Source organism: Octopus sinensis, linkage group LG1 (genome assembly GCF_006345805.1).
Source record: "Octopus sinensis linkage group LG1, ASM634580v1, whole genome shotgun sequence".
NCBI classification, from domain to species: domain Eukaryota; kingdom Metazoa; phylum Mollusca; class Cephalopoda; order Octopoda; family Octopodidae; genus Octopus; species Octopus sinensis.
The window spans coordinates 11,285,583-11,357,671 of NC_042997.1; the positions used below are offsets into that span (position 1 = coordinate 11,285,583).

The 72,089-nt window shown below is 38.9% G+C and overlaps 1 protein-coding gene across 1 annotated transcript; it reads right to left on the bottom strand.

Annotated features, from left to right (window-relative positions):
• Positions 1 to 1,342: 1,342 nt before the first annotated feature.
• LOC115218381 (kinesin-like protein KIN-14C) lies at positions 1,343 to 48,046 on the bottom strand. Its single transcript, XM_029788163.2, has 16 exons — positions 48,002 to 48,046; positions 42,465 to 42,492; positions 35,635 to 35,710; positions 33,829 to 33,890; positions 31,185 to 31,299; positions 28,727 to 28,833; positions 24,086 to 24,601; positions 21,064 to 21,169; positions 16,911 to 17,086; positions 14,719 to 14,823; positions 13,208 to 13,335; positions 9,582 to 9,681; positions 6,831 to 6,960; positions 5,017 to 5,214; positions 2,455 to 2,660; positions 1,343 to 1,632 (listed from the first exon to the last, which is right to left on the bottom strand). Exons 1-16 carry the CDS (start codon positions 48,004 to 48,006, stop codon positions 1,513 to 1,515), a joined length of 2,178 nt encoding a protein of 725 aa, XP_029644023.1. The 5' UTR covers positions 48,007 to 48,046; the 3' UTR covers positions 1,343 to 1,512.
• Positions 48,047 to 72,089: the final 24,043 nt, after the last annotated feature.

Consider the following 72,089-nt stretch of genomic DNA (forward strand, 5'->3'; position numbering starts at 1 on the left):
TCGATAGATAAATACGTTCCAGGGTTGTAAAATTTTTTGTAGGCATTTTGAACACCATCAATGAGGGGTCTTATTTTAAATAAGGGATCAAAGTTTGGTTCTCCATGTACGGGGGTACTGCTAGTGTCTCTCACATGTAAATACTGGCTCAGTTTTACAAATCGTATTCGGGTCATAATACTGGAAACAATGATCCCCAAAAAGTTCCCGATTGCTCCAGTAATTCGTAATTCTGGGCAATTACCTTATGCCCATAATATTTATGGCAAAAAAATGCCCGCATTTCTTCTACGGTTGTTGGGTACCACAAGCTATCTTTTTTTCAAGCTTGTTTACTTTCTGCATAACGGTTTGTCTCTGCAGTTATAGCTTCAAACAAGCATACAGGAAAAAAAAAAAATTCTATTGGTCTCGCTGCCTGAGAAAGACTATGGGTAGACCCCGTCTCCTCAGAAAAATCGTTAATCGACCCTTTTTTTAAATTGTTATTCCATTCTGGTGTAAATTTATCCTTGTTTGTGTCGCTGCTTTCAGTTTCTGATGAATCGCTTTCGGATACTGAAATATCCAATTCAAATTCATCCACCACATTCTTCTCCTTGAAATCTCCATATCTTCTGTTGAAAAACCTTCAAATTCAGAGTCACTGCTTGATAGCATAAAACTGCTCTCCATTTTGAAAGTTGAAAAAAATTTCCGTTGATAAAAACATGGAAAAAAATTTCCAAAAATTCGCAGAGTTCAAATATGCCAAACAATGTCGGATACAATAACTCAACTGTTAGCAAAGTGAAATCACGTGTTTTAACGAGTGTACCAATGAGATTTGGGTTCAAATTTACATTTAGATAACAATAGCTTCTCATGGCCAGCTTAGTAACATAAACCAAAAAATTTTACGGCCAGGTTAGTAATGAAAGGGTTAAGCACCAATTTATAAAATGAAGCCAAAATCTGACAACTCAGATATTACAGGGAGTAAAATTTTTAAAAATGTTATCTTGAGTAGATTGGTAACCTAGACGAGAATTTTCTGGTGGTTTCAAGCAGGTTGGTAAAGAAAGGGTTGAATCAGTGGTTCTAAACCATTTTCTAACCTACAGACCCCTTTGATTACTATTTTATTCTGGTGGACTCCCATAGCCATTCAACGTTTAAAAACTAATTTTATAGAAACTATCAAAATTCATATTTTGTGTAGGTTAGATGTTTCATGCAATACATCTAAAGCAAACTTTTTTTCAAGGGCCATATTGTGGATCCCTAAGTTACTATTTTGTTATATAGATCCTAGTTGAGAACTACTGGGTTAAATGGAAAATATTAAGGTAAAGGTATTTTGATTCTTTATTCTAAATATTTACAGAAAAATTAAAACAAAACAAAATGAGTGTTTTACGTTATTTCACTCAATATACAACTGATAAAAGTTATGTAATGATTGGAAATTTTGAATAACTCTAAAATTAAAATAAATTTACACGATATAAATTGATATTCAATTGAAATGATTTACTGTCGGTACTGTTTGGCAATATTTCTTTTTTTGAATTTTCCATTTGAAACTCTTGGTGTGCTGACTGTATGCAAGCTTGCAAATCTTGGTTGGAGCTGACCAGATTCTCTTGACCTCTGGGGAAAAAGAAAAAAATGACAATTTGATTATCTGAAAACCAAATTAAATTCATAAAAGCTACTGAAAATTCAGTTCATATTTCATGATTTAGCAAAATGAAATAAGTTTAAACCAAGGAGATGGAAATCAAACCACAGCATACAAATATTAAAATTAGTATTCATTTTAATGTCCACTTTCCATGCAATGTGTAAAGCAGACATTCAATGGTCAGATGCCTTTCCTGTCACCAAACCTCTCCCATTCCAAACAAGATAATATTTTCTTATAGCTAGACATTTTTATGGAAGATTGGAAATAAATTCGATGACTGGCATCCATGCTAGTGGAGCGCTAAGAGCACCATCTGAGCATGATTGTTGCCAGAACGGCTAACTGGCTTCCATCCAGTGGCATATAAAAAGCACCATTCGAGCGTGATCGTTACCAGCGTTGCCTTACTGGCACATGAAAAAACATTCGAGTGAGGTCATTGCCAGTGCAGGTGGCATGTAAAAAAAACACCATTTGCCAGCACCGCCTGACTGGCCCTTGTGCCGGTGGCACGTAAAAGCACCCACTACACTCTCGGAGTGGTTGGCATTAGGAAGGGCATCCAGCTGTAGAAACTCGCCAGTCCTGTCAAACTGTCCAACCCATACTAGCCTGGAAAGTGGGCGTTAAGCGATGATGGTGATGCTCATTTGTAACCATCATGTGGTCTTGAGAAGAATACAGTCATATAGGCCTTTCAGTTTCTGGCATGGCCACAGCCTTAGGGGTGAGATGTGTAAAGAAATTTCAAGACAAGAACTATTAAATGTAAAGAAAAAACTTACTTCAGCATTTGGTGTCTTTAATTCAGTTGTTTCATTTTCCATGCCATTGTTTTCTGTGTTGTTTACTTTTTCTCTTGACCTTATTGGAGTGTCACCAATCTGCATAGACTGCAGCCTTTGTGCAAATTGCAATGTGCGAAGCGTCTCAGTGAGATGCAACATACTTGGAGATACTTGAGTTATGAGTAAGGTTTTACTGTTTCCACCTGTTGCAGCAACAAAACAATACATAAGTTCTGTATATATGTGTGTGTGTGTGTGTGTACACTGCACAATGTGGGCGAGAAAGAAAGGATGAATTCAAATGAAACGTTTAACCCTTTAGTGTTCGCACTATTCTGCCAAAATTAATCCTTTTTTATCCACATTGTTTTGAACTAATCATGCCTTATCTTGTAGCTTTGAGATTTTGATGAGGTAGCTGTTAATTTTTAAAATGATATTGTAGGGTTGGTGGGAGAGACCAGATCTGTCCAGTTTGAACATAAAACAGGCAGAATACTTTTGGCCGGATATAGCCGGTTTAAATGCTAAAGGGTTAAGCTACCGTTTTGTTCAATCCAATCAGCTGTATTAAATATAGTGAGAATAATATCTATGATCAGTTATTCTTTTATCATCGAAAGAAACAGGAGTGGCTGTGTGGTAAGTAGCTTGCTTACCAACCACATGGTTCTGGGTTCAGTCCCACTGTGGCACCTTGGGCAAGTGTCTTCTACCATAGTGGATTTGGTAGATGGAAACTGAAAGAAGCCCATTGTGTGTGTGTGTGTGTGTGTGTATATATATATATATACAGGCATATTCAGGAAAATACTCTTTAGTGTCTTCAATTTTATCATCGAAAGAAACCATGATGTAAGGCAAATCTCTGCCTTATATTGAGAAGTTGGAGCAAAAGTTTACTTCAATACATGGAATCTGTTATAACAGAACTAGTGATATAAAAGCATTCATGTTGATAACAGCAATTTTGTTTTTTTATTATCTTGGTAGTTAACCCTTTAAAACTAGCCATGTCTGGCCCAAATATTCTACCAGTTTCAATTTCAAATTGGAAGATCTGGCTTATCACACCTACCCTACAATGTCATTCTAAAAATAAACAATTGCATCACTGAAATATCAGAAGTATGGGATAATGTATGGTTAATTCAAAACAATGAATAAAATGTGTCTGGGGAGAGTCATTCTCTTAGTGCCTTAGCCCTTTCGTTACTGGATTTATTATGAGATGCTCTGTGTTTCTTTCAACTATTTTAAAATATAACAGAGAATTTAGTAAAATAACTTAGTTATCATTAACCCTTTCGTTACCAGCCCGGCTGAAACTGGCTCTTGCTTTGAGCACAAATGTCTTGTTTTCATAAACTTTGAATTAAAATCTTTCATCAAACCATAGTCACAATTTATGTTCCTAACACTAGCTGAATGATAACTAAGTTATTTTACTAATTTTTTTGTTATATTTAAAGTAATTGAAAGAAACAGAGATTCTCAAAATAAATACAGTAACAAAAGGGTTAAGCTAGTGTTAGGAACATAAATTGTGACTAAGGTTTGGTGGAAGATTTTAATTCAAAACTTATGAAAACAAGACATGGTTAATAATTTGATACACTCACTGGTCTGATTTCCACTCATTTTTACTAAAATTTTCATTGCATCTTTTGCAATAAGGCACTAAAAGAGAATGACTCCTCAGACAATAAAATATGCTTCAAAACACGAATTCATATAAAGAATCTTGCAAACCAAATACAATAGCGAAATAAATAAAATGCTAAAGGGTTAACATGTATGAAATTGTTGAGTCTTAAAACATGCAGGGTATGCACTTAACAGGCCTGGCAGCCATGCATGATTTTTTAGGCTTTACTAGACTGGGAAGAAAGAAATGATTGCGACTGGAATGTCTGATCATAGGCCTGCTCAGTCAAGAAGGATGACATACAACTTAATGGCTAAAGTCACTGAAATTTTCATATGCAAACCACGTAGGAGTGGCTGTGTGGTAAGTAGCTTGCTAACCAACCACATGGTTCCGGGTTCAGTCCCACTGCGTGGCATCTTGGGCAAGTGTCTTCTGCTATAGCCCCGGGCCGACCAATGCCTTGTGAGTGGATTTGGTAGACGGAAACTGAAAGAAGCCTGTCGTATATATGTATATATATATATTTGTTTGTGTGTCTGTTTGTCCCCCTAGCATTGCTTGACAACCGATGCTGGTGTGTTTACGTCCCTGTCACTTAGCGGTTCGGTAAAAAGAGACAATAGAATAAGTACTGGGCTTACAAAAGAATAAGTCCCGGGGTCAAGTTGCTCGATTAAAGGCGGTGCTCCAGCATGGCCGCAGTCAAATGACTGAAACAAGTAAAAGAGTATTTAACATCTGTGTATTGTGCCAACAAGGGTTGGACAGTTTGGGCAAACAAGATGATTTCATTAAGCTATGGTTTCTATGACTGAATGCCCTTTCTAATAACAACCACTTAAAGTGTACTGAATGGATTTGTGCCAGGTTATGAGAAGCTTAAGCATGACAGACAGTACAATGCTTACCTAAAGAATCCTGGAGGAGATGAGTCAGCTTTGAATTACGAAATGGTATGTGTGGTTTCTTCATTATTATGGCATTAAGAACGTCACAAAAGGTACTCAAAGATTTATTAATGAATCCAGCTTCTTTCAGCTGCTGACCATCTACTCCTGACTTTACGACATTTTCTGATCCTGCCAAATCAATTAAATACAGCTTGCCTGAAAAGAAGTGACAAAATTTTAGATTAATTTGTGTTTTTTTTTTTTTTCCTTCAGCTTTTCAATTAAAAATTACATTGTTAGCATTACTAATACAAAAACTAATCTAAATCAAGCCACCAAAGAGACTGGCACACAAGCTGAAACCAGCTCAACATGGCTATGGTTCTGCAGTTCTATATTTAAGAGATGAGGAATTGTTTACATTTGGACATATTTTCCTCATCTTGTTTGTTGTTAACACGTTTTGGCTTGGCATAGTGGTTAAGAGCACGAGCTACTAACCCCAAGATTCCGAGTTCAATTCCAAGCAGTGGCCTGAAGAATAATAATACCTATTTCTTTATTACCCACAAGGGGCTAAACATAGAGGGGACAAACAAGGACAGACATAGGTATTAAGTCGATTACATCGACCCCAGTGCGTAACTGGTACTTAATTTACGCACTGGGGTCGATGTAATCGACTTAATACCTATGTCTGTCCTTGTTTACGCCATCGAAAAATACCTTAGGAATGAGAACCCAGGTTCAAAATTTCCCCAAGACATCTGATGAAGGCTGGAAGGTATATCAGATGAGCACAAATGTTCGCCAAATGTAAATAATGGCTATGGTTGCTAAGAGACCAGTGGAACCCTTCCACAAGTGAAGACTGGTTCAATCCTCACTGCACCACTCAGGCAGCTTGTGACTTGGATACACCTGCTGACAATACAGAAAGGTTTTCCTACATTGCAAAGGATCTAGAAGAGTTTGCAAAACCCCCAAGTAGCTCCTGCAGTTTCTGCATGGAGCAAAACATCTCTGAGGTTTATTTCACCAATGTAAGACATTTATTTAAATAAAAATGATGAAATATGAAATCAAGATGAGTGATAGACATTTTCCTGTTACAAATATAAACTTGTCAAAGGGGCTGCAAATAAGTGGTGAACTAAAGTCACCAATTTCACAACTAAACGTGTTGCTAAAAATTTATAGGCAAGTACAAAATATTGGCTTGGCCATGTGGTTAAGCTGTTTACTTTCCATGGTTCTGGCTTCAGTCTGGCCATGTAATACCTTGGGTAAGTGTTGTCTATAGTCCTAGGTTGACTAAAGCTTTGTGAGTAGATTTGGTAAACAGAAACTGTAAGAAGACTAACGGCAGTGCTCCAGCATGGCCGCAGTCAAATAACAAACAAATAAAAGAATATATATCTTTATATATGAAAGTGAGGTTGTGTGCTGTCTGTCTCCTACGATTTAGATTCCTAACTACTCCTACATTTTGCAGTGCAGTTTAACCAAAAGCAGGTATCTTATAGTCATGATTCATATCAAGCCCTTCTGGGTATTAGCTCGCGTCTACAATTTAAAAAAAAATTTACCATCAATTTTTCCCATTTTTAATGCATTTTTGGCATATATAAGGGAAGTAACTCTCTAAAAATTTATTATTAAATCTCAGAACGTAATAAGCTACAGTAACACCCCCACTTTGTGGTTAGCCATATTGAGATGGCTATTATACTTTACATCTCTAATAATGCTTATATAGTTATTTCCCTTACAAACCCGAGCAACGCCGGGTGATACTGCTAGTTTAAAATAAAATAAAGTTATGTGGAAACCTTTTGTTCTTGTATTTGTTATTACATTCTGTCCTTCCACTTCTACTAACAGCAATGTATGAGAGCGTGATGAAGCTGAATTCATATTTGTTGGAGCTGTCACTCGATTCTTCTTTCCTCTTAAATACATCTTTGAAAAGAATTTAATGGAAAAGGAATAAAAACGAAAAAGAAAAAAAAAAAAGCATCTTTTACCCTTTCAATATCAACCTGGATGAAGCCACCTCTGGCTCTAGTATAAATGTGTTGTTTTCATAAGATAGAGTTATAATTAAGCTAGAGTTAAGAATATGAATTGTGACTAAGTTATTTTACTAAATTCTTTGTTATATCTAAAGTTAATTGAAAGGAACACAACATCTCAAAATAAATACAGTAAATGAAGGATTAACCCTTTCATTACTGTATTTATTTTGAGATGCTCTATGTTTCTTTCAATTATTTTAAATATAACAAAGAATTTAGTAAATTAACTTTGTTATCATTAAGCCAGTGTTAGGAACATAAATTTTAACTAAGATTTGGTGGAAGATTTTAATTCAAAACTTATGAAAACAAGACATTTATACTAAAGAGTCAGAGCCGGGTTGGTAATGAAAGAGTTAAAGCAAAGAAATAGAACTGGACGGTTGAAAAGTTATTTTTAACATTGAGGTTCAACAGCAGTTAAGCAATAATTTCCTTCAGACGTGTGGTCCAAGCTAATCCAAAAGACCGAGTGGTAAATATGACAATACTAATAAATGCTAGCAAAGGTACAAAGTTATATAATAGAAACAGAATAGTTGATTAAGATGCCACCAGTACATAACGGACACAATTCTATATTTTTAAGACAAGGAATTTATACTATGTACACTATTTACATTTGTCAGACTAGTGTCTACTCTACTGGGTGGTTGGTCAAATAAGATGCTTATTTTGCAATTTATGTGCTATAACATTAGCAATGAGTTTTCAATGGGCCTGTCCCTTGTTCATTGCATATTGATTAGCAATGCTAAGGGTTTCATTCATGAGTATCATTACATTTGCTTTGTAGACAGTTAGATGACCACATCTTGTGCAATTATTTCAGTTTCTGCAGTGGGATACTATTCTTATCACTAGCCACTTGTACTCAATGTGTACTGAATACATTTTATTATGGAACTAGCACTGTCGTGCTTGACTAACAGATCAACACATCTCAAACTGTTCATTTGCCAACCTCTCTACAATGTGTATTTGATGCATTTTGTGGTTGCCACAAGACACCTGAAAAAACTAGAGCATACAAAACCAAAATGTAGAGAAAGCACCAGTCAAGATGAGGACGCTAGTCCAAATAATATAGATCATAATACATTTGTAGTGATGCTGCTGTGTAAGGTTCAGCGCGCATGCGCAGAATGGGACTACTTCCGGGTGGCCACCGGAAGTCTTCCCCATGCACATGTGCGGGAAACTGACCCCTAAAACATGGTCCACTCACTCAGCCTCTCTGGCCCTAGCAGCCCTCGTGAACAGACGTGTATTGGCAGTCTCTGAGGACTACGCACCGACTTAGCAGCGGACCACATCGAATCACTTCGACCAACCAACAAGAAGCAGTACAACAGATTCGGCTGTCGGTTCCCCTCAGAAATATGTACACCAGATCTACATCATCACGAGTAATAAACAACATTTGCTGTCTTTCCTAGATAGCCTGACTTCGTCTTTTATATTTAACTAAATTGAATGTGACGGGATCGGATTGGACACCCCTCCAGTGATACCGATTCCAGATCCTGTTACACATTACTGATATTTATTCTTTCAAAGGATAAAAATATTGGTAGGATTTGAATTCTGAGCAAAGGGTTTAAACTGAATACAAAAACTGCCTTTTCCTGAGGCTCACTGCACTTGACATTAAGGGACATTATTGCTGTATAGTTACGGCAATGGTCTGAGTAAATTACTTTTAGTTCAGATAGTAATGCATCTAAAATGTCTGGCTCCCGCTCTAGAAATAAAGTGCTTAGACATCTCTTTGTATTTCAAACTTTTTGCTACCATATGGTAATGCAATGGCGCTAATAGTTTCTAACAATAACTCTGAGCACCTTTTCAAACTCCACCCGTCTAACACCCGTGGACATATTTACAAAGTCATTAATGACTTCAGGAAACATTTTTTCACGCTGAGAGTTGCTGAAGCATGGATCAAACTGCCAGCATCAGTTGTTAGTTGTCGGAGCACTGCATTCTTCAAAACTTCCATGCTTTCTGAGATTCGCCAACACTACACCTGATTTTCTCCCCTCCATACACACACAAGCATGTATCTGACTCATACATTGTTCGCTTTCCAGACATTTTTACATTACTGCATGTACTTTATATGCACTTTCTGACAAGTTGTGGTGCACCTGAGCACTGTATACAATAATTTCATTATTATTATTATAACAGACAAGACCACAATTTCATGCCGGTTTTCTGTTTTTCATGAGTTGGACAATTCAGTGGGAGGTAGCAAGCCAGAGGACTGCCATGCTCGTATGTTTGCTTTGGTTTCTGTTCTACACTTTGATATCCTTCATTATGTCTACTTATTTCCTGCTACTTTTACCTTGACAAAGCCAACTCCAGTAGGTTTGGAATTCAGAACAAAGAATTAAGTTTCAGTGTTGTTTTGCCTGTGAGCCACAGTCTTCAATAATAAATACTATATACAACGAGTCTATTCAACAAGAACATTTAAAGACACAAATCATAACCAACCTCATTCACTTCAAGCAGTGAATTTGCTTTTTGACGGATTGAGTTTTGTCCTTCGATGTTCCACACTTCAAGCTTGCTTTGTTCAATACTCAAGAGATCCCTGGCTCAGAAAAACAGAAAAGAAAAATGCTTTAGTGTGCCACATGTATTAGATATCCCCACCGTCACCACAGTCATACTGAAGCACTGCCTTTAGTCGACCAAATTGACCCCAGGACTTATTCTTTGTAAGCCTAGTACTTATTCTATCAAACTAAGTTTCAGGGACGTAAATATACCAGCATCGGTTGTCAAGCAACGTTGGGGGTACACACACACACACATATATATACATACATACATATATATATATATATATATACACACACACACACATATATATATATATATATATATATACGATGGACTTCTTTCAGTTTCTGTCTACCGAATCCACTCACAAGGCTTTGGTCGGCCCAAGGCTATAGTAGAAGACACTTGCCCAAGGTGCCATGCAGTCGAACTGAACCCGGAACCATGTGGTTCGTTAGCAAGTTACTTACCACACAGCCACGTCTATGGCTATATCATACATGAAAGTCCTTGAGCAAAGCATCCTTAACATGCCTAACATCTCTGTCAACATACTGAGGGATAGAATAATATACACTGATTAATCTTAAGCAAAAATGGAGGTTTTATGCATTTGTAACATTTACATGCAAATGCAATTTTTTAGAAAAATTAGAATCTAGAAAACCTCTTTAAATAAAGAAATCAGTGGACCTTTGAGAACCAGAGGGTCTGTATTGGTGTGGTCATGTGGTAAGAAGTTTGCTTCCCAACTACATAACCGAGTTCAGTCCCACTGCATGCTACCTTAGGCAAGTGGATTTGGAAGATGGAAACTGGAAGAAGCCCATCATTGTGTGTCCCACCACCGCTTGACAACTGGTGCTGGTGTGTTTACATCCTTAACTTTGCAGTTTGGCAAAAAAAAAAAAAAAAGACCAATAGAATAAGTATTGGGCTTTAAATACTGGGGGTTGATTCGTCCAACTAAACTTTAATATGGTGCCCCAGCATGGCCACACTGACTGAAACGTGTAAAAGATAAATGTATCTAAAATGAGTTGGTATGATGAAGTTAAATGTGAAAAAAGTTTTTATTTTTCCTACATATCTATACTAGGTTTTTTGACTAGATAATAGGCGCAGGAGTGGCTGTGTGGTAAGTAGCTTGCTAACCAACCACATGGTTCCGGGTTCAGTCCCACTGCGTGGCATCTTGAGCAAGTGTCTTCTGCTATAGCCCCGGGACGACCAATGCCTTGTGAGTGGTAGACGGAAACTGAAAGAAGTCTGTCTATATATATATATATATATATATATATATATATATATATATATATATATATATATATATATATACGATATGTGTGTGTGTATGTTTATTCCCCTAGCATTGCTTGACAACCGATGCTGGTGTGTTTACGTCCCCGTAACTTAGCGGTTCGGCAAAAAGAGACTGATAGAATAAGTACTGGGCTTACAAAAAGAATAAGTCCCGGGGTCGAGTTGCTCGACTAAGGACGGTGCTCCAGCATGGCCGCAGTCAGATGACTGAAACAAGTAAAAGAGAAAGAGTAATACGTACTAGTGTGTATTTATTCTGACATTGTTAGAATTAAGAAAAAATGTCTCCCCACTTGTCAGTTCCAACAAAAATAAATATGTGACCCTCAGCATTGGGTTTTGCAAGCATTTGTTCTAATGAAAACACTTGGTAAAATTAAACATTGTAGTATAATTGTCGCACGTATATCATTTGTAAATTATTTTCCAAGTACTTTTATAGGTACGAGGAATAAAATGGAAAGAAAATATTGAGAACCTTCAGTTAAAGGGCAATAATTTCTAAAGTATAAAGAGTAGTCTCCCTTGATATCAGAGCTTAAATTATGATAATAATGAAATTATTGTATACAGTGCTCAGGTGCACAACAAATAATAGTCAAACAGGTTAAGATGGTATATTTAGAACACAATTCTATTTAAATGGACAAGTCTTAAAACACTACAGACACTGAGGAGATGAAATCTATCGATACTAGACACTGAAAAAGCTATGTTTATTTAGATACATAAAAACGGATGTTATTTAATATTCTGCGAAAATCTCAATTCTTAAATAAGACCTGTCATCTTTTGAATTGAAGAGGAGTTGATCATTCGTGTATCACTTTTACTTTCAACTATAGAAAGTATTCCTCTTCAGACAAATTTTTCTTATTTCCAATATGTTTTGCATTCAATACATAAGTTGCCAAGTAAACATTTAGCTATCTCAATGCCATAATAGATGTAGTCATCGTTCGCTTAACGTCCGCTTTCCATGCTAGCATGGGTTGGACGATTTTGACAGGGCTGGCGAACCAGATGGCTGCACCAGGCTCCAATCTTGATTTGGTAGAGTTTCTACAGCAGGATGCCCTTCCTAACGCCAACCACTCCGAGAGTGTAGTGGGTGCTTTTTACGTGCCACCAGCACGGGGGCCAGTCAGACGGTATTGGCAACGACCTCGCTCTAATCTTTTTACACATGCCACCAGCACAGGTGCCAGTAAGGCGATGTTGGTAACGAAGGTTATTAAATCATGACAGGATTCCATAAAATTGTGGTAAATTCAACCATCTGACTATATCATCGTTTAACGTCTGCCCTCCATGCTGCCATGGGTTGGACGGGAGCTGGCCAGGCAGAAAACTGCACCAGATTTCTGTGTGTTAGCATGGTTTTTACAGAAGGAAGCTCTTCCTAACACCAACTACCCTGCAGATTCGATACCAATTTTGTCACTTTTATTGTCACTTACAGGCACAGGAGTGGCTGTGTGGTAAGTAGCTTGCTAACCAACCACATGGTTCCGGGTTCAGTCCCACTGCATGGCATCTTGGGCAAGTGTCTTCCGCTATAGCCCCGGGCTGACCAATGCCTTGTGAGTGGATTTGGTAGACGGAAACTGAAAGAAGCCTGTCTTTTATATATATATATATAATATATATATATATATATATATACATATATATATATATATATACATATATATATATATATATATATATATATATATATATATATGTATATATGTGTGTGTGTGTTTGTCCCCCTAGCATTGCTTGACAACCGATGCTGGTGTGTTTACGTCCCCGTAACTTAGCGGTTCGGCAAAAGAGACCGATAGAATAAGTACTGGGCTTACAAAGAATAAGTCCCGGGGTTGATCTGCTCGACTAAAGGCGGTGCTCCAGCATGGCTGCAGTCAAATGACTGAAACAAGTAAAAGAGTAAAGAGTAAAGAGAGATAAACTGAACTGGTGAGGTAAGTGTTTGTCATGTCCTTGGCAGGAAATTTAATTTTGTACATAGTTTCCTTACAATCTATGTACCTTCCTAGAAGTTTGTGGGGGTGGGGAATTCCAGAATCTAAGAATCACCTGAATAAATTGTTATGTTTAAATGATTTGCCTGTTACATAAACAATGTAAGAGATTTTGGAGCCAAATGCTTATTTTAAGGGACCTATTAGTTCATGCAGACAATATAGTTCAGTACTTGTTTGGTAAATGACATGGTCTGAATTTACCTGATTTGTTCATTATAAATTTCAAGCATGCTGACATAGACAGAATAAATCCAGTCATGTTTTGCAGAAATTTCATTGAATAATTCATTGAGAGCTCTTGGATTGATCCCTGGGTCAGTCAGGGTACCCTAAAATATAGATTAAAAAAAGAAAAGATTTATTAGTTCTGCTGGGTATATACTTGGTAATTGAGGTGATCCTGCAAGTAAATTTCTTAAGTTTTTCAAAAGTGAATGGCTTTATAAAATTTAAGTCACTGGTTTTCCCTTTAGTACAACTATTTAATACATGTCTTTTTGTCATTCAGAAATCAAAATGGTTTGCATATCTTTAATTAAAAGAACTATTTGAAAGGTTTGTATCATTGGAGTTACCAAGTATATTCAATCAATCATTTCACAGTTTTCAGGTATTTAAGCCGAAATCAGTTTTGGTTTGATAGATCATTTCACCTTTTTTGTACATCTAAGACATTTGCAGAATGTGCCTTTTATTTTAAGTGATTTAGAAGAAATTTGGTTGCTATTTCTAACTGGTGAGGCACCTACAGAGGCTCCCTTATTGGTTTATCAATTTCAGTACTATTTATGTGTACCAAAGGAAATAGCAAATTAGCAGCATCAGTAGAGCATTGGATAAAACATGGAACAAACTGCCGGCATCAGTTGTTAGTTGTCGGAGCACTGCATCCTTCAAAACTTCCATGCTTCCTGAGATTTGCCAACACTACACTTGATTTTCTCCCCTCCATACACACACAAGCCTGTAACCAACTCATACATTGTTCGCTTTCCAGACATTTCTACATTACTGCATGTACTTTATATGCACTTTCTGACAAGTTGTGGTGCACCTGAGCACTGTATACAATAATTTCATTATTATTATTATTATTTAAAATACTTTATGGGGTTTGAATTCACACTTGGAGCAAATACCGCCAAAACACAGAAATATTGGTAACTGATAAATAATGTTCCAGTCCAGGGTGGTGGATTAGTAAAATTGTTAGAGCTGACAAGAGGCTTTGCATATGTTCTGGCTCTATGCATTCTGAGGTCAAATACAATTTGCTGTTATTGGGGGGGGGGGAAGTAACACTTCTTCCAGGAGTTGCTTCTGACCGATAGCAAGAGCAATAGAAAAATCCAGTGGGAAACGGTGTCCTTGGTTTGATTGGAAGATCAGTTTGTGATGTGATGCAAAATATTGCCATTTAAACATAACATTTTATATGACCATTCAAAATCAGAACCATGTCTGATGGCATAAAATACAGGCGTGTCTTAAAAAGCTTATTGGAAGGCCCATCTTTGACCTGGGATGATTTGACATACTTTTTGTAAACATGTGTCATATATCATCAAATACAGTATACTACACTGAACAACGAACATCATTTTTGTACCTACAATATCTTACTAAAATAGTCTGTAAAAACTCCACACTTTCTGAATTCCTTTTCGAGATCTTCAACACATAAAAATAAGCAGAAATAAAACCTAACTTACTTCCATTGTGTAAGTCTTTCCAGATCCAGTTTGGCCATAAGCCACAATACATACATTGAAGCCATCTATACAGGAGGTAATCAAAGATTCTACTTCTTCAAACAACTGGAATTAAAAATTACATTTATGATAGCAACCTATTGATTTAATAAATTGAATTATGCAGATAACACTTTCTCAAAAATGAAACAATTGCATCAATTTCACCAAAATATTTTATATCTCAAAATCCCTAAGATTAATGATAAACAGTAACATAGTATCCTTGATGCTTGACTGTTTTCTTTTAATTGAATGAAATTTGTAAAATCCTCTTCCTGACTTTATGCTAACATTTTACAGGGTTCAGGATAGAGTATTGTCTATTGAATTTACCAAGATTTCAGATGTGGCTAGGTGCAGGCATGGTTGGGTGGTAAGAAGTTTGCTTCCCAACCACATGGTTTTGGGTTCAGTCCTAGGTCATGACACCTATAGGTCCAAGCTGACCAAAGCCATGAGTGGATTTGGTAGACAAGCTGCGAGCATGTGTGCACGCATGCCTCCTTGCCTTATATGATAGTTGTAAACAAGTGTCATTCATGCAAGCAGTATCAGTTTCCAATTGTCCATGAAAAGCTGTCTGATCATGGGGAAATATTACCTTCATCATCATCATTTAATGTCTACTTTCCATGCAATCATGTGTTGGATGATTTGACTGAGGTCTGGCGAACCAGATGGCTGCACCAGACTCCAATCTGATCTGGCAGAGTTTCTACAGCTGGATGCTCTTCCTAATGCCAACCACGCCGAGAGTGTAGTGGTTGCTTTTACGTGCCACCAGCACGGGGCCAGTCAGGCAGTACTAGCAATGAACTCGCTCAAATGGTGCTTTTTATGTGCCACCTGCACAGGAGCCAGTCCAGCGGCACTGGCAACGACCTCGCTCGAATGTTTTTTCACGTGCCACCAGCACAAGTGCCAGTAAGGCAATGCAGGTAATGATCACGCTCGAATGGTGTTCTTAACGTGCAATCGGCACGGAGGCCAGCTTCTTGCTCTGGCAACAATCTCATTCATATGGTACTCTTAGCGCTCCACTAGCACGGATGTCAGTCATCGATTTGATTTCGATTACATTTGCCTCAACAGGTCTTCACAAGTAGAAGCTAGTGTCCAATGAAGGAAAGGCACGCATAAGTAGGCTGGTTACACCCCTGGCATAGGCCACAAGGTTATGGTCTTGCTTGCACTTACTGAGGCAACAGGAAGGGTATCTGGCCATAGAAAATCTGCCTCAACAAATTCTGTCTGACCTTTGTGAGTATGGAAAAGGTGGACATTAAAAAATTATATCACTGGGGAGGGATGAAAGGCAACGATTTGGCAGAGACATTGTTGCAGTATTTGTTCCAGATCAGTGTTCAGATTGGGTCAAGGTCAATTTTGTCTTTTATTCTTTCAAGGGTGATAAAGTAACTGTCAAATATTAGGTTATTCTCTCTTGTCAACAATAGTGCAGAATGTAACCTGACAGCATAGAGGCCCTGTGCTGAAACCAAGAAACTTCTAAACTTGCAAGATGTAAGCTGAAACCTCGAAGGCAAAGTCAGCTGTTTAAAAAAACTAATTCATTGTTTGTTCTATTGAAAGTTGAAGTGTTATAACCAGGTTGCAGTTGTGCAACAAAAATTGTCATCAAGAATTTAATACATTTTGTTTTTATAAATAGCTCTTTCACAATCTGTTTCATTTTTGACTCAATTTCAGATCAAGTTACTTGCTAGATGTTTACAACTCCAAAATCTAACTTTGTAATTGATCCACAAAACTTGTTTTACTATAAAAATAAAGACATAAAATGCAGAAACTACTACATTTATATGTAGTACACAGTCCAAACTGTGTGTAGAGTTTTATATTTTTTTATGTAAAATTTTGCACTAAGATTGTTCTCAGGCAGCCATGGGTCACGAGTACCAGTTACACCACGTGACATCAGTCACAACTGTGATTTCACATGGCTTGATGGGTCGTCTTCTCAAGCATGGTATATTAACAAAAGGTCTTGGTCATGTGTGTGTGTGTTTGTTCAGTAATCATTTAGTTTTCGATTCATTTTGTTCTAATTTGAATCCTATGAAAAATATTTGCTTTCACAGTGAGATATTTCATTTCAAAACAGTGATTGAGGCAAAATGATAACTTACCTGAGACTGTGTACAATCTTGAGGAAAAACTAAACTCATTTCAAAATTAAGTAGTTTCTTTCTGTGTTTTACAAGTACAACATCCTTATTGTCTGGACTAATATACACACAATCTTCATTTGTGCCTTCAATATTTGGGTCTAGTGGCCGAATCCGACAAAATACTCGAATATTACCTAATTAAGTAAATATACCTATGTTTAAAATACTAACAAGTCTTTTTGTTTTTGAAAGATGTATCAACTTCTAACAGATCAATGTATCTTTTGAAGTACATTTAGGTTAGATTTAACATGTTTAAATTGAAGGTAACTTATCTAGTAAGCTACAATGTTATATGTATTTCTTTATTAATCACAAGGGGCTAAACACAGAGGGGACAAACAAGGACAGACAAACGGATTAAGTCGATTACATCGACCCCAGTGAACTGGTACTTACTTTATCGACCCCGAAAGGATGAAAGGCAAAGTTGACCTCAGCGGAATTTGAACTCAGAATGTAATGGCAGATGAAATACGGCTACACATTTCGCCTGGCATGCTAACATTTCTGCCAGCTCGCTGCCTTCTACAATGTTATATGTTTAAGTAAACAAATGCAATGGAAAAAAAAATGTTAGCAGGTAACTATTTAGATAGAGCAACACAGAATGTATCAAACTACAATAATAGGCTTTCATTTGTATGACTATGGTTGTAGCCAAATGTATGCACAGATAGTCCTGTATGAATTTGGATCACATGAATTCAGACACACAGATGCAGTATGGCTAATCCTAAAAAGGTAAGGTTATAAATGGTAAATTTCCATAATGCCCGAATTTAAATCAAAATTTGTTTCTACAGGGGTGGACAAAAGTAGATATACAGTTGCTTGTGGCTCAAACATTCACTCAAACTCCCAGAAATAGAGAGGGGGAAAACAAAAAAAAGAGCTAATGAACTAGACATCTTTGACAGATCCATTAGTTGACTAATGAATCAGTTAAAAATAAAGAAATAGAGAAATAGATCATTTCACTCATTAAGCATCTGTAGACCTGCTTTTGCTTAACCCTGTATATTTTCATTCTACTTTGAATGGAAATTAATACTTTTTGGTACCAATTTCTGCATTCTAATTATAACCAAATATCTCACATGCAAAGGAAGTAAAAATTTACAATTAATTCTACCTAAAACTTGAACTTAAAACTGACCAGACTATAATTTCCAAAATGGTCCTTGCCATGGCAAAGCTGGAGCACCACCATTTGTTTAACTTGCTATAATTTCTCATCTAATAAACATCCTCCATTCCAGTTACATTATCTTAATGTTTCATCCCTGACATATACACCGTTCTTTCAACACCTTTGAGGCCCTGTTACCATTTCAATCTTTTGTGTTCAAATTCCTATAAATTACTATTGCACATTAAACTTCTTCCTATTAATCTTATTCTTAAAAAAAAACAAAACAACCCCAAAACCCCCCAAAACACTAGATGCTCTGCAGTCAAACAGAATTACATTTATAAGAGCCAATGAGAGATCTATGTGGTGAAGTAAATGGTTCATCATCATCATCGTTTAACATCTGCTTTCCATGCTAGCATGGGTTGGACGATTTGACTGAGGACTGGCAAACCATATGGCTGCACCAGGCTCCAATCTGATCTGGCAGAAATTCTACAGCTGGATGCCCTTTCTAATGCCAACTACTCCGAGAGTGTAGTGGGTGCTTTTACATGCCACTGGCACGAGCGCCAGTCAGGCGGTACTGGCAACAGCTATGCTCAAATGGTGTTTATTATGTGCCATCTGCACAGGAGCCAGTCCAGCGGTACTGGCAACAACCTCACTGGCATAAGTGCTAGTAAGGTGACGCTGGTAATGATCACGCTCGAATGGTGCTTTTTACGTGCCACTGGCATGAAAACCAGTTTGCTGCTCTGGCAATGATCATGCTCAGATGGTACTCTCAGCACTCCACTAGCAGGGATGCCAGACATCAAATTTCCCTCAACAAGTCTTCGCAAGCAGAGTTTAGTGTCCAATGAAGGAAAGGTATGCATAAGTGGGATGGTTACACCCCTGGCATAGGCCTTGAGGTTATGGTCTCACTTGACTTGCCGGGTCTTCTCAAGCACAGCATATTTCCAAAGGTCCCAGTCACTAGTCATTGCCTTGGTGAGGCCTAATGTTCGAAGCTCATGCTTCACCACCTCATCGCAGGTCTTCCTGGGATTACCTCTTCCACAGATCCCTCAACCACTAGGGTGTAGCACATTTTCACACAGCTATCCTCATCCATTCTTGCCCCATGACCATACCAGTACAGTTGTCTCTTGTACACCACATCTGATGCTTCTTAGGTCCAACTTTTCTCTCAAGGTACTAACACTGTCAAGTATGCACACTGACATTACACATCCATCGGAGTATACTGGCTTCATTCCTTGCGAGCTTATGCATGTCCTCAGCAGTCACGGCCTATGTTTCACTGCCATGTAACATGGCTTTACATACACATGCATCATACAGTCTACCTTTTGCTCTGAACGAGATGCCCTTTGTCACCAGCAGAGGTAAGAGCTCTCTGAACTTTACCCAGGCTATTATTCTAGCAGCTACACTTTCAGCGCACCCTCCCCCCATTACTGACTTGGTCACCTAGGTAACAGAAGCTATCAACTACTAGTTTTTCCCCCTGGAATGTGGTGGAAGTTGTTCTCTGCACATTTTCAGTGTTTATTGCTCCTGAGCATCTGCCACATACAAAAACTATCTTCCCAGTTAGCCTTCCTTTGATATTGCAGCACCTCGGCTAGAAATGATAAATAAATAATAGCCAAATCTACCTCTAATCATATCCTATCATTAAGAGAAATGTGTGACCTGAATGCCAGTTATCATAGGTTTGTTCAATCAGAGATCACCTAGGGCTAAACAGTTGAAGTAACAATAATCTACTTATAATCAATTTAGCCACCTTTATCTAGTAGTTATGCTAAAATGAAACTGACCTGACAGAAACAGCAGCCAAATCTTTCTACAGAATCACACCCAAGTGCCATAACCCTTTCAATACCAACCTGGCTGAAAATGCCTCTGTAATACAAATGTCTTGTTTTCATAAGTTTTGAATTAAAATCTTTCACCAAACCTTAGTCACAATTTATGTCCCTAACACTAGCTTAATACATTGGTTTACTAAATTCTTTGTTATAATTAAAATCAATTGAAAGAAATACAGAGCCTCTCAAAATAAATACAGTGACAAAAGGGTTAAGACAATGGCTGACAATTCTAGATATGACCAAAACAGATCAGAAGACAAGATTATGAGAATACTTTGGCCAAACCATCAACTGCTGGTGCTGAAAGTACAAATGAAATTAGAATAGTAAATTTTTCTTTTACTGTCAAATATGAATTTAGCAAATTACAAAATAAAGAGAGTCAAAACTATTGAAAAGGTTGCAAGACGCAATGAAAATTTTAGGAAAATAAAAATAAGAAAAAAACAGTGGAAATTTTACCGGTGAGTGTGTTATATTCATCATCATCATTTAGCGTCTGTTTTCCATGCTAGCATGGGTTGGATGGTTTAACTGGGGTCTGTGAAGCCGGAAGGCTTCATCAGGCCCAGTCAGATTTGGCAGTGTTTCTACGGCTGGATACCCTTCCTAACGCCAACCACTCCATGAGTGTAGTGGGTGCTTTTTACGTGCCACCTGCCAGACAGAGCTGGCAAACGGCCACGAACGGATGGTGTTTTTACATGCTACCGGCACAGGGGCCAGGCGAGGCTGGCAACGGACATGAGCGGATGGTGCTTTTACATGCCAATGGCACGGGGGCCAGGTGAGGCTGACAATGGACACGAACGGATGGTGCTTTTACGTGCTACCGGCACGGGGGCCAGGCAAGGCTGGCAACGGACACGAGCGGATGGTGCTTTTACGTGCTATATTATAAGGCACAAAAAGAAAATGACTCTCCCCAGACACAACAGAATATGCTTCAACACATGAACTCACATAAAGAATCTTGCAAACCAAATCGAAAAACGAAATAAAATAAAGACCCTAAATACTGAAATGAGTTTTATGCTTATTCTAAGTATCAAAAAGACACAAAAATGCATTTATATGTAAGAAAACTTACCTTTAATCTTCATCAGTTGATTATGATATTTTCTTCTGAGAGCCATTTCCTGTTTATATCGAGATATTAATTCAGCTTCTGGGTTGTGATGTTTCCTTGCCATATTCTTAAATTTGCAAAAATTGAAAATATTTTTTCAAAAATTAATAGTATGCTTCCTTTCACATTTGTGTTATAACAAAAGCCTTTTTGTACATTATTTACAATTGATGGATATTTGTCCTTGTTTGTTGTTAACGTTTTGGCTGATATACCCTCCAGCCTTCATCAGGTGTCTTGGGGAAATTTCGAACCTGGGTTCTCATTCCTAAGGTATTTTTTGATATTATTATTACTCAGGTGGGCACATGGCATAGTGGTTAAGAGCGCCAGCTACTAACCCCAAGATTCCAAGTTTGATTCCAGGCAGTGACCTGAATAATAACATCAAAAAAATCTAACCCCAAAATTTCGAGTTCGATTCCAGGCAGTGACCTGAATAATATCGAAAAATACCTTAGGAATGAGAACCTAGGTTCGAAATTTTCCCAAGACACCTGATAAAGGCTGGAAGGTATATCAGCCGAAATGTTAACAACAAACAAGATGAGGACAAATCTCCGTCAATTGTAAATAGTGTAAATAATGTACATAATTCCTCATCTCTTAAATATAGAACTGTAAAAGCTTTTTTGCTTCTTCAAATAAAATTACAAAAATCAAACAGAAAATGCTATTGGCACACGCATGGCTACATGATTAAACTCACTTGGCAACCAAATGGTTGAGGGTTCAGTCCCATTTCTCTACTACAGCCCTGGGCTGACCAATGCCTTCAGTAAATTTGGTTGACAGAAGCTGTGAAAGTCTTGTGAGCACACATACGCATGCACATATGTGATCCCCCTCTCCTCCCACTGCTTAACAATCAGTGTTGGTTTGTTTATGTTCTTTAACAGTACTTACTGGTTCAGCAAAAGAAACTGACAGAATAAGTACCAGACTTTAAAAAAAATCTTCTGTATTAGGACATTTGTATGACTAAGATTCTCCAAAGCAGTGTCCAGTATAACTTCAGTTTAATGACTGAAACAAGATTAAAACTAGACAAATTCAAAACAATTACTTTGCCTTAAAAAAAGAAAAAAGAAAAAAAAAAGAAAAGTGGCGGACAGAGAGAGAACTTGAAAGAGAGAACCTAAGGTGGGGAAAGAGAGAGAGAGAGAGAACTTAAGGTGGCAGAAATGTTAGCACGCTGAGCGAAATGCTTAGCGCTATTTCGTCTGCCATTACGTTCTGAGTTCAAATTCCGCTGAGGTCAACTTTGCCTTTCATCCTTTCGGGGGTCGATAAATTAAGTACCAGTTACACACTGGGGTCACTGTAATCGACTTGATCTCTTTGTCTGTCCTTGTTTGTCCCCTCTATGTTTAGGCCTTGTGGGCAATAAAGAAATAAGGCAGGGAAAGACAGAGAGAGAGAGAGAGAACCAAAGGTGGGAAAAGAACTTAAAAAGGAAAGAGAATTTAAGAGAAATTAAGAAAAAGGATTTAAAAAAAAAAAGGAATTTAAGAAAAAAAAGATGTCTTCTACTAAAGCCTTAGGCTGACCAAAGCCTTGCGAGTGGATTTGGTAGATGGAAACCAAAAGAAGCCCATCTGGGCCTCATGGAGGCAAAGTGGTCAAATTCCTTTTGAGCAATAGGCCACACGGAGGCAAAATGGCCAAGTTCCTCTTGAGCTTTGGGCCTGATGGAGGCAAAGTGGCTGAGTTCCATTTGAGAGTTGGGCCTCACAGAGACAATAACTAAGACCTTTGGCATTATGTTGTGCTTGAGAAGCAGACCCATCAAACCAAGCAAAAATCACAATTGTGGCAGATACCAGTGTCACGCAAATTGGTACCTGTGTTGGTGGAATGTAAATGCACCCCAGTATTACACTATTGGAGTGGTTGGCATTAGGAAGGACATCCAACTGTAGAAAACCATGCCAAATCAGACTGGAGTCTGGTGCAGCCTTCCAACATGCCAACCCAGTCAAGCCATATAACCCATGCCAGCATAGACAATGGACGTTAAATGATGGTTGTATGTGTGTTTTTGTCCCCACCGCCATCACTTGACAATTGGTGATGTGGTTATGTCCCTGTAAATTAGCAGTTCAGCAAAAGATATTGATGAAGTACCAGGCTTAAACGAATGAAAAGTACTGGGCTCAATACATTTGATTATAAATTCTTCAAGGTAGTGCCCTAGCATGGCCACAGTCTAAGGACTGATCCAACCAACCAACCAACCAACCATCTTATAAACTTGACTGAATTTACTCGTTTCAGTCATTTGACTGTGGTCATACTGGAGCACCGCCTTTCAGTCGAGCATATTCTATCTGTCTCTTTTGCCGAACTGCTAAGTTATGGGGATATGATCACACCAGCATTGGTTGTCAAGCGATGTTGCAGGGGACAAACACAGACACACACACACATATATATATATCTTCTAATGACTTTTCAGATACTCTCTTTACTCTTACTTGTTTCAGTCATTTGACTATGGCCATGCTGGAGCACCGCCTTTAGTCGAGCAAATCGACCCCAGGACTTATTCTTTGTAAGCCTGGGGCTTATTCTATCGGTCTCTTTTGCCGAACCGATAAGTTTCGGGGACGTAAACACACCACCATCGGTTGTCAAGCGATGTTGAAGGGACACACACACATACATATACAACGGACTTCTTTCAGTTTCTGTCTACCAAATCCACTCACAAGGCTTTGGTTGGCCTGAGGATGTAGTAGAAGACACTTGCCCAAGGTGCCACGCAGTGGGACTGAACCTGGAACCATGTAGTTGGTAAGCAAGCTACTTACCACACAGCCACTCCTACGAAGATTTAATTTCGAAAATCTGATCAATCAATGTGGAAAGACTCAGAAAATGAGCTTAGACTGAAGGCTACTTTGCCAAGTGTGTACCTGCTCCAGTATGGTACTCACTGCTGTTAATATAAAGTGAAAATAAATTTATAAAGTAGCCTTACCTGTTGTTCCATTCCATCCCATGTTTGTAGAAATTGTTCAGTGCAAAAAGATGCAAGATAATCTTCTAAGTGATTCAAAAACCTTGAAAATAATTCCGGTGGAAGTTTCCTGCTTCCAGAACAGGCATTCTCATTGGTACAAGTCAGTGAAGACTGGACAGAATTTAAATTGCTTTCCAAAATGCAATGAGGTAGCATTCCATGATTTGTTTCTGTTCGAGGACTTTCTAAATCTCCCTCTTCAGAAGAAGTCCTGGGAGAAGTTTCAGAATTTAAACAAATTTGGTAGTATGCATTGGCTCTGTTATGTGCAGAGAGGTCATTAAAACAGTTCTGAAATTCTGGCTCTGTTTGACAAACTTTGTCCTTATATCCAGATACAGCAAGACAACGACATCTCTCATATGTTAACTCTGTCTGACAAATTTTATCTTCATACTCGGGTAAAATTTGAAAAGTAGCATCTAGACTTGTTAAAATTGGTGAGTTATCTCCTTCAGATTCTGTGTTAGCCACCTGTTTGGAATATAAAAAGAGCAAAAAAAAAACAAAAATAAAGATAAAAAACAAAAAATAAATAAAAAAACAGAAATGAAAAACATAAAAACAACTAAAAACAGAAATAAACTTAGTGACAACTTGAATTGTCAGCTTCAAATGAATAAACAAGTAATACATAGATACATAGTAACTTTTTTACTTGTTTCAGTCATTTGACTGTGGCCATGCGGGAGCACCGCCTTTAGTCGAGCACATCGACCCCCAGGACTTATTCTTTGTAATAAGCCTGGAGCTTATTCTATCAGTCTCTTTTGCCAAACTGCTAAGTTGCAGGGACATAAACACACCAGCATTGGTTGTCAAGCAATGTTGGGGGAGGGATTCAAACACACACACACACACACACACACACACATGACGAGCTTCTTTCAGTTTCAGTCTACCAAATCCACTCAAGGCTTTGGTTGGCCCAAGGCTATATTAGAAGACACTTGCCTAAGGTGCCATGTAGTGGGACTGAACCCGGAAACATGTAGTTCGTAAGCAAGCTACTTTATTTTATCGAATTTGCCATAAAGGCATTACATAGAGTATGGTAGCTTGCGGGCTGGACAAGGACATTAATGAGGTGAATGATAATGATACAAGGATGATAAGGATGGGAGAAGACAAAAAGCACCCGCCGACTTGCTTTTCTAAAACATTGTTTTTTTTTTTTTTTGTAAAAAAAAAATACTGTGGTATCAAACCTCTTACAATATTGTTACACTTTTATGGGCAAAAATGTTCATTACAATTGAAAATAATTACATCAATGAGTCTTTAATAAACTTTTTTTGTGTCCTGCAGGCATTCCAGCAACTGCAAATTGGGGTCCTTCACACATGATCTATACTCTTCCTTTGAGTCCATTATGTGATAAAGGTTCCTTTCTTCCAGAATCCGAGCAGCCACCTGCGGAGGCCACCCTGGAACGCAAGTCGAGTCTATTAGGTCCCGACTATCAAAGGATCTTTCTATATAGTTCTCTATAGCCCCTCCTCTGAGATAGAAGATGACATGTTCTTCAACATTTCCACTGGGAGGGGCCTTCTTCCCCAACTTCCGGTGGCTCATGTTCCACCGAAGGGGTTTCGGAACATGCTGCCGGTGCACCAGCAACCGCCGCGATGCCCGTTTTTCTTTCTTTTCTTTTTTCCCCCTTTTTTCGTGTCAGGAGAGTGAGGTTCCTCCAGTTTGTCCGTATGTCCCTCCTTCCCTCCTGCCACCATAGGATCCATTGGTTGGCAATCATTGTTGTCCACCTTTTTTTTCCTTTCGAGGGGGTTACCTCCTCCTCAACTTTTTCTACACCTCCCTCCTTTATATGCTCAGGAGGCTCCGTTGGAGGAAAAGCATCCTCCTCTATTAATTTTTCCAGTGCCCTTGCATGGTTGTTGGGGCACTTCCTCTTAATGGGACCCAATTCCAGGCACAGGTTACACTTGGTGGGGGGGGGGGGGGGCGTCCTTCAAGAGTCATCGGAAACCTAGAACCGGCCATCTTTAGAAAATCTGGAAAGACTAGATCTTTTGCTGATTGGGTTCATAGGGTCAAAATTGTTTTCGACCCCACCCAATCAGCCACAGGGAGCATTCTAACATTCAAGAGCCTGGCTCCGCTGCCACCCAGACCCCAGCGGATGGTATCCTCTATCCACTCAGGCTCCATTCCGGGTGGCAGGCCACTCACCCAGGCTCTTAATTTCCTTCCACGATATGTGGGGAGAAACAAAATTTTTTCCCCTTCCAGGGGCTGACGAGCAAACAAGCTAGCCTCTTTAGGGGTGTCAAACAGTAACCACTCTGTTGCAAATTTGACACCCCTTGCAATATACTTGATAGTTGGTAGGTATTCTGTCAACTCTTTTTCAATTTCGTCCTGAGAGAACATAGTGATGGTGTCGAGTGACTTGGAGTATGTCCTCAACACCACCATTCTCTCATTTTGGTCCTCTATCCACTGCTTGGGGGGCACAATTTCCCACTCCAGCACAGTGGTTTTCTTTGTTGCCATGATTTAAAACCACAAAGAAACAAAAAAGAGTTCAACAAAAGTTCAAATGTTCTAAATAAAAGTTCAGTAATAAACACAAAAAAAGAATGGAAAGACAGAGCAGAAAAAAGAACGAAGGAAGACAGTTCAATCAACGGCAACACAATTCCACAACTCTGATACAGGTACTCCAGCTGAAAAAATAATCCTTCCTGCCTTGGTACTCCTTGGTAATCCAGAGAAAATTCACAGACATGAAGACAATTTTCGTAAACAAATTAATTTTTGCGGAGGGGCTACACCTCCTCAAAAAATACAATTCTCACTGCAAAGTGAGCCTTTATGTATGACCACAGGCAGGCAAATGTCTGGAGTAGAGTGGAGACTGTTGTTCACCAAAAAATATTCAATGCAGGGCAACAAACTCCACTAAGCCCTCAAAAAAATACAACAAACACCTACCTGTAGTCGAGCCTCAAAGTTCAATATTTCACGATGAAAGATGTGACATCAAGCAGCCGCAAAAAAAGACGTCCGTCTACGACAAGCATAAGGAAGCTACTTACCACACAGCTACTCCTACGCCTATAAGTAAGTCATTTTTTCCATTTTTTTTTTCATTCAAATTCATGCAATAGAGAGTGTTTGAGCTAAATATGATGATTTTCTTTTTATGCTTCTTTTGAGAAACAGCTTGCTGTATTGATGAATAATCGATAGCATTGGAGAGCATAAAAATTGAAGTCTTAGTTGAGAAAAAAATGGGATCTTTTCGGTTTGACCGGCAGCTTTTTCTAGCGGTGTCATAAGAAATTGTCACCCATAATTATGACCCTAGTATCGATCTATTGCATTTCAATCCGTTTTATGGTTAGGGTTAGGGTTGGGGGGAAGGGTACATTTTTTCTTCAGAAATGTAAACAAACCCAATCTGTTTCCTAAACGAGGGACATATTCATACGGCACAGAATGTTTTCACCTCAATAGACGTCATTGATTGGTTGAAATTGCAGAAATTGAAGAAAAAAACAACAAATATCATACAAACTATAGAATTTTCTCAATAAAGCCAAGAGAAAAAGATGTTTTATAAACACATTCTACCAGTATACGAAGTTTAAAAGTGTTTAGTTACGTGGGAATTATTTTAAAAAACTGCCGGTCAAACCGAAAAGATCCAAAAATGTTGCTGACATGAAAGACTAGAAGCCATCTGAACATTGGAATAGGGCTACCTGTATCATGCTTGCTTGTGTTGGGTATCAAAACACTGATAACATGACTGCTCAATTCTCTGTGAGAATTGCCAAGATTAAGACATGACATTTTAGTTGCTATGGAGACTATGAAGTTGTGGCCAGCAGGAAGAGACACAGAAGGCATTCTGGCTGTATCCACATATCTTTGAACAGGGTTTTAGGCTCAATTCAGACAGCTATGTAAAGGTGCTGCAGACTGGGCAAACTTTGGCTGGAGAAGATTGCTACTGGAAGGCCATATGTGTGGCAGCAGTATTCAGTTCCTTCGACGAACTGGCAGAAATGTTAGCACGCCAGGCGAAATGCTTTGCGGTATTTCATCTGCCGTTACGTTCTGAGTTCAAATTCCACCGAGGTCGACTTTGCCTTTCATCCTTTCGGGTTCGATTAAATAAGTACCAGTTACTGGGGTCGATATAATCGACTTAATCCATTTGTTTGTCCTTGTTTATCCTCTCTGTGTTTAGCCCCTTGTGGGTAGTAAAGAAATAAGTATTCAGCTCCTTGTCATATCTCTGGAAAGAATCAGGTGGCTGTTGGAAATTTTCTACATCACCAGCCCCAATCTCTGGCCTACTAATTCTCCCCCGATTGTACATCTTTGTGCATGTCCCCCAACACTGCTTGATGAATGGTGTTAGTTTGTTTACATCCCAATAACTTAGCAGCTCAGTGAAAGCGACAATAAACAACAGGATTAGATAAGTACAGGGGTCAATCTGTTCAACTAATTCCTTCACTGTGGTGCCCCAACACGGCCACAGCCTAATTATTGAAACAAGATAAGATACTAATTTACTCAAAATATTAGAAAAAAGGAGAGAAAACCTTTGATTAAATATTATACCTCAGTAGTCTTTAGATCTGACTGTACAGGGGAGTACTGCATATTTGCATCACCATTCAGTGGTTTGTCAGAAGTTTGAGTGGCAGAGTTTGGTGTCCCTCGATCATCTAAGAAACAAAAAGGTCAAATATTCAGTAACAACTTCGTCTATGGTTTTTAAATATATTTTAAATACAGTAATCCCTCGACTATCATGGATATTACGTTCCAAAATTCCCTGTGATTGGTGAAAATTTGTGAAGTAGAAACAGTACTATATGTGTGTCTGTGTGTGTGTATATATGTATGTATAGGCACGTGGCTTAGTGGTTAGAGTGTTAAACTCCTGATCATAAGGTTATGGTTTTGATTCCTGGACTGGGCGATGCATTGTGTTCTTGAGCAAAACACTTCATTTTCCCGTTGCTCCAGTCCACTCAGCTGGCAAAAATGAGTAATCCTGCGATAGACTGGCGTCCCGTCCAGGTGGGGAATTTCTACACCACTGAAACCGGGAACATTCGAGAAGGGACTTTTTAAAGTGGAAGCACGTGGCTTAGTGGTTCGGGTGTCAGCACCATGATCGAAAGATTGTGGTTTCGATTCCTGGACCAGGCGACACATTGTGTTCATGAGCAAAACACTTCATTTCACGTTGCTCCAGTCCTCTCAGCTCGCAAAAATGAGTTACGCTGTGATGGACTGGCGTCCTGTCCAGCTGGGGAACACATATGCCATTAAAACCGGGAAACCGGGCCCATGAGCCTGGCTAGGCTTTAAAAGGGCGCATTCACTTATATATATATATATATATATCTCATTGTAAATCCAAAACACCACACAGAAATCTATGTCAACTTAAACTGTGATGGGTAAACTATGCTATCGTAAGGGATTACTGCATAGGGTTTTTGGTTTAAACCTTTAGTTCACTCAGCTGGCAAAAGGGAGTAGTTCCTGTATTTAACCCTTTTATTATATTTCTGTTGAGATGCTGTTTCTTTCCATTTTAAATATAAAGACTTTTTTAAAATAACAGTTGTCATTAAGCTAGATTTAGGAACATAAATTGTGACTAAGATTTGGAAGATTTTAATTCAGAACTTTTGAAAACAAGACATTTATACTACAGAACCAGGGGCAGTTTCAGGTGGGTTGGTATCAAAAGGGTTAAAAGAACCAGCCTTGTCACATTCTACATCATGTTTAATCACCCCAAGAACTACATTAAGAGTATGCATGTCTGTGGAGTACTCAGCCACTTGCACATTAAGTTGTAACTGAAGTGCCAGCCTAATCTTTTAGCGTGTCAACTGGTCATATCCATTTCAAATATTGTCTTACATTTGAATGCCAGTGTGAAAAACAGACGTTAAATGCTGACGAGGTACAAGGTAACCAACCTCACTAATGCTGGTGCCATGATAAAATGCTTCCAGTGCACTTTGTAAAAGTGGGTAGCATTAGAAAGGCATTTAGTCACAAAAACCCTGCCTAACTGAAATGGATGAGTGAAATCATATCCTGACTCATCTAGGAGAGCAGTTACTGTGAATAGGTAAATTGATTTTTCTAAGAATTTAATAAATTTAATAAGAATTTAATAGGCATAAGAGTGGCTGTGTGGTAAGTAGCTTGCTTACCAACCACATGGTTCCGGGTTCATTCCCACAGCATAGCACCTTTGGCAAGTGTCTTCTACTATAGGCTCGGGCTGACCAAAGCCTTGTGAGTGGATTTGGTAGACAGAAACCGAAAGAAGCCCGTCATATATATATGTGTGTCTGTGTGTGTGTGTGTGTGTGTGTGTGTGTGGTGTGTGTGTGTGTGTGTGTGTGGGGTGGGGTGTATATGTTTGTCCCCCCCAACATCGCTTGACGACCGATGCTGGTGTGTTTACGTGCCCATAACTTAGCAGTTCGGCAAAAGTGACAGATAGAATAAGTCCTAGGCTTACAAAGAATAAATCCTGGGGTCAATTTGCTCGACTAAAGGCGGTGCTCCAGCATGGCCACAGTCAAATGACTGAAACAAGTAAAAGAGAGAGTCTCTGCTTTATATCTTATCTAGTAAAACCCTCCTATTACAACTCCTTATCATGGCCCGTATGATCAGCTGCCATCACCCCACACTGCCAGTTTCTCTAAGCTTTCCTTGCTGTTTCTGGTAATTCAGAAACTTTAAACAAACCAAGCTCACATAAATGTAAAAAAAAAAAAAAAAAAAAAAAATAAATAAAATTAGAGAGGTCGTTGCCAGAACCACCTGACTGGGCACATAAAAGCACCTACTACACTCTCGGAGTGGTTGGCGTTAGGAAGGGCATCCAGCTGTAGAAACTACCAGATCAAAACTGGAGCCTGGTGCAGCCATCTGGTTCGCCAGCCCACAGTCAAACCCATGCTAGCATGGAAAGCAGACGTTAAACGATGATGATGATGATGATTCTGCTTCATAAATAAAAATCCAATGAACTCACCAACTTGTAAAACTTCATTTAACAATTTGTTCAATTTCTTCTGCCCTTCAATAAAAATATACTGAATTTCATTGATCGTTTCTGAGAAATCCGTTTTTATGTCATCAGTAATTTTCTGCAAGATAAAAATACAATAAAATAACCTTTTTTAGTAAACAGAAAAATGATTTTTTTTTAGAAATCCAAGACCAGAAATTATGGTGAGAATAACATTTAACAGCTACTTTTCCATACTTGCATAGATAAGACAACATTCATTTCTTTTCTGCATTGGGGGAAAAGGTAATTTTGTAAATCAGCTCAAAATTTCATTGATGCTCTAAAAACAGCAATTTGCAGATTAACAGTTTTGGTGTTTTGCAAATAGCAGCCAAATTTCTTTCAATCACACTGAACCATCTTAAAAATGGAAGGATACTAAATAATGTAACCAGATACAAAAAAGAATAAGTTACTTCACTTTTGATCATTAAGTGTGTGGGATTATGGTTGATTCAAAGATAACAAAAAATATATCTTAATCCCTAATACTTATATAGACACAGGAGTGGCTGCATGGTAAGTAGCTTGCTTACCAACCACATGGTCCTGTATCACTACATGGCACCCTGGGCAAGTGTCTACTACAGCCTCAGGCTGACCAAAACCTTGTGAGTGGATTTGGTAGACAGAAACTGAAAGAAGCCCATCGTGTGTGTATATATGTGTGTGTCCACCATCACTTGACAGCTGATGGTGTGTTTACACCCATGTAACTTAGTGGTTCAGCAAAAAACTGCTAGAATAAATACTAGGCTTACAAAGAATAAGTCCTGAGGTTGATTTGTTCAACTAAAGGCAGTGCTCCAGCACAGCCAAATGACTGAAACAAATAAAAGAATTGGTTTCAAATTTCGGCACAAGGCCAGCAATTTCAGGGAAGGTGGGTAAGTCAATTACATCACTCCCAGTGCTCAACTAGTCGTATTGACCCGAAAATGATGAAAGGCAAAGCTGACCTTGGAAAAATTTGAACTTAGAACATTAAAAGCAGATGAAACACTAAGCATTTTGCCCAGTATGTTAATGATTCTGTTAGCTTAACTTATTAATATTAGTGAGTGAAATTTGTTTAAAAACCTGGTTAACAAACAAATTAAACTCATAACAGTGTTGACAACAAAATGTGAAATATGAGAATCTTCCTATGGGTATTATCAGTAGTATCCAAGTCACTAGTTCCCAAACTTTTTAGAGTCGCGACCCACTATTTATCACACCAGTTTATGACGATCCACTTAACTCTACTGAGTTACTAGTGAAATCCATAATGTCTTATTTATTAAATTTTTTTGCTATTTATATTAAATGTGAAATAAAACGTTTTATAACTGTTTCAACGTCTCTATACCCTGTGTGTAAATACTAACACTAATACAAAACCTTGAAGTAGTAACTGTTATCGGCTCGATCAGTGTTATACTTCGCCTAGTTAAAGTTCTCTATAAATAGGTAAAAACAGACCTTTCCTTTTTACGATTACGTACGAATAAATAACTTGAGAAAATGACAACCTCTGATTTGTTAAGTTCGTGAAAAAGCATACTGCTTGATAAAACAACAAGTCTGGTATTGAAAACACAAGTCTTGAACTATCTCGATAGACAGCAGTTAATCAAAGCTAATTTTAAAACTTTTTGCGACCCACTAAGATTCCGCTTGCGACCCTCAGATGGGTCGCGACTCATAGTTTGGGAACCATTGATCCAAGTTATAACATCCAAAAAAAACTGGTGTTCCTTTTGAGGGCCAGAAAATACATCCTCCTGAACAACTAATCACCAACATAACTCAAGTGAGACCTGCAATAAATTACCATTCCCAATTCTGTGACAATGTTGCTAAGATGTGATTTGTGAAAGGAAGACTTGACTGCTATTTTTAGTAGGTTGAACAACCACATAGAAACCCCATTGTTGGCATGCCTGCAGAAAGATACAGGTGACTACTGTACACAGTAAATGTATTATAAAGGTATCACTGACTCAGATAATTTTAATTCTTTGCTTTTAATGGAGTTGGGTGTTAATCCTATCTGCTTAAAACAAAAAAAAACTGTAAACAATGAACAGATGGTTACTAGCAGGGTGAATGTGACATTTTAGGAAAGAGATTAACCCTATAACATTTAATCCAGCCATATCCAGCTCAAATATTCTACCTGTTTTATGTTAAAACCTGATCTAACCTATCACACCAACCCTGCAATGTCATTCTAATAATACAAACACACCGTTGAAATCTTGAAGCTACAAGATAATGCATGATTATCATCATTTAACGTCTATTGTCCATGCTGGCATGGGTTGGACAGTATGACCAGAGCTGGCAAGTTGGAGAGCCGCACCAGACTCAAGTCTGGTTAGGTATGGTTTCTATGGCTGGATACCCTTTCTAACACCAACCACTTTACAGAGTGTGATGGGTGCTTTTACACAGCACTGTATGGGCACTTTAATGTGGTGCATGTGCACTTTAACATGCCAATACATCCGACAAAGAAATCTGAATGCTAAAGGATCAAAACAAGAGGTGAAGAAGGTTGATACAATCAGTATTTCTAAGAAATAGACAAAGGAAAAAATAAAAGAAGGAACCAGTGTACCTGTGATCTTGGTATAGTTGACAGACCAAGATTCTTTACATCATTCTTTGTTTTATTCATGTCTAAAAGAAAAATCACAAATTAATAAAACCATATATTACCACAATTGTTATTGTTTCACATACTTTTTTAAAAAAGAACCCAGAAAATGCTATATATATTCATGCACAGAATTGTTGTTCCCACTGTTTACAAAAAGAGAGATGCCACCTATGAGGGGTTACTGAAAAGGTCCTGATTTCAAGTGTATAGCAAAAGGCTTAGTTCTTCCAAGTCCTTTTACAGGGCTTAGAAAAACTGAAAGTTTGTGATTCTGAGAGGGAAGATGTTGAATAAAATAACTGATACTCCTGTATTTTCTTTTACTCGAAATCAGGAACTTTTCAACCCCTACCTTCAGCCCCCATGAAAGTAGCTAGTTGTCAGTTAACTCCCTCAGTCAATCTTGATTGAAAAGACCTTCGGTCAAAGACACTTGTTTTTTTTCTTACATATAGAAAAGACAGAACCATGTCAGCCAATGTGTGACCTGAGATTCAGCTGTTTCAAGCAGATTAAGCTTGAGAGCTTCTTGTAAAGTCCCTTGTGAGCTTAATGTAGATACCCTGGTTATAGAGTTATGTATCTTGGTTACATCATTAGTTAACAGCTGTTTTCCATGCTGGCATGGGTTGGACAGTTTGATCCAAGCTGGCAAGCTGGACCAAGGTCCTATCTGATTTGGCATGACTTCTGCAGCTGGGTGTGCTTTCTAGTGCCAAACACTTTACAGGGTGTGCTGGATGCTTTTTATGTGGCATTGCACGAGCACTTTAGCATGGCACTTGTACAAGTGCTTTTTATGTGGCACTGACACAGGACCTTCACCAGGGGGAGCAGTATTAACACTTCTGCTGAGGAGTATGGGTTTTGAGTACAGCAAGGGGCCAGGTATCTTGGTCCTTTGTCGTATCGCTTGAAAGGTTCAACATCCTGGGGTTGTCCTTCAGTACTTTGTCCCACATTTTCCTGAGTCTCCATCCTGTGAGGTGTGGTTGTGAAAGGAAGTTGGTGATGGGAGTAGGGTGCAACATTAGTTTCTGACTTGGTACAAAGATCCTCAACATTTTAGGATGAAAGGAAATAGCAAATCTGGAATTCATGCCATTCCCATCAGCTACATAAAGTAAAAATATCTTCAACTGAAGACTGAAACAGCATTGTGGAGTCAGCTTACCATGAATCTACCTGTTGCTCCACATCACACAGCATTATAGAGCATCATAAAGTGGCAAGCTAGCAGAATCATTAGCATGTCGGACAAAATGCTTAGCTCTTTATGTTCAGAGTTCAAATACAACCAAAATCAATTATGTCTTTCATCCTCATGAGCACAATAAAATATAGTACCAATAAAGTAAAAGGTGGTGAGCTGGCAGAAATGTTAGCACGCCAGGAGAAATGCTTAGCAGTATTTTGTCTGCCAGTCAAAGTTCAAATCCCGCTGAGGTTGACTTTGCATTTTATCCTTTTGGGGTCGATTAAATAAATACCAGTTATGCACTGGGATCGATGAAATCGACTCAATCCCTTTGTCCTTGTCTGTCTTGTATATTTAGTCCCCTGTGGGCAATAAAGAAATAAAATGAAGTTCCAATCAAGAACTGGGGTCGATGTAATGGACTTATTCCCCTAAAATTGTTGGCCTTGTGCCAAAATTTAAAACTATGTTGTACAAGGTACAAATCAACATAAAAAGTTTTAAAGCTAAAAGTGACATATCAAATATTCCTGAAAATGAAGAGTAGAAGATATCACAAAACATACCTGAATTTGTTGGAGTAACCAGACGAGGAACTTTACTAGGTTTCGAACTAGTACTTTGATTAAATGCAAGACGTTTCTGGAAATTTGTTGACCAAAGAAGAAGTTTATTGGAATTATATGGAAAAACAAAATGAATTTAAGAAAGAAAGGATCTTTTCAGTTTGAACGGCAGTTTTTAACATAATTTCTAGATAACTAAAAAATTTTAAACTTCGTATACTGATAGAACGTGTTTATAAAACATCTTTTTCTCTTGGCTTTATTGAGAAAATTCTATAGTTTGTAAGATATTTGTTTTTTTTTCTTCAATTTCTGCAATTTCAACCAATCACTGACGTCTATTGAGGTAAAAAAAAACATTCTGTGCCATATGAATATGTCGCTCGTTTAAGAAACAGATGTTTATTTACATTTGTGAAGATAAAAGATACACCACATGGGTTGGAGTTCAGTCCCACTGCATGACACTTTGGAAAAGTGCCTTCTATAGAGAGAGAGAGAGAGAGAGAGAGAGAGAGAGAGAGAGAGCGCGCGTGTGTGTGCGTGTGCGTGTGTACCATCATACCTACCACTTGACAAGTGGTGCTGGTGTGGTTATGTCCCTATGTCAGAATAAGTACCAGGTTAAAAAAAAATAGCAGACGGGTTGCAGCATTTGACAAAAAATTGTTCGATGTGGTGCAGTTTAATGACTTAAGTTTAATGACTTAAGCAAGTCAAGGATAATTCTAGTTCTGAATTTGCTATTTTTTAAAATTTTAAATTACATATACATGCAGAGAAAGGAATTTGTCCTTGACAACAGAACTCGCATAAAATTTACACTTAAACTTCAGTATGATTATAGGACACATTGACATACGAAGTCTCTCATGATCTCTCAACATGCTAGAAATAATAACCGGGTAATAAATTAAGGGCGAAACTAACAGAAGTATTTTAAAAAAGTGGAAACAGAAAATACAAGTGCAAGTATGGTTGCATAGTTAAGGCTGCTTAATTTTAAACACCTAAGTGAAAACCAAAGGGTATTGAGACTGGGTCAATGATAGTCAAGAATTTCTTTTGTTGTACTATAAGAACTAACTTTTTCATTGAGAGAGAGAGAGACAGAGACAGAGAGAGAGATAGAGACAGAGACAGAGAGAGAGATAGAGACAGAGAGAGAGATAGAGACAGAGACAGAGAGAGAGATAGAGATAGAGACAGAGACAGAGAGAGAGATAGAGACAGAGACAGAGACAGAGATAGAGACAGAGACAGAGACAGAGAGAGAGATAGAGACAGAGACAGAGACAGAGAGAGAGAGAGACAGAGACAGAGAGAGAGATAGAGACACAGAGACAGAGAGAGAGATAGAGACAGAGAGAGAGATAGAGACAGAGACAGAGAGAGAGATAGAGATAGAGACAGAGACAGAGAGAGAGATAGAGACAGAGACAGAGATAGAGACAGAGACAGAGACAGAGACAGAGAGAGAGATAGAGACAGAGACAGAGAGAGAGATAGAGACAGAGACAGAGAGAGAGATAGAGACAGAGACAGAGAGAGAGATAGAGACAGAGACAGAGACAGAGACAGAGAGAGAGATAGAGACAGAGACAGAGAGAGAGATAGAGACAGAGACAGAGACAGAGATAGAGACAGAGACAGAGATAGAGACAGAGATAGAGACACAGAGAGAGAGACACAGAGAGAGAGACACAGAGAGAGAGACACAGAGAGAGAGACACAGAGAGAGAGACACAGAGAGAGAGACACAGAGAGAGAGACACAGAGAGAGAGACACAGAGAGAGAGACACAGAGAGAGAGACACAGAGAGAGAAACACAGAGAGAGAGACACAGAGAGAGAGAGACACAGAGAGAGAGACACAGAGAGAGAGAGACAGAGACAGAGAGAGAGACACACAGAGAGAGAGACACAGAGAGAGAGACACAGAGATAGAGAGACACAGAGATAGAGAGACACAGAGACACAGAGATAGAGAGACACAGAGACACAGAGATAGAGAGACACAGAGACACAGAGATAGAGAGACACAGAGACACAGAGATAGAGACACAGAGATAGAGAGACACAGAGACACAGAGACAGAGACACAGAGACACAGAGACACAGAGACACAGAGACACAGAGACACAGAGACACAGAGACACAGAGACACAGAGACACAGAGACACAGAGACACAGAGACACAGAGACACAGAGATAGAGACACAGAGATAGAGACACAGAGATAGAGACACAGAGATAGAGACACAGAGATAGAGACACAGAGATAGAGACACAGAGATAGAGACACAGAGATAGAGACACAGAGATAGAGACACAGAGATAGAGACACAGAGATAGAGACACAGAGATAGAGACACAGAGATAGAGACAGAGAGAGAGACACAGACAGAGAGACACAGAGACACAGAGACAAAGACACAGAGACAAAGACACAGAGACACAGAGACAGAGACACAGAGACAGAGACACAGAGACAGAGACACAGAGACAGAGACACAGACACAGAGACACAGAGAGACAGAGAGACGAGATACAGAGACACGGAGATACAGAGACACGGAGATACAGAGACACGGAGATACAGAGACACGGAGATACAGAGACACGGAGATACAGAGACACAGAGATACAGAGACAACGGAGATACAGAGACACGGAGATACAGAGACACGAGACACAGAGAGACGGAGATACAGAGACACGGAGATACAGAGACACGGAGATACAGAGACACGGAGATACAGAGACACGGAGATACAGAGACACGGAGATACAGAGACACGGAGATACAGAGACACGGAGATACAGAGACACGGAGATACAGAGACACGGAGATACAGAGACACGGAGATACAGAGACACGGAGATACAGAGACACGGAGATACAGAGACACGGAGATACAGAGACACGGAGATACAGAGACACGGAGATACAGAGACACGGAGACAGAGACACGGAGACAGAGAGACAGAGACAGAGACAGACAGACAGAGAGAGACAGAGACACAGACAGAGAGAGAGACAGAGACACGGAGACAGACAGAGAGAGACAGAGACACGGAGACAGACAGAGAGAGGCAGAGACACGGAGACAGACAGAGAGAGGCAGAGACACGGAGACAGACAGAGAGAGGCAGAGACACGGAGACAGACAGAGAGAGGCAGAGACACGGAGACAGACAGAGAGAGGCAGAGACACGGAGACAGACAGAGAGAGGCAGAGACACGGAGACAGAGAGAGAGGCAGAGACACGGAGACAGAGAGAGAGGCAGAGACACGGAGAGAGACAGAGAGAGAGGCAGAGACACGGAGACAGACAGAGAGAGGCAGAGACACGGAGACAGAGAGAGGCAGAGACACGGAGACAGAGAGAGGCAGAGACACGGAGACAGAGAGAGGCAGAGACACGGAGACAGAGAGAGGCAGAGACACGGAGACAGAGAGAGGCAGAGACACGGAGACAGAGAGAGGCAGAGACACGGAGACAGAGAGAGGCAGAGACACGGAGACAGACAGAGGCAGAGACACGGAGACAGAGAGAGGCAGAGACACGGAGACAGAGAGAGGCAGAGACACGGAGACAGAGAGAGGCAGAGACACGGAGACAGAGAGAGGCAGAGACAGAGAGACACGGAGACAGAGAGACAGAGAGACAGAGGGAGAGAGACAGAGAGAGAGAGGGAGACAGAGAGAGGCAGAGACACGGAGGCAGAGACACGGAGACAGACAGACAGAGACACGGAGACAGACAGACAGAGACACGGAGACAGACAGACAGAGACACGGAGACAGACAGACAGAGACACGGAGACAGACAGACAGAGACACGGAGACAGACAGAGACAGAGGGAGAGAGAGAGAGACAGACAGAGACACGGAGACAGACAGACAGAGGGAGAGAGAGAGAGACAGACAGAGACAGAGGGAGAGAAAGAGACAGAGGGAGAGAGATACAGAGAGACAGAGGGAGAGAGAGAGAGAGACACAGACAGAGACAGAGACAGAGAGAGAGACAGACAGAGAGAGAGAGGGAGACAGAGACAGACAGAGAGAGAGAGGGAGACAGACAGACGAGAGAGAGAGGGAGAGAGAGAGGGAGAGAGAGAGGGGGAGAGAGACAGAGGGGGAGAGACAGAGGGAGAGAGACAGAGAGACAGAGGGGGAGAGACAGAGAGACACAGAGAGAGAGAGAGAAGAGAGAGAGAGAGAGAGAGAGAGAGAGAGAGAGAGAGAGAGAGAGAGAGAGAGAGAGAGAGGGACGCGCAGACACAAACACAGGCAAAGAGAAGAACAAAGAGAAGAACAAAGAGGACATAGAGAAGGACAAACTTCAGTGGTAAGACAAACAGACCGTTGGCCTATTTTATTTCACTAATGTTATTAATAGCTTTTACTTTGAGACGTCAGACTTTTACGTCAGACTCTGCAAAGGTCGACAATGAAAGACAACCATCGTAGATAACTAGAAACTTTGTTAAGTTTGACACCCGATCGATCAGTTAAAGTTGCATTCCTTAACATGTGCCTCTATTTTCTGTATCCATCTAGTTATAAATCTGAAACCTCATGTCTATTATTAGAAATCGATCAACCATCGAGACAAATTATTTGAAACAGATTTGAGATGGCATCTTTGAAAATAAGCCATAATACTATTCGCTGAACCCAAACATGGCAATTAAGTAAAATACCCCGTATTATCAGCAACAAAAAGACAAAGATTAAAACAGCAAATTCTACGCAAAGAATTTATCGAACTGACTAATTTCTGCTACGCTATTTTTTCCTACGACTCCAGATTGATATCCTCATAAGTATAGACCTTGTCTCTTAAATTGAGATCATGCATCAACAATAACAGTACTTAATGGTTTCTCGGTTATTTATAGGCATAAATTTACCCCTCCCTCACACCGATTATTTTTTTCTTCAGATCTTTCAGAGACAAACATTTTCTCGTGAAATTTTCAAAATACCTTTCGAATGGTGTAGAATTTAATTAAATCGAAATTCAATGAGACATTAAAAAAAATAAAACCTGGTAAGCGCACACACATACTGATATATTGGATGGCCCAAAAAGTACGTTTAAAGTTATTCAGCCTCTTTCGCATTCATATTTTAACATTTTGTATCTTAATTACAAAAAAAGTATGAAACCATACTGTAATTTAGTTAACTGTAAGATAGAAATTTAAATGTAATAAAATGTTATGAAAGGAATTTAAACTGCCTACGTTATAACTGTAAACCTACTTTTGGACCACACTGTATATCTACAGAAGTACAATGATTTTAACCCATAAAGCACTGGTATTTGCAGTTACATACCATGGACTGCTGAGAACATTTTATGAAAATAAGACTACCATGCACACACAAAAAAAATAGCTAAAGTATCTTAGTATATAGGTGCAGGAGTGGCTGTGTGCTAAGTAGCTTGCTTATCAACCACACGGTTCCGGGTTCAGTCCCACTACGTGGCACCTTGGGCGAGTGTCTTCTACTATAGCCTCGGGCCAACCAAAGCCTTGTGAGTGGATTTGGTAGATGGAAACTGAAAGAAGCCCGCCGTGTATATATATATATTTGACAACCGATGCTGGTGTGTTTACATCCCCGTAACTTAGCCCGATAGAATAAGTACTAGGCTTACAAAGAATAAGTCCTGGGGTCGATTTGCTCGACTAAAGGCGGTGCTCCAGCATGGCCACAGTCAAATGACTGAAGCACGTAAAAGAGTAAAAGAGAGTATGCGTGTCCGTGTGTATGTGCGCGCGCCCACCAAATTTTTCTTTTATTTCATTAAATTCCGATATAATCATAATCTACGCAATGTGAAAGGTATTACTTGTTTCTGTCAGACTTGCCATGCTGGAGCACCACCTTGAAGGATTTTTAGTCGACTGAATCGACCCCACTACTACTTTTTAAACCTGGTACTTATTCTATCGGTCTCTTGTCAAACCGCTAGGTCACGGGGACGTAAACACACCAACACTGGTTGTCAAGCAATGGCGGGGGACAAACAGTCACAAAGACACACACAAGGCTTTGGTCAGCACGAAGCTATAGTAGAAGGCACTTGTCCAAGGTGCCACACAGGAGTGAACCTAGAACCACGTCGTTGAGAAGCAAACTTCTTACCGCACGACCACACCTGCGCCTATTCGTAGAAAATTAAGCAATGCCAATTTTTGGAAAGTTAAATCTAGTCAGAGGTTGGGGTCACACTTGTATATGTTTGCCTTTTATTAAATACTAGCAGTATCGCCCGGCGTTGCTCGGGTTTGTAAGGGAAATAACTATAAAGCATTTTTAGAGAGTTATAGCCAAAGCATTTTTAGAGTTATAGCCAAAAAATGGAAAAAAAATGGTAATTTTTTTTTTTAGTTAAAAAGGTCGAGTTGCGTCCCCATGACAGTCTGTGGTTTGTGTTTCTTATTCTCGACCCCATGTCGAATTTATCGATTTTTTTCAGAACTGGGGGAACTTTTCAAAATTTTCGCTGCGTTAGTTTTGAATTATGACATTGGGCTATGTGTGTGTCAAGTTTCATCAGAATCGGTTGAAAGCCGTGGTCAGGGTGAGGGTACAACCTAACAGACACACAGAAACACACACAGACAAACTGCCTTTTATATATAGAGAGATTAACAGTTTAAGAAAAATCCTTCGTTCGGATTTTGCAAGAGCTTATTTTCAGGTTAGGGTTTAATTTTAGTGAAAATGCTACGGCAAGGAAGGATAAGCACGCATACATTTAGAAAAAAAGCCAAAATACAAAATTAAGGAAGAACAATTTCTCACCTTCGACGTTACAGTTTCGGAGGATTGCCTAAAATAAAAATTAAAATTAATGAGATGGTTTTTTTTCCTGTCAATTTAAAAACCGAGCCATCTTTCATTAGTAGATATTTGTTAAAGAAGGAATACAGTAATACCTCGTCATATCGCGGTTCACCTATCGCGCATTCTGAACTTCGCGGTTCACCTATCGGGCACTCAGCACCTCGCGCATTTTTCTGGCTTCATATGTAAATTTATATTGCGGATCCCACAGTATATAGCAGGTAACAGTACCATCAGTTAAATACTGAGAATGATAGAATTCAGGTACGATTTGAACTCAAAATACAGAAGGTCGAACCTAATGACTATAGGGTATTTATTTAGCCCAGCTAACCTTATTATTTCCCCAATGACTAATATATCATTAACATAGGTTTTGAAGCCGTTAATATATATATATATATATATATATATATATATATATATAAAGTGAAGTTGTGTGAGTGTCTGTCTCTTACGATTTAGATTCCTAACTACTCCCACATTTTGCGGTGCAGTTTAACCAAAACCGGGTATCTAATAGTCGTCATTCATATCGAGCCCTTCTGGGTATTAGCGTGCGTCAACGATGAGTCTACGATTTTTTCAAAAATTTACCATCATTTTTTCCATTTTAATGCATTTTTTCGCTATTATATAAGGGAAGTAACTCTAAAAATGTCTACGATCAGTCAACCATTTTTAATGCATTGTTTTGGTATTTTGGGGCTATAACTCTCTAATAATGCTTATATAGTTATTTCCCTTACAAACCATAGCAACGCCGGGCGATACTGCTAGTTATATAATAATAATCCTTTCTACAGTAAGCACAAGGCCTGGAATTTTTGGGGAGGGGTTAAGATGATTACATCAACCCCAGTGTTTCATTATTACTTAATTTTTCGACGAAAGGTAAATTGACCTTAGTGGAATTTGAACTCAGAACATAGCAACGAGCAAAACACCGAAGCATTCCGTCCAGCCTACTAATGATTCTGCCAGCTCACCGCTTTGTAGTAGTAGTAGTAATAATTTTGTCGCAAGGGCAGCAATTTTTTGGGAGGGTATAAATCGATTACATCGACCCCATTTGAGTGCTATTGTATTTTCATAATTAAATATTAGTACTTAAATGAATATTGTTAAAATATTTTATGTATAGTGGACGTATAACCAATTTATTGCACAAACTTCAGTCTGAAACAGTTTTTCCATGGCCAATGAAAAATTATCGTGGATCCCCAATTTACTATACTGCATCCGTGGACCCCACAAAATCTTATGTGGACCCTGGCTGAGAGCCCCTGCAGTACGGTGTCAGTATGACGAGATGATATTCACGATTTTTTGGTGTAGCCACTTTATGTCATAAGGCAAGGCTGTGTGGGTGAATAATGTCGCCTAGTTTTATATGTATATGAAATTGCAAGCACTTCATAAATACACTGGACAATATCAACATCTGCCTATTCTATAATTATTACGTCTGCCGTTACGCTCTGAGTTCAAATTCCGCCGAGGTCGACTCGAGGTCGGCAAATAAAGTATACCAGTTACGCACTGGGGTCGATGTAATCGACTTAATCCCTTTGTCTGTCCTTCTTTGTCCCCTCTATGTTTAGCCCCTTGTGGGCAATAAAGAAATATATTCTATAATTATAGCAGAAAGCCTAAAGAGGAACGGGCGATCTTTCGGTACTAGATACATAGCTGTCACTTATAAACCCGTGTGGGTTTATTTACATTTCTGAAGAAAAAAGAAACCGTTCCCCTAACCCTACCCCCCCTATATATATATATGGGGGGGGGGGGGTTAGGGTTAGGGGAACGGTTTCTTTTTTCTTCAGAAATGTATATGTGGGGGGGGGGGTAGGGTTAGGGGAACGGTTTCTTTTTTCTTCAGAAATGTAAATAAACCCACACGGGTTTATAAGTGACAGCTATGTATCTTGTACCGAAAGATCGCCTTGATTATCTGCTATAATAATACTCTTGTGTTTTTCCCCCATCACAGCATATGAATGAGAAAGGAAGAAGTGATAGATGAATAAGGAAGGAGGGAGTGATGACAAACTAGTAGTGGGATGATGGAAATTCTACGGTAAAAAAAAAAAAAAAAAAAAAAAAAGAAAAAGATCAGCGTTTCAACTGTGAGTTAATTGTGTGTATGTAAAAGGCAAGTGTCTGTCTGTAATGGACGCGAGATGGTGAACATTCAACGCTGAAAAGAACTGAGAGTATGTGTGTGCGTGTTCAAAAGAAGTATGTGAAAGCATGTGTGAACTAGCGTTCTTTCACTAACAAACGATTATCGATGTCACATCTCAGACAACCACTAGATAACATTGACAAGTGTATTGATTTACCATCCATATTCTGTTTTATTAAAAATAATTACAATCACACACCTACACAAACATACACATCTCATCAGAGAAAATATTTATTGCCTGAGCGTATCAAGAATATAAAACGACTGCAGTTGAAAAGTATAGTATAAATTTGGTAATAAAAGAATTATTCAACTAAAAACTTGGTTTTGTACCTTACTTATAAAATACTACAATTAGCCATCATTTTTGACGGTACTGGGCTAGCTAATATATATGTATATATAAACACTAAGATGATATCAACAAAAATAAGTAGAATAACATATGGTGTCGAATCTTTCTGAAAGGACCTGAAGGGTTCAAACGGGCATTAGAAAATAGAACAAATAACTATAACAAGAATTTTGGCAAACTGCCAGAAGCTGCTCAAATATGCGTGGAATGAACTAATTATTACCAGCATTCAAAAACGTTAATAGGAACCCTTGGTTTTATCAAATATATAAGAAGTAACGTTATTCTTAGTTATTCTACGAAAAAACAAAAAAATAGTGGAGTGTCATTTTTCTTATATAAATTTCTTCAGATAAAAAATTTTTCTTGGTGTCACAGCTTGTAATGGGGAGTAGTAGTAATTGTTTCTGATATAGGGTACAGAAACAAAAATTTTGGTGAAAAGGAAAGCAGTTGAGTTCTTGTCATCGTTAGCGGCTCACTTTACAGAAGTGTCAGGTGATGCCAGTGAAGGTGCTTGGCTGTTCCAACGCCTTAGTCTCGCCATCGCTCGCGGTTATGCCGTGAGCGTGTTGGCTTGCTTCCGTTGAGCCTTGTAGGGTGCAACCGATTGAAGCGCTTAGTGCTGAATTGTTGTGGTTTTTTCTTTCGTTCATGATTGTTTTCTTCGGATTTGTATTTTAAGGTGGAATACTTAGGTAATTTTAGAATTCTTACACTTTTGATCCATAGAGTATATTGGCCAAGATACTGGGGTATCTGGAAAATCCCTGGAGAAGGACATCATGCTCGGAATGGTCAGTGGTAAGAGGCCGACCAAGAACCCGCTGGCTTGACACCATCAAGAGTGACACGGGAATGGACATAGCCAATCTGAAAGAAGCGACCCAGGATAGAACTGGCTGGAAGACACTGATCCATCGAGTAACCGAGAGTCGACTTCGACTGAGCGGATTGATAGATAGACTTAGGTAATTAAGTACGCCATAACAAGTGTGTAAAATAAAATTAAAAAATCACTATCTAAAAAAAAAACAAAAAAAAGTCAAGATAACCACAGTACTTGACTGGTACTTTATTTTAATCGGTTCCAGAGAGATGAAAAGCAAAATTTATTTGGGCAAGATCTGAACGGAGGACGTAAGTAGCCGGAAGAAATACAAAGCATTTTTGGATACCCTAATGATTCTGCTCACTCCAGTCATGTAATAATCTGTTCTACTATAGGTACAAGGCCTGAAATTTTGTAGGAGGAAGTCAATTATACGATCTCAGTATTCAACTGGCACGTATTTTTTCGACTTCGAAAGGACGAGAGGCAAAGCCAGCTTTGGCGGAACGTAAAGCCGGAAAAAAAAAAAAATGGCGTTAGGTAATATTGTCCGGAATGTTAACGATTCTGCCAACTCAGTGTCTTGGTAATCATAATTCTAACAATAATAGATCAGCTGTGTAATCATAATTCTTATCATTGGAAGTAAAAACTACTGAATACAAGGATTTTACGAAAAAGAACAAAGTGAAACGATGAACTTAAAAGGTTTCGTGTCCAGGAAGAAGAAATATGAGGTGAAGTGCATTATTCATCCCGAAAGTGTTAACGGATAAATGAAGCAGGATAAGAACTAGTTGTAGGGGGTTCTACTTAAGAGTGGCCCCCGGTGCGCGCACTCGCGTACTCGCGCATCCGCGCTAGCTAGTCGTAACTAGTCGATCCTACAACGACTACCTAGTAAAATAAATAAAACACAAAATAAATAATTTTTTTGGATCTTTTCGGTTTGGACGGCAGTTTTTTCTAGCGGTGTCATATGAAATTGTCACCCATAATTATGACCCTAGTATCGATCTATTGCATTTCAATCTGTTTTAGGGTTAGGGTTAGGGGGAAGGGTATCTTTTTTTCTTTAGAAATGTAAATAAACCCAATCTATTTCTTAAACGAGGGACATATTCATACGGCACAATGTTTTCACCCCAATAGACGTCATTGATTGGTTGAAATTGCAGAAATTGAAAAAACAACAAATATTTTCTCAATAAAACCAAGAGAAAAAGATGTTTTATAAACACATTCTATCAGTATACGAAGTTTAAAAGTGTTAAGTTACGTGGAAATTATTTTAAAAAACTGCCGTTCAAACCGAAAAGATTCAATAATTTTCTTACACAAAGTAAATAATTTTTTTAAACAAAGTAAATAAAACACAAAGTAAGGATCGACTGGTCACGACTAGCTAGCGCGGATGCGCGAGTACGCGCACCGGGACCACTCTTCTTAAGTAATACCGCTGTAGGGTTTGCAAAGGAAGTTCTTTCACTTAAATTGATCGTACATTTCTGTGGTAATACATCGCAAATAAAAAAGCTTCCTCTTCTAGTTATTATAAAGTAGCTAAGACGTTAAGAAAGATCTCATGCTTAAAATTGATAAAGTATTTCGATAGTTTAAAAAAGAAAAAAAAAAAAAAGACACTGAAATTGAGTTTCTGTTTGACTAAGATATGAGTTTTTACGTGTACATTTTTAGAAGGCAATGCGATGTGCTGAAAATTTGGGTTCCATATTTATCATATCCAGCAACCATATTTAGAAATATCTCTTAATTGGCATGAAAAGCGACTCGTCTCTGTAGGCTTATTGTTTTCTAAGCTGTTGAATGATATATATTAATAAAAGCTTTTGAAAGTATTTCGAAAACTTCACTTTTATCATAAAAAATTTTACTTAAAACAGGCTTCTTCGAAATTAAAAGAAAAATAATAAATATTGAATATGTATATTTTACAAGGGATTATTGAATAAATTTAATCTTTTTCTATTATTTCATGTGTGTTAAGAGTTAAATCAACAAACATCTGTTTCCTACTCTTTACACATAGGAAATAATGTAACCACAAAAAATAATTATAAAAAAAAGAACTTGCTTCGACAATAACTACTTACTCCATATTTCGTGAGCTGATAAACCACTTGGAAATTGAATTTGCTTTATCGACCAGGGGGTTATTAGACATTAATAAAATAGTCTACCCAAACTTAATAACTTTATACGCACGTATTTGCATTATTACATCTGTAAATAGCCAATCAGATAGAAGATAATTTGAAATACTACCCCACTCCTAATTTCACAGATCAGATTTTATATAAAACTTTAAGAGAACACGAAGGAACGAAGTTCGAACTAGTACGTTGGCACCAATCAATCGGTAAAGTCCCAAATACAATTTGTTGTGTTGTATAAGTAACCAACAATTGGAAACCTCTGACCAAGGGCAGATATGGAATATCTAGACGTAGATTATAATTCTAAATTTTTCCAGTCCTTTTCATACAACGAGAGGAAAATAGTTAAAATAGAGCGACGTGGTCCGACCCGTAAGTCGAAAGAATCAGACCCGTAAGCTTACGGGTCGGCCCACGCTGGATAGTCACGCTCTAGGTGACCGTCGCACCCCAAAGGGGTCAAGACTATATTGAGGGCTTGCAGTCGGCAGGTGGACGTCTCCGGGATCGTTCGGCAGGATGCCCGAGAGTTCAGCCTAAGACGCCGTCAGCCCGGCGGGTGGCCGCCGCCTTCACGCCACCTTGCTTTCTCCGTTCGTCCACGCGCCGCGGGGCCGTTAGCGGCAGGCCTGCGCCGGTCGCCCGTTCCTCCGCCGCGTTACCGTGCCCGAAATCGAAAGAACGAACCTAAGCTCGCGGTTTGGCCCACGTACGCGTGTTCTGTTTATTTATATTTATACAAGTATAATGCTGATTTTCTGGTACCCTTGGTTCTAGTTCCATACCGGATTATGCTGTAAAGGTTAAATGTAAGCAAAATTAGACGAAGAATTTCTACAAATCACCAATCAAATATTAAGATGACTACAAAAGGATACCTAACTTCCTCTTGTCGTCTGACATATAGCGGGAAATTCAACTGTCACAATATAAATATAGAAAAAAAAAATTAAAATAAGCATAGAACCAGTTACCGGTTTAAAAAATGATTGGATCTATTCTCCACTTGTTATCTGGTGCCATCTATATAAACGTGCTCAAACACTGAAAACTTTACACGAAGAGTTCCAACGAAAAATATTTTTTCACTATGTCACAGGTAAATAATTGAATTTTATCCCTGACGAAGAACAGATCGAACTATACGAAATATATTATGACATACCTATGAAAGAAATTGTTGTATACAGTGTTCAGGTGCACAGCAACTAAAAAAAAAAAAGAAAAAAGAAACCGAAAAACTCACCAGGTGTACTGTTGACGGATTTCAGGAAGCATGGAAGTTTTGAAGAATGTAGTGTTTCGACTGATGCAAGTAGTTTATTCCGTGCTTTTGAGCGTGAAAAGAGGTTTCCAAAAGTCATGGGTGCTGTGTTGTTTTTGATTTTGTGAGCATATCCACGAGTGTTTAACATACGGAATTCAAAAAGGTGACCAAGGCTGCTGTAGAAAAGATGGGTGTCTACCATGTCAGTTGCCAGACGTCTGAATTTCAATGTGTCCATGCCCAGGGAAACAAGATGTTTAGAATATTGTAGATGCCTGACGGCGGGGTGTTCGTTTCGTTGTACGTTTCTGAACAGTTTCCAGATTTATATGCTGAGCAAGATAGGGGTTCCAGACGGGTAATGCAAATTCCAAGTGTGGAATTTTTTTTTTATGCGCCCTTTTCAAGCCTAGCCAGGTTCATGGGCTCGGTTTCCCGGTTTCTGTGGCGTATGTCCCCCCCCCCCCAGCTGGACGGGGCGCCAGTCCATCGTAGCGTTACTCAAGAAACAGGAAGAAAAAGTGAGAGAAAGTTGGGGCGAAAGAGTACAACAGGGGTCACCACCAACCCCTACCGGAGCCTCGTGGAGCTGTTTAGGTGTTTTCGCTCAATAAACACACACAACGCCCGGTCTGGGAATCGAAACCGCGATCCTCCGACCGCGAGACCGCTGCCCTAACCACTGGTCCATTGCGCCTCCACATGACGTATATGACGTACCATTGTCATATACAGTTTTAAATAGATAACTGGAGAGGTCTTACTGAGTGATGCTAGGACATCCTCAGCCTTCTTGACAATCCCTCCCAAAGTACATGGTGACGCACTTGTCCACAGCTAGCTTGGGTTGTCAGTCAGAGACCCATTGCTGCATTGTGTCCGGGTCTGATTGTAAGTAAGATCTATAGCGCATAAGATTTGTTCTTTTTATTTCGAGGTACAGCGTGATGTCATCTGCATATTTCAGCACTGTAACATTCCTCAAGTTGGTATCTATGTCATTAATATACGCAACAAACAGTAGGATTCCAAGAACGGATCCCTGTGGTACACCAGATGTCATATCGTAGGGTGAAAAATGATGTCCTAGAACCATAGCCACCTCTTTCCTACCGAGAATTAAGGACTTCAGCAAGTTATAGAGATCATCTTTCACACCCATAGCAGAGAGTTTTGCCATGAGTCGTTTGTGTAGCACAGAATTGAAGGTTTTAGCAAAGTCCAGGCAGATAACATCCACCCATGAGCCACCATCAGTAACTCGGGTGATGTCCTTAAGAAACTCGATGAGTTACCTACAACAACTGGAGTTAAGGATAAATCCAAATTGTGAGGACTGAATACGGCTGCGTGAGCTCAAAAACATCCAGAGGGTTTCTCTGACACAGGACTCCATCAGTTTGACGATGCAGCTAGTAAGGTTGACTGGACGGTAGTTTACAGGTGATGAGCGACCATATTTTTGAACAGGGGAACGACACTGGCAACTTTCCAGCGCTCTGGGGTGACACAGTTGTTAAGGCAGAACTGAAGGAAGAATGAAAGATGGTGCAAAAGAAAGAACCCGCCATGTTTGAGAAGCAAGTAATACCATCAAGACCAAAAGAGACATAGTTGCACTCATTCTTGAGGTGGCGTCTCAGCATTGCAGGTGTGAATTTCACAGATGTTATGGAATCTGATGTCAGAGTTGGTGAAGAAGTTACATTTGGATTTTCAACAGTGAAAATGCCAGCATAGCATTCAGCAATAAACTCAGCACATTCTTTGGGGTCATCAGTGATCCGATCTGTGAGGGGATAGTAAAGAGGGCCAACTGGAGATTGAGGTCTCTGCTTCGAACGCACATATTTCCAGAACACTTTGCTGTCAGTGCTGCTTGCTATACGTTGTTCCAACTCAAGCACTACCTTTTTTGTTACTTACTTGAGATGATTGGATGATCTATTGCGTTTTCTATTCTCATCTGTTCTATGCTGTCTATATTTCTGTTCAGCATCACGACGATCTTTCCTGGCAAGTCGAACTGCTGCAGTCTTCCAAATTGTACTATTTTGATTTTTAGAGCGTTCGTGCAGTACTGATGCTTCACATGCAACCCAGATTGCACTGAGGATATTTTGAAAAACAGTATTGACGTCCATGGAATCGTAAAATTCAAACCAGTTTTGGATGTTGTAACTCATTACGGCAACAGTTCTAGTCTACTTTGTTCCAGTCAAAGCGAGTGGTTTGGAAGTGGCAGTGCTTCTTGTTTCTGCCTATAAGAGACAGATTGGCAATGATCATAGCATGGTCGGAGTTCCTTGATCATAACACTGATAACAGTTTCAGGAGTGGTGGTAAAGAACAGGTTCAAAGTGTTGTTATCTCTTGTGAGGGAGGTAACTACTTGGAACCAGTTTGCATCCAGCACTACATTGAGGAAATCGTCTGCACTTTGCGACCAACGAAAAGTCTCCCAATCAGAGTAGTTGAAGTCACTAGCAATATAAAAAAAAAGTGGCTGCCTTCCTAGATGCAGCCCTGACGATTTCAAAAAGCTGTGTGTCTTGATGGGAATTTGGTGGGCGATAGACAGCTCCAAGTATCAGTGTCGACACATTTACGCGTAATTCGCAAAAGAGTGCCTCGTGTTGTAATTTGTTCAGGAATTGTTGAAAAGTTTGACCGAATGTAGATTATCATGCCACCTCCACGAAGATTAGCACGGTCTTTGCGAAACAAGTTGTAACCAGTTATGCTAAAAATACCATCACAAAGTAGAGCGTGTGCCGAAACGAAATATATACCGCCGGAAGTTGTTGTTGACAAACAGCAGCAGTAATTTTATTCAGCTGTATAAAACGTCATTGATTGGTTGAAATTACCGAAATACGACAACTTTAAAACGAAATAACTTCGTAAATATAAACTTTTCTCAAAAATGCTAAGAGTAAAAAATATTTTATATGACACATTCTACCAGTATACGAAGTTTGAAAGTGTTTAGTTACAAAAAATTATTTTCTAAATCTACCGGTCAAAAGGTAAACTAGACTTAACAAAAGTACTGGGACCGATCTGTTCGACTAAACCCTTCGTGGTAGTGCCCAACATGGCCGCATTTCAATAACTAAAACAAATAAAAAATAAACGACTAGATAACAATAGGATCGAAACGAAATATTTCCAAATACGTAGTTTCAATTTAATCATTGTTGATCTTTTAAAACTGAATCTTCCGATCCCTACACGAAAAACAATGAAGGAACAAACTTCAATTGAAATCTTAATAACAAATCAAAGAGAAGGAAATATAAAACAATAAAAATATTTATTTATTTAAACAGAATATTCTACCCCAAACTTCTTTCATGCACAACCCTCTTCCGCCAAAAATAACTCACAACATCATAAGAATTATATATATATTTTTATTGTATCCTATTTCCGTAAGTTTTCTCGTTACATTCTTGTTCTTTTGAAGAACCTAAAGAATTATCTAAAAAAGCCATTTAAAAAGAACAAAAAAAAAAAAAAATTATTATCTTGCAATTTTACAATTTTATGCTGTTTTCTGGCGGGTAAAAAAAGTATCGAAATTAATTTTTTAATTGTGTTTTTCTTCCCAATAATGTTGCATTTTGTCAATGAAAGATTTAGCTATACGAACTGGACATTCTATGAGCAGTAACGTACGCACGTACACACACATGAATACATACATATATATATATATATATATATATATATATATTATATATATATATATTATATATATATATATATTATATATATATATATATGTATGTATATATATGTCTATATATATATATATAATATATATATATATATATAATATATATATATATATATATATATATGTATATATATGTCTATATATATATATATAATATATATATATATAATATATATATATATATATTTAGATACACATACATATATATATGTATGTATATTTATATATATATATGTATATATATGTATATATATATGTGCATATATATATATATATGTGTATGTATATATATATGTATGTATATATATATGTATGTGTATATATATAGCGACTGAAGAAGGGGATTTTTCGTTGTGCTTATTGTCCTGTATCTCTCTCTTTTTTTTTTTTGCTTGTCTTGTTCCTTGGTTTGTGTCTATGTGTTTCGTCTCTCTATGTGCTCGACGTCTTTTTGGTGTCCTGTACACATATATGCGTGTATATGTACATGTAGAGGTAGGTACGTACATATATGTTTATATATATGCATATGTTCTATTTATTAACATATATATATATATATATATATATATATATATATATATATATATATATATATATGTATGTATGTATGTATGTACGTACGTTGTATATATGTGAGTGTGTGTGTGTCGCATTACAAATGTATATGTATGTGTATGATTGTAGATGTAGACGCGCGTGTGTACTTAAATGTATGCGTATAAGTTTGCAGGAGGACTTTATGTCGGTATTAAAAAAAAATATTTTTCTCTTTTTCCCTTTTCTTCATTTTCAATATAAAAATAGATTTTCTTAAAAGCAACTTCTATCTATCTATCTATCTATCTATCTATCTATCTATCTATCTATCTATCTATCTATCTATCTATCTACCGACGGATTACCTCTATACCTTACTCTGATCCATGTTTAGGATCTTTTCGGTTTGAACGGCAGTTTTTAACATAATTTCTAGGCAACTAAGAAAATCTAAATTTCGTATACTGGTAGAATGTGTTTATAAAACATCTTTTTCTCTTGGCTTTATTGAGAAAATTCTATAGTTTGTAAGATATTTGTTGCTTTTTTTCTTCAATTTCTGCAATTTCAACCAATCAATTACGTCTATTGAGGTAAAAAGCATTCTGTGCCGTATGAATATGTCCCTCGTTTAAGAAACAGATTGGGTTTATTTACATTTGTGAAGAAAAAAAAGATACCCTTCCCCCACCCCTAACACTAACCCAAACCCTAACTAACCCTAACCCTATAACAGATTGAAATGCAATAGATCGATACTAGGGTCATAATTATGGGTGACAATTTCATATGACACTGCTAGAAAAAACTGCCGTTCAAACCGAAAAGATCCAGTTAAAATATTAAATTAAAAAAGAATAAAATAGAGTAATTATATTCTCTTTCCTAGTAACGTTACTCATCAGTGTCATTTTCCTCACTCAGCATATACAGTCATCAGCATTTTAGCTGATAGATCATACATGCGTTAATGTCGGTGATTTATTAACCTGAGCGATAATTAATTTCTTATTAGTGATACCATTCATTAATGAATGGTGATACTATTCATTACTTCCTACTGAAGTATTTTATATAGTTCTCATAAAAGCGTTCTTCAATTAATATAATTTTATATCTAATGATTTTGACACGTTCTAATTTGCAATCCTAATTAATCTCGCATAACTTTTTTGTAGTGAATCATTCAACGCTTCGCCCCCCCCCCCCACCCCAGTACATATCATCTCCCAAGGGAAGTAAAATGCAATCTTGTGTAGGCGCAAATCCTAGCCGAGGTCAACTTCGCCATTTGGTCGTTCCCTGACGATAAAATAAAGTACTATAAGGTTGTCCCAAAAGTTCGTAGAAAGTCTTGGAAAATAATGGTCTTTATTTTGAGGAATAATTTTTGTTGTTTTTGTTAGTACTTGGCGAGTAAAAATTCAATTTTCGCAAGTGTTTACGAACTTTTGGGACAACCTAATATTATCTATGCAAGTGTATAAGACGGGTTATTATTTTTTTTAAATGTAACAACAATTGCCATTCGTCTAATACGACAGTCTAATTCGTCTAATCTATATTCAATTAATATAATTTTCGAGGGGTTTTAATGAAAGTTTTTTCCCCTTTTTCTCTCACACGTCTTCCCATTGATATCTTACCTCAGTTTCTTTCCCTTTTTTTCGTTTCTCTCGCCCGTAATTTCTTGTCCACGCTTGAAGATCACGAAGTTTTGCGTTACTCAGCAGTTGCAGTTAATTTCTCAAACGTGGACGATGCTAAACTCTGATAACTTTATTTTATTTCGGCGATCTTTGTCTCTAGTAGACCTTTCCGTCGATTTCCGTAAAAAAATTTTTTTTTTTACATATGGGCTTGCGGGAACTTTCGAAGTAATATACATACATATACACATACACCGAGTAAAAAAATTCAGTTATCTCTTTCTTACACACATTACTCTGTCTCTTCACACACACTAACAGAAGCACTTCACTTACACAACATACTGTCTGTCTCCCACACCCTATCAAACACACACACACACACACACGCACGCACACACACACGTCCATCAATGCTCCCATGCACGGTAACTTCAAAAGAACTTCCCTCGTCATACAATCGCTTACTCTTAGTCTCTTTCGCTCTCATTACTTCAAAAGTTCCCGCAAGCCCATATGTAAAAAAAAAATTTTTTACGGAAATCGACGGAAAGGTCTAACTAGAGACGAAAGATTGCCTTTATTTCTCTTCTGTAGGATACTCAACTTCCCACGGTAATTTCTCTGTGCTATTTTTGTTAACATCTTTACACCATACATCATGACACTGTGATACACGATCCCTATTGATCGTTTTTTTTTCCTCTTCCCCTTTTTTCTTCTTTTTTCATTTTTCTTTTCTTTTCTTTTGTTCCTTTTCCCTTTTTTCTTTTCCTTTTTTTCTTCTTTTTCTTTTTGTCTTTTTGTTCTTTTCTCCCTTTTACGATCCCCTTTTGATCGAAAACCTACGCCAGCTTTTTTCTTTTTTTCTTTTTTTTCCATCGCCCCCAAAGAAAAGCTCTACCTTGTAACTTGTCCCATCTGTGTGGTGCAGCCCTGTGTGGCCAATAAAGAAATTTATTATAATTATCCCCAGCTTCACCATCTGTCACATCACGTATCCTTTCACCATCATTCACCACCACCACCACCACCACCACTCATGGATTACCCTGAGTTCCTAATTCTAAGTGGCCTGACCACATTCGCATGAACGTCTGACTTTCGAGGAGTCTGTGTGTCTAACACACACACACACACACACACACACACACCGGCACACACACACACACACATACACACACACGCACACACACACACACACACACACAGACACACATACACACACACACTGTAGTCTATTATCAGGCGCCCATAATTTAACGCAATGAGTCATAGAATATTTTCTCTATCTTTCCAGAGCATAAAGATTCATGAGTTTTGTTAATTTCGTGTTATATTTTGCTAGTTTGTTTTACATCAAAATTGAACAAACTGCATGAAAGAGAAAAAAAAAAAAAAGAAAAAGGTGAAAGATAAGCTCCACATACTTGACCCAATTAAGCTCAAATCGCCCGAGGCCTTGAAATACCGGGATTAAAACCGTGTGACTGAAACTCTCAAGAATATTACACGCGTCGCTGTACAGAGTCGAAGTAGGACTAAAAGCCAAACTCATAAGCCCAAGAGAGCCTTCAATTTTTCGTTCCTGTTGTCTAAGCTCGGGACGAGTTGTTCAACAAGCAGATCAATGGAGAAATCTAATAGTTCAAAGCTAGCACTTGATGACTAGACCGTTTTAACCCTTTTGATACCAACCCGGCCAAAACCGCCTCTGGCTCTGTAGTACAAATGTCTTACTTTTATAAGTATCGAATTAAAATCTTCCACCAAACCTTAGTCACAATTTATGTTCCCAACACTAGTTTAATGATAACTAAGTTCTTTTACTAAATTCTTTGTTATATTTAAAATTAACTGAATGAAACACAGAGCATCTCAAAATAAATACGGTAACAAAAGGGTTAAATGCCGTCACACGATTTCTAGAGCGTTAGAGTCAGGAGACAGGCACTCAACCGACAGTATCGCTGCTAGAGAAAACTCGGCTCAACTTTAAAAATAACCCTTACAACTTGGGCGACTACATGAGAGAACAAATATGAAATTGTCACCCATAATTATGACTCTAGTATCGATCTATTGCATTTCAGTCTGTTTTAGGGTTAGGGTTAGAGGTGGGGGAAGGGTATATTTTTTTCTTCACAAATGTAAATAAACCCGATCTGTTTCTTAAACGAGGAACATATTCATACGGCACAGAATGTTTTTTTTTTTTACCTCAATGGACGTCAGTGATTGGTTGAAATTGCAGAAATTGAAGAAAAAAAGCAACAGATATCTTACAAACTATAGAATTTTCTCAATAAAGCCAAGAGAAAAAGATGTTTTATAAACACATTCTACCAGTATACGAAATTTAGATTTTCTTAGTTGCCTAGAAATTATGTTAAAAACTGCCGTTCAAACCGAAAAGATCCCAGTTTTGAGTAAACCAGACTGGAACGCGTCAGTTAGAACGGGCATGAGCAACCTTTTCGAGAAGTGGGCCGTATGAGACATGGATAATCAGGTGGGCCGTACTGTTACAAAAAAAAAAAAAAAAAAGAAGAGGCGCAGGAGTGGCTGTGTGGTAAGTAGCTTGCTAACCAACCACATGGTTCCGGGTTCAGTCCCACTGCGTGGCATCTTGGGCAAGTGTCTTCTGCTATAGCCCCGGGCCGAGTGGATTTGGTAGACGGAAACTGAAAGAAGCCTGTCGTATATATGTATATATATATATGTATGTGTGTGTTTGTGTGTCTGTGTTTGTCCCCCTAGCATTGCTTGACAACCGATGCTGGTGTGTTTACGTCCCCGTCACTTAGCGGTTCGGCAAAAGAGACCGATAGAATAATTACTGGGCTTACAAAGAATAAGACCCGGGGTCGATTTGGTCGACTAAAGGCGGTGCTCCAGCATGGCCGCAGTCAAATGACTGAAACAAGTAAAAGAGTAAAAGAGTAAAAGAGTAAAGAGAATCAAAATCGAGGTAATTTTTCGTTAAGCGTCCTGTTCAGAAAATCTCGCGGGTTGCAGTTTTCCAATGATTAACTTAGAGTATCTATTTCCACGTTGTCAAACGTGAAGTTGTTACCAATGGAGACCAGACACTGCAACACTACTTGAATGGGAAGAGTCATCTTCGAAAATTCGTTTTAGGAAACGAATTTTTGACCCTGCTGTTGCGCTCATTGGCTTAAGTAAAAGACATAATGCAAGCTTTTATTTAATCATTTATATTTATTTATTTACTTGGCAACTGTGTCCATCTATTGGCCAGCTGACAGCTTCGAAACCTGTGACAGAATGTTTTCTTGATCTAAAGTTTAGCCCTAGATCAGGAAATCATCTTATTTATTATTAAAAATTAATTACCAACATAATATGGCTGTCCTGTAAGGGACGTTGTTACTATTGTTACTGTTACTGTTTATGAGTGGAGGCACATGGCCTGGTGGTTAGAGCAGTGGACTCGCTGTCGAGGGATTGCGGGTTCGAATCTCAGACCGGGCGATGTGTGTGCTTATGAGCGAAACACCTAAGCTCCACGCGGCTCCAACAGAAGGTAATGGTGAACTTCTGCTGACTCTTTCGCCACAACTTTCTCTCACTATTTCCTCCTGCATCTTGCAGCTCACCCGCGACGGACCGGCGTCCCGTCCAGGTGGGGAACCTATACGCCAAGGAAACCGGGGAACTGGCCCTTATGAGCCAGACGTGACTCGAGAAGGAACAAACAAAAACAACTGTTTATGAGCCACAAGAAACATCGTTTCTAGTTGGCTATAAGACACATTATCTGTGTCCTTATATTTTCGAACCGGGAATCCAACATTCCCGCCCAGCACAAAGCAACATCTGTGGACTAGCTCCAGGGTTATTACTCTTCGTCAACACAGAGTAGCTGTTTGGCTAGGCGAAGCAGAATTACAAACGTAAATTTATTCGTAGCAATATACAAAACCGCTTGAAGCCTGTCTGAAAAGTATGAGAGTGAATGAACTTTGCCACTTGGGATGATGGTGGTGGTGGTGGGTCAATCTGGGTTGATGTCAGCTTATTATTTGTAGAGAAATGCTGGGAGAAAGGTCAGGAGCTAAGCTTTTCACCAAGCCATTCAATGACAGAAGGTCATGGTGACATGACAGATCTGCACAACCTAACTGAGTTGTACGTGAGGTAGAGAAGGCGGGTGAAGAGCCATACACGTGACATTCTGTCGATGACAAATCCACCCGACAGACGTCGAGATTGTCCGTAAAGTACCGGCAGAAGTGAATGTGTCGATTCTCGATCCACAGAAAAGAGATAAGGAAGAAACTCCACATTTACTCTAAAAGTGTCAGAAACTATTGAATACTTCGAGGCTAGCCTCTTGTTAGGAGGAGACTACATAAAAATTTCCCCAGTAGCATTCTAGATTTCGATCAGAGCTAGCGATATGCTATGTTCAAAGAAACAACTCTCGATTACTTTTTTAAAAAAAAATTATTCAATACAGGTGCAAGCGTGGCTGTGTGGTAAGAAGTTTGCTTCCCAACTTCATGGTTCCGGGTTCAGTCCCACTGCGCAGCACTTTAGGCAAGTGTCTTCTACTATAGCGTCGGTCCGACCAAAGCCTTGCGAGTGGATTTGGTAGACCGGAACCGAAAGATACCAATCGTGTATGTATGCATATGTGTGTGTGTGTGTGTGTGTGTGTTTCGCCGCTTGACAACCGGTGTTGGTGTATTTATGTCCCCTATGATTTAGCGGTTCGACAAAAAAGACCGATAGAATAAGCATCGGGCTTTAAAAAATAAGTATTGTGCTCGATTCGGTCGTCTAAAATTCTTTAAGCCGATGCTCCAGCATGGCCACAGTTTATGACTGAACAAGTGAAAGGTAAAAAGATAAAAATATGATAATTGCAGTATTTCATGAATGTCTTTACAGAAGTCCCTCGCCATATCGCGATTCACCTATCGCAGTTCACTTATCGCGGTTCACCTATCACTTACGTCGATTCTTCTGTGGTGTTGTTTAGCATTTATGATAAATATATGCGAATTATAAAAATAATAATAAAAAAATACAGTACTGTTTCTGTTCTATGTTTAAGAGATGAGGAATTATGTACATTATTTACATTTGACGAATATTTGTCCTCATCTTGTTTGGCAAGTCTTATTAATGATGGTAGCTATAGCAAAGTAAAGAAAGACCCAACTCTGAAAACAGAGAGTAAGTTGTCACAGATCTAGATCAAGAACAAGGATCACTTTACACCAATGAAGTACAAACAACTGACTCAACACTACATTAAACTACCACACATGTACGGTCTCCCTAAGATTCACAAGGATGGCATTCCATAAAGGCTTATAATGAGCTGTGTGGAGGCGCAATGGCCCAGTGGTTAGGGCAGCGGACTCGCGGTCGTAGGATCGCGGTTTCGATTCCCAGACCGGGCGTTGTGAGTGTTTATTGAGCGAAAACACCTAAAGCTCCACGAGGCTCCGGCAGGGGATGGTGGTGATCCCTGCTGTACTCTTTCACCACAACTTTCTCTCACTCTTACTTCCTGTTTCTGTTGTACCTGTATTTCAAAGGGCCGGCCTTGTCACTCTCTGTGTCACGCTGAATATCCCCGAGAACTTCGTTAAGGGTACACGTGTCTGTGGAGTGCTCATCCACTTACACGTTAATTTCACGAGCAGGCTGTTCCGTTGATTCGGATCAACCGGAACCCTCGTCGTCGTAACCGACGGAGTGCTTCCATCCCATAATGAGCTGTAGAGGTTCGGCATGTCACCCACTAAGCCGCTTCTTTGTGGATATAATCAGTCCATTAGCAAGGAAGTCAACATCGTACGTAAAGAATTCCACCCACTTCACAGAACTGAACAAGGATACCCCCATTGAATCTAACCAGATAGTGAGTCTAGATGTGATAAGTCTGTTCACCAAAGTCCCAACTGGTGAAACACTATCAGTGATTCAAGAAAAAGTAGTGACAGACACCCATCTAAAAGAACGCACTAGTATACCAATAAGAAACTTAATGGAAACGTTGACCTTCTGTGTAGAAACTACCTACTTCAGTATGGACACTGATATATATCGACAAGAAGAGGGTTTAGCTATGGGATCACCAATTATGAAGAAAAGAGAGGATGAAAGCGATAAACTGTCCACAGTCTGTCTACCCTATGTGAAAGGCCTCTCCGAAAGGATACAAAAGATATGTGGCTCATATGACATCAGGACAGTATTCAAGAGTAATACAACACTTCGCAAATATCTCCTTCGAGTAAAACCACCAATAGAAGAGAATATGACCAAAAACTTCGTGTACTCCATCCCATGCAGCTGTGGTAGGTTATACAAAGGCGAAACATGCCGCCCCCTCAAAATAAGGTAAAGGAACATCGCAAAGCTGTGACAAGAGGAGATATTGATAAATCGGGTATAGCTGATCATGTATGGGAAAATGGAGACCACCTCCCCCTGTGGGATGAAGGTAAAATAATAGACTGCGAACACCACTGGAAAATACGAAAACTAAAATAACCAGCACGTATGCTAGGACACAACAACCTCCTAAGCAGGCCAAGTGCAGATATGAATAGCATATGGGAACCGGTATTAAGGAAGAATAGGAAAATATTAGATTTATAAGCCCTAAAATCCACTCCATAATTGCCACTACGCCATATGCTCGTGTCACTAACGCTCTACGCGCGGGCCACTAACCCCAAGATTTCGAGTTCGATTCCAGGCAGTGACCTGAACAACAACAACAATAATGACGACGGCGACAAATACCTTAGGAATGAGAACCCAGGTTCTGATGAAGCCTGGAGGGTATATCAGCCGAAACGTTGTGCTAACAACAAACAAGATGAGGACAAATATCCGTCAAATGTAAATAAAGTACTGTTTCTACTTCGCGGAATTCACGTATCGCGAGGGTTTTTGGAACGTAACACCCGCGATAGTCGAGGGATTACTGTATTTCTTCTCATGTTTATTATAAAGCTTCACTCAAAATTAATTTGTGTTTAATTTTATAATGCCATGACAACAATTTACCAAAAAATTTGATAGAAGGTAAAATGGGTGAAAAGAGGCGAAAATAATAGTATTCTAGGATATTAGGTCAACATTGCGTCAGAGTTAGCGTGAATGTACTTTTTTTCTTTCCTGGTTTCACTTTATGGATTCTACGATAATGTTACCACGAGGTCTGTTCTGTAAACACACTCACACATTCACACACACATACACATGACCCTCTTTCAGGGTACTGCATATCCATGAAGTGGAAATAAAATATCTTAACTGTATGGTATTTAGAAATTACTCGATAGATATTGATATATGTGTTTGCAAGAATTAACCAATTCCGATATTTTAACAGGGAAATTTTAACAAAATCTGTACAGAAATTTTAATTACACCAATACCCAAACTCGTACGCACACGCGCAGACGTTCATAAATAACTGGAGGCGCAATGGCCCAGTGGTTAGGGCAGCGGACTCGCGGTCGTAGGATCGCGGTTTCGATTCCCAGACCGGGCGTTGTGAGTGTTTATTGAGCGAAAACACCTAAAGCTCCACGAGGCTCCGGCAGGGATGGTGGTGATCCCTGCTGTACTCTTTCACCACAACTTTCTCTCACTCTTACTTCCTGTTTCTGTTGTACCTGTATTTCAAGGGGCCGGCCTTGTCACTCTCTGTGTCACGCTGAATATCCCCGAGAACTACGTTAATGGTGCACGTGTCTGTGGAGTGCCCAGCCACTTACACGTTAATTTCACGAGCAGGCTGTTCCGTTGATCGGATCAACCGGAACCCTCATCGTCGTAAGCGACGGAGTGCTTCCACATAAATAAGTCTCAATTGGTACTGACTTCTACATACGGCAGCGTTCACCCGGGTTGGGTCTAGCCAGCTCTGAGCAACGTGTTCATTGTTTCAGTACAGCCTATATAGGATTATACAGCAGGCCTAAACTATCGCCACCATTAATGCATCATTCGGGACGGACCGCATCATCTTTGTCCCCTAGCGCTTCCACTTCGTTCCAGGCAATGCTGACTCTAGGGAGGAAAGTAGTTCTATCTGAAAAAAACTAGTGCAGTTCTACACATGCTTCACAAACAATCAATTTTACGTGGAAGTCTGTTCTTTCTCGAGCCATGCCTGGCTCATAAGGGCCGGTTTCCTGGTTTCCTTGGCGTATAGGTTCCCCACCTGGACGGGACGCCGGTCTGTCGCAGGTGAGCTGCAAGATGCAGGAGGAAAGAGTGAGAGAAAATTGTGGCGAAAGAGTCAGCAGAAGTTCGCCATTACATTCTGCCGGAGCTGCGTAGAGCTTAGGTGTTTCGCTCATAAGCACACACATTACCCAGTCTGAGGTTCGAACCCGTGATCCCTCGACCGCGAGTCCGCTGCTCTAAAAACTAGGCCACTTACCTCCACTTACGCAGAAGTACTTCTTGGGAAATGCACTATGAGGGAAAACAAAAACCCTGCAGCAACAGGGATTAGCGTAGGCGTCTTGTGATACTGGTAGCTTCTTTTCCAAATTATGGTGAAATGAAAGATTTGGCTGGTGTTACACATTCATATCTATGTGTTTGCGTATGCCAAACTACATCCCAACTCTTGGCACTATTTTGTTAGTGAACAGTACAACTGTGTGTAAAGTATATAATGTATTACTACGCTGAATGTCGTCGTCCGTGTATCATGTAAAGTCAATAAACACGTAACAATAACAATGGTTTTCATTTGGTTGTCTATCCCATTAGAACGCAAACTACACATAACAGCTGGTAACTCGGATTGAGCGGCCTTTCCAAGGAAGCTATCGCTTATCTGTTAATCAGAAACGATCTAGGAAGGTGGTCTTAGTAAAACTTGCTTAATTCTGGAACTGATTAGCAGCTTCTTGATTGCCTACATCCAGAAAAATCACGACTTCCCATAAAGTACCCTGAAACGAGTTGACTTCTACTATGCCTGCGAGTGTCTGTGTGTGCAGGTATAAGTTTGTTGCATGTATGTTTGTGCGTATGTGCATGCATGTATGTGTGCGTGTATGTATATATATATATATATATATATATATATATATATAGTTAATCCAAACAAGAAAACACAGAAAAAAAGAGAAAAAAACACAGCAACGCAGGACGTGGAACAATTAAAGTATTATTGACGCTCAGGAAAGAAGGGAAGGAGGGTTTAACGTTTCGAGCGGAGCTCTTCGTCGGAAACAAGGAGAAGGAAAGATCCCAAGAAGGGAAGACAGAGGAAAAAATATTTGAGCTGGTGGTACTCAAGAGATCACATGTTGAAAGAACAGAAGTTGAGAGGTAATATATATATATATATATATATATATATATATATATATATATATATATATATATATATATATAGATATACACACACACACACATAAACAGACGCGTATTATATGTAAGTATATGTATATGAAGCGAATCGCTTCCTGGATTCTTAGCCAGGATTCGAAACTTAGTCCAGATTTTTCTGTAAACTCATTTCCATTGTTCTCGGCATTTACACTAAGAAGTTTACGAGTGTCAACTGGAATATTAATATTTAGATAAGCCCTATTTTTTCCTTAAAACACTTAGGTTAAATACACTTCAAAACCTGATAAGAAAAGAATCTTTTGTTTAGCCTGACCTAATTTAAAATGGAAATATATTACAAATACAGGACCCATATTCAGTTTTTCTTTTTTTTACTCAGCACCCCGCCGAAGAACATCTCTTTTTTTTCGTATCTGACCCTCGCTGTCCCTGTCTGTCTGCCTGTCTGTCTGTCTGTCTGCCTACCTGCCTGTCTGTCTGTCTGTCTGTCTGTCTGTCTCTCTGTCTCTCTGTCTCTGTCTCTCTCTCTCTCTCTCTCTCTCTCTCCTCCCTCACTCTCTAATTTCAACCAATCAATGACGTGTATTCTGCTGAATAAAATTACTGCCGTTGTTTGTCAACAACAACTATCGGCGGTGACTTTTCGTTTGTCACTGTTATTTATGACATCGTTCGTGCGTTTGTACTGGTTTTGGCTCGAAGGTTTTAGGGTTAGGGTTAGGGTTATAGGGTTGGGGTTGTCATAAATAACAATGACAAACGAAATATACACCGCCGGAAGTTCTTGTTGACAAACAACAACAGTAATTTTATTCAGCTGAATACACGGCATTGATAGGTTGAAATTACCGAAATACGACAACTTTAACGTGAAATAGCTTCGTAAATATAAGCTTTTCTCAAAAACGTGAAGAGTAAAAGATATTTTATATGACACATTCTACCAGTGTCCGAGGTTTGAAAGTGTTTAGTTACAAATAATAATTTTTTAAAAATCTGTCGGTCAAAAGGTAAAGATCCAAAGTTTGGACACGGAAATAACTGTGAAAATATTTTCAGATCTTCAGTACATCGTAATTAAAATGTTTGCTTTACACATGTTCAGCGGATATTCGCCAGTTTTACAGATTAACAGTGCCCTTCGAACTTTCTCTCGCCAAGCCACGCTCAATTTTGTTTGGAACAAAAACCTGTCGAGAGCATTTGCCAGTAATACTATCTCCTTACATTAATGAGAGTACTTCAAGTTTGTTATGTCTGAACTGCTCTCTTTGGCTTGTATAAACGTTATGTTTCTTCATTTGCAGTTTTTCTCCTCTCATTTTGAATATTTAAAATATACTTAGAATGGCGCCAGCAACTTTATAGCTCACTTGTTCTGCTTCCCGTTTGTAAGCAGGCAAGCAATATTATTTCTTTCGTATTTTCTTCTTCTTTTTTTTGTAGCTAGGCCAACCCCTCTTCATTATAATCGTATTATAGAGGTATTTTTCTTGCTCTAATAGTTTGGTTTAATTCAGCAAATCATAATTTCATGGTTACGTACGTATGTCTGTGTGTATGTATGTGTGTATATGTATGTATATGTATATATACATAAATATGACTGATGGTGTTAGAAACACCTACATTGCTAAAAATAAGAGATAAACGCTCTAATGCTGCAGTCAAAGCACATAATTGTACAGTGATCCCTCGTTTATCGTAGTAGATTGGTTCCGAGACCGGCCGCGATAACTGAATTTCCGCGAAGTAGGGACACCATATTTATCGTATTTATTTAACGTGTATTTGGGTTTTTAAAACCCTCCCTTTACTATTAACAACCCACCCATTACAGTAGTTTATTAATATCAAGGACAACTGTTAAGCAATAACACTTTAGATTAAAAAAAAATAAAGTTTGTTACTGTTACACAGGCCAGATTACAAAATAGAAAGCTGAGATTCGTCGTCTCTATCCATTGCACCAATCACAGCCCGTCTTAAGTTCAAATGCCCCTGTATATGCTTTTTTGTTATTTTCCGCTTGTTTTCTTGTTCCTAGACTAGGAAATAATATGTATTATTAATATTTTGATGGATTTAATGAAAAATTTTAGGCGTCATAATATATATATATATATATATATCTTTAAAATCCGCGAAGTCGTGAATCCGCGATAGTTGAACCGCAAAGTAGCGATGGGTCACTGTATATGTACATGCTGACAGAGACCGCTGGGCGATTACTGGCTGTCAGCACCCATGTATACAATTATGTGCTTTGACTGCGGCATTAGAGCGTTTAGTTCTTATTTTTGGTAATGTAGGTGTTTCAAACACCTTCAGTAACTCTTAATAACGGTTACAGTTTTCCTTTTTGGTAAACATTGCATACCGCTGTGTGTGTGTGTGTGTATATCAGGAGTGGCTTCCTGGTAAGTAGCTTGCTTACAAGTCACATGGTTTCGGGTTCAGTCCCATTGCGTGGCACTACGGGCAAGTGTCTTCTACTATAGCCTCGGGCCGACCAAGGACATGTGAGTGGATTTGGTAGACGGAAACTGAAAGAAGCCCGTCGCATATATGTATGTATATATATGTATGTGTGTATATATGTTTGAGTGTCTGTGTGTCCCCCCCCATCTTTTGACAACCGATGGTGGTGTGTTTTCGCCACCGTAACATAGCGGTTCGGCAAAAGAGACCGTTAGAATAAGTACTAGGCTTACAAAGAATAAGTGCTGGAGTCGATTTGCTCGACTAAAGGCGGTGCTCCAGCATGGCCGCAGTCAAATGACTAAAACAAGTAAAAGCCTCTCTCTCTCTCTCTATATATATATATATGTATGCATATGTGTGTGTACACACACACAGACACACACACACACATATATATATATTTATGCATATATATATATATATACATATATATATATATATATATATATATATATATATGAATGTGTATAGGTTTGCATATATACATACATATATGTATACACATATATGGCAAATGTAAGACGGAAGATGGAATATACGAGAATTTATTATTAATCACGACAATTGATTCGACACATCTGTGTGTGTGTGTGTGTGTGTGTGTGTGTGTGTGTGTGTATGTATGTATATATATATCACCGTGATCACCGTGACCGACCAGGCTATCAGATGTTGCTACACATCGCTGGTCACAATGCGCTTCGCATTGTTTTAGCCTTGAAATGACACCACCCAGCTGGCTAAGCGAGCAGACCAACAGAAGAAAGAGTGAGAGAAAGTTGTGGCAACAGAGTACAGCATGGATCGCCACCACTCCCTGCCGGAGCCTCGTGGAGCTTTAGGTGTTTTCACTCAATAAACACTCACAACGCCTGGTCTGGGAATCGAAACCGCGAGTCCGCTGCCATTGCGCCTCCACACACACACAGACACACACACACAGACACACAGACACAGACACACAGACACAGACACACAGACACAGACACACAGACACACAAACACACTCATATAATAAATACACAGACATATATAAATGGAGTTAGACGCAGGTGTTATTCAAATTTTTTAACTTCCGACATATGTTTCGAAGAAAACATTGGTTTTTTCCAGCAGGAATAAAATGGTGTAAAACAATGCAATCTTCTCATCAGGGAAAGAAAGAAACCAAACACATCAAAAAGACGTTTTAACAGATGTGATGGTTGCGTATATGATGAAGGGAACGCTAGCAGGTTGTTTTTTTTTTAAAAAAACTGTTTGTAGATATAACGTCAAAGGTAGTTTATAGAAAGAGGAGGAGGAGAAACATTGGCAAAAACATACCTTTCTTTCCTATAAGTGATTTCTACCATTCTATAAAATTCGATCTTTGACTGTCTGACTTCCATTAAGCATATCTACTTCCATGCCTTGAAGCTTTATTCCTATTCACCTATCGCTCTATATCTCTCCACTATTAGTTTTCTGCTAATTTCTTTCTTTCCCCTCCTTCTCTTTCTATAAACTACCTTTGACGTTATAGCTACTTACGGTTTTTTTTTTAAAACTTGCTAGCGTTCCCTTCATCATATACGCAACCATCACATTCTGTTAAAATGTCTTATTGATGTGTTTGGTTTCTTTCTTTCCCTGATGAGAAGATTACATTGTTTTACACCATTTTATTCCTGCTGGAAAATACCAATGTTTTCTTCGAAACATATGTCGGAAATAAAAAGATTTGAATAACACTTGCGTTTAACTCCATTTATTTATTTATCTATATCATACAAAAACGTTTCAACTAAAACTGGAGTTTCTACTTTTATAAATAGGCTGTTACGTCCTTGGTAACTATTTATTTTTTCCGTGTTATTTGTAAACATTGAAAACACACACACACACACACACACACACACAATGGAGGTGGGAATAGCACAGAAGCAAGTCTAAGACATTTCAATTTAAGAGGGAGTTTAATAAAAACATTATATAAAGAAAATATTACCGGTTTCGATAACTCCCAGACAGAAGATTAACTGTTTTTACTTAAAATTTTCATAAATTTTTAGATACATCGAAATTGGTAATATTGTCTTTATATAATTTTTAAAATTAAACTCCTTCATAAATTGAAATGTCTTAGACTTACTTTTGTGCTATATCCGCCTCCATCTTATATATATATAAAAGTTTGATTTGTATAGATCTCTCGTATACATTATATATGTATATATATAATATATATATATATGAATGTATAAATGCATATATACATACACACACATATATATATATGTATAAAAGTATATATTAGCATATATATATATATATGTGTGTGTGTGTGTGTGTGTGTGTGTGTGTGTGCGTGTGTATGTTTGTATGCATATATAAGAGGTTTTTGCATAATAAGATAATAAAAACCCAAGGCTGTGTAGATATTAGAGCATTTATAGATAGGTCTTACAGCTGTTTCTAGGATATTTATTTATAATATCCCTTAATCGGAGACGGTGTGAGAGGATAGTTAAGTCATAGTTAGTTTAGAATGTATATATACATATATCACGTGACCACGTGACTGACCAGACCAGACCATCAGATGTTGCTACACATCGCTGGTCACAATGCGTTCGCATTGTTTTAGCCTTCGAACGACGCCACCCCGCTGGCTAAGCGAGCAGGCCAACAGAAGAAAGTGGGAGAAAGAGTGGTGAAAGAGTACAGCTTTTTAGGTGTTTTCGCTCAATAAACACACACAACGTCAGTGTGAGACGAGCCGAGAATTATTTCACTCGTACCTTACAGAATTTATTTGGCACAATTGGACCGTTGGCAACAATCATTTCTGTCGAATATTACTACCAATTCGTGAAAAATATGCCTTATAATTTTTATTTGGTGATAAACTTCCTCATATGTACGAGGGACGTTCAATAAGTAATGCCTCTGACCCACTTGCAGTTGTTTGATCTAGCTGAAATTTTGCATGTGTAATTATTTATATATCTATAGATTAAGTGGCAAATTAAAGCTCTGAATTAATTGTGGTTTCTGATTTACAGGTGTTTGAACTGAGTCAAGTGTGAAATGGAGCCTGTTGAGTGTCAAGCAGTGATCCGGTTTTTGTATTTGAAAGGACGCACACAACGGGAGACTTTTGATGAAATGAAAGTAACTTATGGTGATGATGCCCCATCATATGACCTTGTAAAACGCTGGCATCGTGAATTCAAACATGGTCGGAACTCTGTGGAAACAGTTCCCAGATCTGGTCGCCCCCTTCTGCCATTGATGAGGCATCTGTCCGTCAAGTTGAGGCAGCCATTTTGGAAGATCGACGCATAACTATTCGCCTAATAGCCCATGAGGTTATGATTAGTACCGGATCTGTGGAAACTATCATTCATGACCATTTGCATATGCAAAAGGTGTCTGCCAGATGGATTCCCAGGCTGCTCACACCTTTCCAGAAGCAAGAACGCGTCGAGTGCTCGAGGATGAATTTGGAGATGTGCCAAGAAGATGAGTCAAAATTTTTCAAATGACTGATTACACAGGATGAAACCTGGGTCCATCAATATGATCCAGAGACCAAAGCCCAGTCAATGCAGTGGAAGCACCGTGACTCACCTCCTCCAAAGAAGGCAAGGGTGCAGCCCTCCACTGGCAAAGTCATGCTCACAGTCTTCTGGGATCAGGACGGAGTAGTGATGACAGATTTCCTGGCAAAGGATACCACAATTACAGGAGCATATTATGCTTCACTTTTGAGGAAATTAAGAGAAGCTATCAAAATCAAGAGGCGGGGCAAGATCAGCAAAGACATCCACCTCCTGCAAGACAATGCTCCGGTCCACAACTCGCGTGTCGCCAGATCAGAAGCACAGGCGTGCGGCTATGAACTCCTCCCCCATCCCCCTACTCTCCTGACCTTTCACCCTCTGATTTTCACCTCTTCCCAGCCATGAAGTTGTTTTTGAAAGGAAAGCGTTTCCCAGATGATGCAGCCATGATTTCTGAAGTCACGTCGTGGTTGGAGGACCAAGCTGGGGTCTTCTACAAAAACGGTCTCCAGAGCTGCATCAAACAATGGGAGAAATGCGTAACTCTGGGTGGTTCCTATGTAAAAAAAGTCTAATAACTGTGCCAAGTTTCGTTGCTCTACTGCTATGGGAAGTGGGTCAAGGGCATTACTTATTGAACGCCCCTCGTATGTGCTTTATCATTGATAAATACTTGATTTTCTTCGCATTAATTTAAGCAAAGTTGTTTTCTTAATTTATTTTACGACGGTAAAATAGGAGACCGCCCTCAAGCAGGGTATGTATATGTGTGTGTGTGGTGGGGTTCCAAACATATACATTCACACACACACACACACAACACACACACACACATACATACATACATACATACATAGATACATACAACGAACTTCCCCACACAGTGTCCGTCTACCAATTCTGCTTACAAGACATTGGTCAGTCCGGGTCTATAGTAAGATGCTTGTCCAAGATGAGTACTACTTGAGAACAGTGGTCCCGGTGCGCGCACTCGCATACTCGCACATCCGCGCTAGCTAGTCATGACTAGTAGATCCTTACTTTGTGTTTTTGTGTTATTTAATTTATAAAAAAAATTATTTACTTTGTGTTTTTGTGTTTTATTTACTTTATTTAACAAATTTTATTTACTTTGTGTAAAAAAATTATTTATTTTGTGTTTTATTTACTTTGCTAGCTAGTCGTTGTAGGATCGATTAGTCACGATTAGCTAGCGCGGATGCGCGACTACGCGAGTGCGCGCACCGGGACCACTGTTCTCAAGTAGTACCTCCAAGGTGCCCCGCTGTGGGACTGAATCTGAAACGACGAAGCCGCTATGCGAGCTTCTTAACCACACAGCCATGCTTACGCTTAGCTGAGAAAAAAACGAAAAACAAAAACAAGCTCCCCTTTCCTCCAAAACACGGGACGGTCATGGCTG

What these genes read in the sequence shown, in the direction of transcription:
- LOC115218381 (XM_029788163.2), bottom strand. An exon ending in GAAAGACTTACACAATGGAA is followed by an intron (nt 13,336 to 14,718) that starts GTAAGTTAGGTT and finishes TCTATATTTTAG; the next exon opens with GGTACCCTGACTGACCCAGG. An exon ending in ATTTATAATGAACAAATCAG is followed by an intron (nt 9,682 to 13,207) that starts GTAAATTCAGAC and finishes TTTCTGAGCCAG; the next exon opens with GGATCTCTTGAGTATTGAAC.